The following is a 52,998-nucleotide window of genomic DNA, read 5'->3' as shown; positions in this document are numbered from 1 at the left end:
CTGATCTGGTGTTGTGATTGTGTGCATCCCTAACACAGGGAAATGAATCAGTTAGATATCTGGGCACAGAAACATAAATACTATAGTAAACCAAACCGTCTAATCTGGGATACCCTAGCCTCAACAGGCAGCCAGCTGAGTTCCTGAAAGCAGCTCCTGCATATGTGAGTACGTGGACTCACCTTCAATACTACCCTGATCAGCTTATTCTGGGCTATCTGGAGCTTCTCCTTCGTAAGCTTGGATAAGCCCCCAAACCAGGATGTACTAGCGTCGTCAAGATGGCATTGAAGGAGCTAGCACTTTCAAGTCCTTATCATGCAGCTTGTGCTTTCTGGACAAAAACTTAGTCCTAGCATGAACCTTTCCTCGCACTTTAGTTGCCATGCTCACACCTCCCAAGCTTCCATCAAGGATGCATCCCAGGTAGCTAACAGGTTTTAGTAGTCAGCACCTCACCCCTAACTCCACTCTGATTTTAGAGGACCCATTCGATTTAGGTCTGGATCCCAAAATAATTGCCTCAGTTTTCCCAAACAGCTTATCTCCAAGCCACTTGCTAATGTTAGTAAGCTCTGTGCTAAATATACTCTCCAACATAGTTTTACTTTTGTGAGACACCAGAAGTGTAGAATTATCCGCATAAAGGAAGACGGCAAGAACAAGCATCTTTCATATGGAGCAGCAGGGTAGCCTAGTGGTTAGAGCGTTGGACTAGTAACCGGAAGGTTGCAAGTTCAAACCCCCGAGCTGACAAGGTACAAATCTTTCGTTCTGCCCCTGAACAGGCAGTTCAGTTCGGCCACTGTTCCTAGGCCGTCATTGAAAATAAGAATTTGTTCTTAACTGACTTGCCTAGGTAAAATAAAGAAATAAAAATATCGTTAATATAAAGTAAAAACAGCAGAGGCCCAAGCATGCTCCCCTGCGGAACGCCACAACTCATTGGATTTGCCTGAGACAGTGAACCATTAACCTCTACTACTTACTCCCTACCTGATAAATAGGACTTTACCCAGCCTAGAGGAATATGGCTTAACCCCAGTGCCTCCAGTTTGGAGATTAGGTTAACTGTATCAAAGGCCTTCTGTAGGTCAAGCAGTACAATTCCACAGAGATTTCCCTCATCAATCTATTTCCTGGTGAAGTCAGTAGAGTTTATATGATTTTTTCTAAAACCTGACTGAAAATCATACATTAGACTTTGTTGACATATTTATACATTTGCTCATGTACAACTCTCTCCAGTATCTTTGATGTTATACTGAGGATAGATACAGGCCTATAATTACCAGGGTCAGACTGTATCGCCTTCTTATACAGAGGTATAACTTTAGTGTGTTTCATGTTTCATGTCCCTGGGAAAGGGACAAGCGAGAGATTAACAATATGCGTAATACAAGGGGCAATGTGCTCAGCAGAATCTTTAAGAAACCTTGCAGGAATATTATCCAGGCCTGTGGCTTTGGAGCATTTAAGCTCTGCTAGCATACTGGCTATTTTGGCTGTTGCTACCTTTGCAAAAGAAAAAGAGTTTGGCTGGACCCCTTACTCTGCATAATAGTTCTTGACTTGGTCGTTTCCATACAAACCAGAACAGGTGGCAGGCAGCTTGCTGGCAAAATAAGTTTAAAAAAAGAGTTGAATTCATTGGCATCCTCTGCTTTTTTATATTCCATCTTCCCCTGATGTTCAGTCCTTTATGCAGACATCAGTATTGAAATCCCCTAATCATTTTTTTTCCTTCAGCAGAGAATCATTACAGTTTGACAACACAAGTTTAAGACATTCATATAATGCATTCTGATTGAGTGGCCAGACAATCTCCAGATCAACGCGTAAATCCGATCTGACGTTATAAACTATGTCCGATCTTACAAACGCACATATCCCCTCCACCTTTCTGATTCTGATCCTTACTATCTCCATTTTTGAGTCTCCAACTGATGAATGCAACCATGTCTTTGTAAAACACAAGACACCCACCTCTGATTTGCGAGCCAACAGGCGTATCTCATTGAACTTCGATAATACAGTCATGGTCAAAAGTTTTGAGAATGACACAAATATAAATGTTCACAAGGTCTGCTGCCTCAGTTTGTATGATGGCAATTTGCATATACTCCAGAATGTTATGAAGAGTGATCAGATGAATTGCAATTAATTGCAAAGTCCCTCTTTGCCATGCAAATTAACAGAATTTCAGCCCTGCCACAAAAGGACCAGCTGACATCATGTCAGTGATTCTCTCGTTAACACAGGTGTGGCTGGAGATCACTCTGTCATGCTGATTGAGTTCGAATAACAGACTGGAAGCTTCAAAAGGAGGGTGGTGCTTGGAATCATTGTTCTTCCTCTGTCAACCATGGTTACCTGCATGGAAACAAGTGCCGTCATCATTGCTTTGCACAAAAAGGATAGACTTCAAGGTTCCCAAGAAAGTCCAGCAAGCGTCAGGACCGTCTCCTAAAGTTGATTCAGCTGCGGAATCGGGGCACCACCAGTACAGAGCTTGCTCAGGAATGGCAGCAGGCAGGTATGAGTGCATCTGCATGCAGAGTGAGGCGAAGACTTTTGGAGGATGGCCTGAGGTCAAGAAGGGCAGCAAAGAAGCCACTTCTCTCCAGGAAAAACATCAGGGACAGACTGATATTCTGCAAAATGTACAGGGATTGGACTACTGAGGACTGGGGTAAAGTCATTTTTTCTGATGAATCCCCTCTCCGATTGTTTGGGGCATCCGGAAAAAAGCTTGTCCGGAGAAGACAAGGTGAGAGCTACCATCAGTCCTGTGTCATGCCAACAGTAAAGCATCCTGAGACCATTCATGTGTGGGGTTGCTTCACAGCCAAGGGAGTGGGCTCGCTCACAATTTTGCCTAAGAACACAGCCATGAATAAAGAATGGTACCAACACATCCTCCGAGAGCAACTTCTCCCAACCATCCAGGAACAGTTTGGTGACGAACAATGTCTTTTCCAGCATGATGGAGCACCTTGCCATAAGGCAAAAGTGATAACTAAGTGGCTCGGGGAACAAAACATCAATATTTTGGGTCCATGGCAGGAAACTCCCCAGACCATAATCTCATTGAGAACTTGTGGTCAATCCTCAAGAGGCAGGTGGACAAAGAAAAACCCATGCAAGAATGGGCTGACATCAGTCAGGATGTGGCCCAGAAGTTAATTGACAGCATAGCATGCCAGGGCGGATTACAGAGGTCTTGAAAAAGAAGGGTTAACACTGAAAATATTGACTCTTTGCATCAACTTCATGTAATTAAAAGCCTTTGACACTTATGAAATGCTTGTAATTATACTTCAGTATTCCATAGTAACATCTGACAAAAATATCTAAAGACGCTGAAGCAACAAACTTTGTGGAAATTAATATTTGTTCATTCTCAAAACTTCTGGCCACGACTGTAGGCTTCGGACGTTGAAGTGCACAAAATGTAAACCTTTCTTCCCAAAGGCCTGACTGAATTCCTGATTCACTTGTAACTCGCCTCCTACTGCACTACCATCCTCACTACTACCATACCCAGCTGGTACAGCACACAGACAGCAAAGATACGTTTCATTAACCCCTTGCCCAAAGCCAGGTTCACTGCATTTTAGATGAATCCACTGCACGCATTCCAAACATACCAGACCTTTGCTTTAACTCTTAATCTAATGTTCGCAGGAGGAACATGGCTGCATAGGCCATTTGATGGTGTTGCTGATAAACTGAGGTCCAGGGCATTGATGGATATCACCCGATAAGAGAAGGCATAGAGTTATTATTTGAGATTCATTTGAGATTTCAGACTGGCTTTTGATGCTCGTTTTAGTTTGTGCCTAGGTGTTATGAAAGTTTGGTATAAAACATTCCTTCCAAACCCAAAAGTGTCAGCATGACTGAGAAGTTGCTGAGAATTTACAGTTATTTCATCTAGATCGCAGCTGCCGCCATGCCGAACTTGCCGGCCACCATTTTGAGTGAGTATGAGGTGTGTGAGTGAGGGTGTATGCATCACCTGGTAGAAGAAGGCTAGTGATGCTAATAACCAACTCAGTCCATCATCAACATTAGGGGATATTTTCTTTAATAGAGAAAGAAGACAGATGAAGGATCATACCAGTGGCACATAGTCATTTGATATGGAACAGGTTTCCTGGTCCACTGTTCAGAAGTCACAGACACAGTTGTGTGATTTGCTGAAAGCATACATTTAGATATTTTCATTGATCTGAGATGTGTATTTGTCTGGTCTATGAAGTCAGGAACAAGGTCAGATACAATCTACGTCAAAGAAAACCTTGGGGATTGGTGACTGATCAAAATTAGATGTAATTTTTTTTTTACTGTTAACTTGACCTCCATAGACACGGATGCACCACAGAAGGAAACTGCACAGGAGAATGTCAGCGGCATTTTGAGGACACTGCATTCTCTTTGACAACCGAAGCCGGAATTGAGAGTTGATGTAACCAGTTTGAAATCAGGCTTTACTATCTGTGGCAGTGCAGCAAATGCATTGACATGAAAACTAAAGGGGAGGGGGGCACAACATTGTTCAAAACGTCTGGGAATGGTTTGTTAAAACTGGCATTGAAGGATCGGTTAGAGCGGGCGTGATTAAAATGTCTGTACCCACGACACGCTTTCATGTCAGCTGTGACCTAGATAAACCGGCACACTGTGTGGTGACTTGGTACGGTCGGAAAAGTACCTCGCTGACACAATACAAAACGCCAGGCAGATGAAGGTGAACTGGTAACAACGCAGAGTGGACTACTGGAACCAGGGTTAGGGGGTGACACTTCTCTAACCCCAAGAGGAACTTTGCCATAATTGTATATTACTGGATTGTATGCACTGACTGCATTGAAGGAACACATCAGAGGCAACAAAATATATTCAGGACATATCATGTTCAGCATATGAACATCTATATTATTGGATTGTATCACTGGGGCAATGAATACATGCAAAGATGGCAGTCCCTCGGTATAATGGCGTAGGTTGTGAGCAGAGAGAAGACAAAGTTAATTCTAGACATGAGCTTGAAATTGGGTCACTCCTCTGGTCAGGATTCTTTATTTGATTTGTCTATTTATTCTTGATATTGGAATATTTGAGACCAGTGGGACCATAAGAGATGTCCCAAACGGAAGATGGTGAAGTGAAAAGATCATCCGCTTCCTCTGACCAACTGTAAAGCTTGTGCAAGAGTCACAATAACATTACATCGTTATACTACAGCCGCTGTAGCAGCAACACATTACTCCTTCAGCCAAGTCATTTTCAATACGGCTCCACTGCGATACGTTGATGGGATGCTCTGTTCCGTTTAAAAGCTAAATTAATTCAGGTTCATTTGGTCTCCTACCGATTTGAATGGGATCGCTATGTAAAATTGTTCTCGGCTGTATCAGTTCATTACCTGAATAATGTCCCTCAGCAACCAGATGGCAAATGTGATTTTAAACAGAACATGCTGCCCGAAAAATAGCACACTGTTTGAATACATTCTTTGTATTCTTCAGATTTCAATGCCCTCATACAATTGTGTAACAGCCCCCTTTTCAGACACAGAGATCCAGCTATGGTGTCTTCAGCCCAGGCTTTTTAGGCTGGGTTCAACAGTGCTGTGCAGTACATTGAGAACAGACCTCTGTTCACTCTACCCTGGATCATATCCCAGTTTCAAACTCGGAACACAAAGGCAAATATGAGACGAAAGACTGGATTCGGTGTGATGGGTCGCGTGCATGGACTGAACCGTTCGGGAGTCTAGAGATGGTGGCCTAATGGTATATCTGTCAACAGCTATACAGCATGAAACCCCTTTGCCTTGCGAGTCAGGGTAATGTAAGGACAAGTTCATAGGAGGCGCATCTCTGGACACTGCCATAGCTGCGTCAAAGCAGTCGCTCACGTTGTGGGTTGGTTCAGCCCAGTAAAGAACTCTGTGTTCTCTATTCGTCCCATATAGGCTACATAATCATGTGGGGGCATTATCCCAGGTGGGGTTATTGGGGATTAACTGGATTAAAAATGGTTTGCACTGTAGACCGTTGTGCGACAGACGTTGGGAATGCTTTATTTGCAGTGTGTCGCAACATGGGAGCAGGCAGCCAGGCATTTGATATGTAGGCCGACGCAGTGCTCAGGGACCTCAGGCTGCAGCAGCAGATACGTGGGGGAGGGCGGGGAGACGGGGAGAGTCGTCCTTAACATGACCCAGTGAGCACCAGAGACTGGGTTGCTCTCTCCTCGCTCGCCCTCTGCTGCGTAATCGCTGGGGGAAAGCAGTAGCTGCGGCTGGCACAGATGCCGCTGCTGCCAAGACTAGAGCGTACAGCATTAACACATGCTCATCTGTACCGCCATGCGTGTTTACATAGCACTGCCTGGGTATGCATATCTGGGTCAGCAGAGAATGGGTATGTATTCTACCTCTCATTGCTGGTCGCTGACACCATTTATTTAACTTTATTGCATATCTAATTATTTTCCCTCGCCCCCCTCTCTGATTAGGATGGAAGCCCACAGCTGGTCACACCTTTGATTTGTCCTGTTCTCTTTAACATTTACTCTTCGATGGCTAATATCAAGCAGTCTCCCATTGAGCAAGGCAATACATCTTAAGTGGGGATTTTCAGCCTGCCAACACATTTTTGTGGGGAATTTCAGCACAACGGGACATTTCTCTTTGGGTAAATGCATCTCCAGTGAAATGGACTTGTTACTGTGTGAAGCCCTAATAGAACTAATTATATGAAGATAATATAGGTTGACCGCAAAAGTGACTAGTTCTACCAAGCCAGTCCCCTTCACTATGTCCATCATTGTAACACTGGTAGGACAGGTGATAACAATTTCAAGTATGGTCAAAACTGTACTTGAAATGTTATATCACCCCACTCTGGCTTACTTTATTCAAAGTTGGTTTAGAAAAACAATAACATTGCAAATAGCTCCACCTCCTGGAATAAAAAGACAGCCATACCAGAAGAATCTGAACCATAGAGTATACCTCAGCACAGCTCATTCTTAATAAACCTATCAGGTGGTATAAATACAACTGGATTGACAAATATTGCCATTTAATGATGTACGGTTCAAATAATGACATCTAATATCCTATTAAAATCATATTTCCCTCAAGTATGTTTTGCTGCGTAGATGACTATGTTAAAATACTTCTGAAATGGCATGTCAGTTATGACAAATTGTGGAACGCAAATGCATCTTAACTTGAATTTGTAGTAGATCAAACAATAAATTGCGCAAAAGTCAAATCAGGGGGCAGTGTTGTCCACATTTCTAATAACAAGCATGGCACAAACAAATGTATTGTCTGACTAAAACAAAATGATAAATTTTGATCTCAATGGCTTGCAGTTTTCCTATAGCTTGACATTGACTACTGAAAATCTGTTTCTTCCCTGCAAAACCACTGGTCTGAAACTAAATAAATTTTCTTGACAAAGTTTATTTTAGCTTCGGATAAAAAGTATTCATGAAAGTAAGATATAATAAATAGACTAATCATACTTGTCAATTATTACAGCAATTAAGGATGGCAAAAGGCTTATCATATAAATTCTGTACTAAGGTTCCCCGTCTACTGAGAACCAAAACAATAACTTACAATTCACCATCCCCCTCAATGTATTGTTATTTGATGTACAGTTGCATATAACCTGTATATCCAGATTTTAGCATAGTTCTTGAAGATAAGCAGAGGAAGAAAAGTTTTAAAAGTTAAAGTAAAATTGGCTCTTGATTATAAAGGAACCATACCAAGTGCTTGTGGTATCTTCACCCTATATATTGTCATTGTACACCTGAAAGATTTTAACCCGTAATTTTTTGGGGGGGAAAGCACAAGTTACTTACTTTAGAAAAAAACTGCCATCTGAAGCAAATTGAATTAAGATGTTTCATGTGTATTTTTACAACGCATCTAAAATGAACAGTCACTTTCTTCAACTCATAGCTTAAAAGACTGAGGTAATGTTTACTAAGTCCTGAATTACAGCACACATGCCTTTTTCATTTGGAAAGCCAACATACAAACAAAAAAACACCCAAAAACTGAGCATCATATTAACCAAGCTTACGCCATATTTCGTCATTTAAGACTAACAAAGAACTTGAATACATATAAAAACAGTTATGTAGAACTAAAGCACTGGTTCCATTTAAAACATAACCCAAAAACATGGCACTGATTTAAGTAATATTCACAAATCTGTGAGGTTTTAAAAACCGTTTTGTCAGTACATCAAAGAAAATACATGGGAAATTCCCTTGAACCTTGACACAATTTCATGATTTTTAAAAAATGGTTAAATGTTATCACATAAACCTACAGGAAAAAGGTGAGGTTTAACCTCATCGACATGTCTTGGATTTAGTAAAGATAGCAAGGTCAAATATGACTCAAATATCCCAAAAGACCAAATAGCATTTTAAACAAAGGTAAAACATACTGTATGTATCCATTATTCCTTGCTAAAATTATTTGGCATCATACACCTTCTCTTGTTTCTTTGTGTCTGGTTGGTCCATGCAGTATAACACTTATTAGTACATTTCACCTGTGTTTTTCATCTCCTCTTCTGTAGGCAAACATTGTGAATTCTGTGGGAGCAAAACACATCCCAAATGAGAAAAGTAGAAGAAAATCTCATGTTAAGTGTTCACATTTCCTCATTGACTGTATAAAAAGGAAATCAAGGTAAAAAAGGTCATTACAGTTGTATTAGGCTAATTTCATTTAATTCAGAGGGGGGAAAAACTTGCCATGTTAAAATAAAAAAAACATCCAGGACACACAAGGAATGAATGCCTTTACAATTATAAAATGATTTCATTCATGAGCTCATTCTACCCATCCTTTTCATCGTCACTCACCTTTAAATCACTGATCCTCTGACTCCGGCTGTGATTGCTTGATACATTGAGGCTCTCCCGTGGTTTCATTGTCATTATTGTCAACTTCATCATTGTTATTTTCATCATCTTTGTTATCGTTGTCATTGTTCATTTCATCAGTGACGACATCCCCTTGCTCTTTCACTTCCATCTCTGCCTCACTGTCGCCATGTGTCTCCTCTTCACCGTCACTGAAAGGGTCAAGGCCTTTCTCTTCCCTCCTGCTGATCTCCGCAAACCAGTCCCGCACCTGCTCATAGCTCATACTGGACTTGGCCACCAGTTCATCCAAATCTTTCTCATTTAAGACCTTATGCTTGAGGTAGTGCTCCTTTAAAATCTCTTTACCCGTCTTGACTTTGATGGTAGGGGTTGTTTGTTTGCAGGGGTATGGCCGCCTCGTCCTCCTGGACCAACCTCGAAAGCGTTTCCGTGGCTTCTTCTTAAGTTCACCTCCGTTCATTGCCTCGTTAACTTTTCCACTCTGGTACAAGTAGTACCACTTCAGGTTGCTGTTCTTGCAGGCATACCGGGTGTCTCCAAACCAGTTAACAATGTAGGTTCTGGGTAACCCGCTCTCCTCTGCCATCTTGTCGTACTCTTCAGCAGAGGGCCACTGGGTACGAACAAAGGTGCTTTTCAGGACGTGGAGCTGCTCTGGGGTTTTCTTCATTATCTTTCGGCCGCTGGGTGGAGTCTGAGCCTCTTGACCAGAGGAAGGCGCTTTGATCCGTTCACTCTCCGGCTCCTCTGTGCCATCAGAGTCCACTGGCATTTTTCTCCTCTCCGAGAACCAGGCGTCCACCTCTCGCCTAGTCAGTTTAGTCTCCATCCTAAGCCTACTTAGCTCCTCATCGCTAGGTGTGTCAGACTTCTGGTAGCTGGCCTCCAAAAGCAGAAGCTGCTCCGGAGTCTTTTCCTTGAACTTCTGAGGTGTGAAGTCAGGAAAGGCGTGGCGGAACTTGATTCGTGGATCATAAATGGGCCCTTGGGTCGTCGGAGAGGATTCACTGGCTTCGTCACTGGAGTCGATCACAATGGCTGTGCTGCTGCTGCCGTCATTACTGTTGGTGCTGACTGAAATGTCATTTAAGGCAACGCCGTGGTGGTCCTTGGAGTTGCGTTGGTTATAGCGTGTATCGCTGAACCACTTCTTTATTGCTCTTTTGGTGAGGTTAGTGTCCTTCATCAACCGAGAGATTTCTGCCTCAGTGGCAAACTGTCGTCTCAGGTAACTGGCCTTCAGCTCTGCTAGTTGCTCCTTGGATTTTTTAGGCCGTGCTCCCAGGGAATCAGGACTGAGTGGAGAAGCAGTCTCAGAGGTGGAGGGTTCTGGCACCTTACTGACACTGGTTCTGGGGTTGGGGACCCCAGCTACAGCTAATGTGATGGGTGAGGCCACAGGGACAGCGTTGCCACCCCCTACCTGAGTCAAAACCATCCCTGGTTGCCCTACAAGCTGACAAGTCTGAAAGATGGACTGCAGGCCATTGGCTGCTGTTGCAAAATTGGCTGGGATGACAGTGATGGTCTGTGGCACCGCCTGCACTGAGCCGTTAAACTTCTTCCTCCTGGCCTCCTCCACCTCCTCTGGGGTCCAGCTCACACCGTGCTTCAGCCGCTGAGCAGAGAACCACACCTTTATCTGCTCCTCTGTGAACTTGGTTTGGGCTGCTAGACCCATGATTTCTGACACAGATGGGTAAGGGAACCTGTTGTAGGCACTGACCAGCAGGACATTATTGTCCATGGCCCCATTGTATGTGGGGATACTACTGACTGGGATGAGGAGCTGGGTCTGGGAGGTCTGCTGATTCTGTAGGGCAGACAGAACTTGAGCCAATGTCCCAGGGGGGAGCATTGTGGAAGAGTTACTGGTCTTTATTTGGAGCACGTTTGGGCTGTTGACCATTATGCTCTGCTGAATAGGTTGAACGGTCAGAGGGGTCGACACAGACACTACATTGGGGGTGACAGGAGGGGGGACCACCTCCTCCGTCTCTTCCTCACCATCACTCTCCACTTTAATGACACTGTATTCTGCCATTTTGTATGACCCTGTAAACTTCTTGGCCTCAGCCCTACTCTTGATCTTCATGATTGGCGTTTTGCTAAGGGCAATACCCTTACAGGATGTGTCCTCATCCTCCTCAACCTTAACAAAACTGCCATCAAAGGTCAAGTCATTGACTCTCTGCTCAAAGATGGTTTGATTGTTGCGCTTCACCATAGTCCTGGTGAAATTGTCTTCTCCAGGGTGGTGCCGTGCATTATGCTCCAACAATGCATCATACCTCTTGGTGTGAAAGTCACACTCAACACACACATAAGATGAGTTTAGAACTATATTTGGGTGCTCAGTGTCCACATGCAAGGTAAACATATTGAGCTGTGAGGTCTGAAAGCTGCAGTACTTGCACTCATAACCTCCTTCTGCCGTACTCGAGTCCATAGTTTTAATGAAGTGGTCGATGGCCTGTGAGTCCTCCTCATTCGGGATGCTTTCAGTTGAGTTTTCCACAGGACAGTTAGCGACCCCCTCCTCAGCCTCTCCGTCTCCCTCTGTAACGACCTCCATGTCAGGGTCTGAATCCACCATTTGAACAGGGGGGACCATGCAAGGCGTTGTTGATTTTCTTCTGCTCGCCATTATCTGTCTTATCTGAGCTTGTGTTGAATATCTTTTTTTTAATCTAAATCTTGGTTCAGGACTTGTTGCTCCATTCAGGCACTCAAACTTGAAAGTTGGCTTATTCTTAAATCCTGCAAGAGATAGAGCCATATTATGTGCACATAATTGAGAGAGAAATTCAAGGTCTAAACTATTTACATGAATGCCTATCTACTAGAAAATTTAGAGGGGGGCCTTTACTGCAATATATACTGAGCAAAAATCTAAATATTTCAAAGATTTTGCTGATTTACAGTTCATATAAGGAAATCAGTCAATACGATGTGAGCAAATGAGTTGAGATAAGGGAGGAAAATGCAAAAAAAGGCCATGGTGGCAAAGTAAATACAATATAGCAAGTAAAACACTGGAATGGTAGATTTGCAGTGGAAGAATGTGCAAAGTAGAAATAAAAAATAATGGGGTGCAAAGGAGCAAAATAAATAAATACATAAAATAAATACAGTAGGGAAAGAGGTAGTTGTTTGGGCTCAATTATAGGTGGGCTATGTACAGGTGCAGTAATCTGTGAGCTGCTCTGACAGCTGGTGCTTAAAGCTAAGTGAGGGAGATAAGTGTTTCCAGTTTCATAGATTTTTGTAGTTCGTTCCAGTCATTGGCAGGAGAGAACTGGAAGGAGAGGCGGCCAAAGAAAGAATAGGTTTTTGGGGGTGACCAGAGAGATATAGCTGCTAGAGGGCGTGCTACAGGTGGGTGATGCTATGGTGACCAGCGAGCTGAGATAAGGGGGGACTTTACCTAGCAGGGTCTTGTAGATGACATGGAGCCAGTGGGTTTGGCGACGAGTATGAAGCGAGGGCCAACCAACGAGAGCGTACAGGTCCCAATGGTGGGTAGTATATGGGGCTTTGGTGACAAAACGGATGGCACTGTGATAGACTGCATCCAATTTGTTGAGTAGGGTATTGGAGGCTATTTTGTAAATGACGTCGCCGAAGTCGAGGATTGGTAGGATGGTCAGTTTTACAAGGGTATGTTTGGCAGCATGAGTGAAGGATGCTTTGTTGCGAAATAGGAAGCCCATTCTAGATTTAACTTTGGATTGGAGATGTTTGATGTGGGTCTGGAAGGAGAGTTTACAGTCTAACCAGACACCTAGGTATTTGTCCACGTATTCTAAGTCAGAGCCGTCCAGAGTAGTGATGTTGGACAGGCGGGCAGGTGCAGGCAGCGATCGGTTGAAGAGCTTGTATTTAGTCTTACTTGTATTTAAGAGCAATTGGAGGCCACGGAAGGAGAGTTGTATGGCATTGAAGCTTGCCTGGAGGGTTGTTAACACAGTGTCCAAAGGGCCAGAAGTATACAGAATGGTGTCGTCTACGTAGAGGTGGATCAGAGACTCACCAGCAGCAAGAGCGACATCATTGATGTATACAGAGAAGAGAGTCGGTCCAAGAATTTAACCCTGTGGCACACCCATAGAGACTGTCAGAGGTCCGGACAGCAGACCCTCCTATTTGACACACTGAACTCTATCTGAGAAGTAGTTGGTGAACCAGGCGAGGCAATCATTTGAGAAACCAAGGCTGTCGAGTCTGCCGATGAGGATGTGGTGATTGACAGAGTTGAAAGCCTTGGCCAGATCAATGAATACGGCTGCACAGTAATGTTTCTTATCGATGGCGGTTAAGATATCATTTAGGACCTTGAGCGTGGCTGAGGTGCACCCATGACCAGCTCTGAAACCAGATTGCATAGCAGAGAAGGTATGGTGAGATTCGAAATGGTCGGTAATCTGTTTGGTGACTTGGCTTTCGAAGACCTTAGAAAGGCATGGTAGGATAGATATAGGTCTGTAGCAGTTTGGGTCAAGAGTGTCCCCCCCTTTGAAGAGGGGGATGACCGCAGCTGCTTTCCAATCTTTGGGAATATCAGACGACACGAAAGAGAGGTTGAACAGGCTAGTAATAGGGGTGGCAACAATTTCGGCAGATAATTTTAGAAAGACAGGGTCCAGATTGTCTAGCCCAGCTGATTTGTAGGGGTCCAGATTTTTCAGCTCTTTCAGAACATCAGCTGAATGGATTTGGGAGAAGGAGAAATGGGGAAGGTTTGGGCGAGTTGCTGTTGGGGGTGCAGTGCTGTTGACCGGGGTAGGAGTAGCCAGGTGGAAAGCATGGCCAGCCGTAGAAAAATGCTTGTTGAAATTCTCAATTATGGTGGATTTATCAGTGGTGACAGTGTTTCCTATCTTCAGTGCAGTGGGCAGCTGGGAGGAGGTGTTCTTATTCTCCATGGACTTTACAGTGTCCCAGAACTTTTTTGAGTTAGTGTTGCAGGAAGCAAATTTCTGCTTGAAAAACAGATTGTTGTAGGTGTGGTGGGACATGTATAGCAAGTTTAATTCCACTAATACGCAAACATTAAGTCGTTGCATTGTTTCCACTGCCATGACTAAACTCCACGCGCAACATTGATGCTAGTCTTTAAATAGCGCGAGCGCTGTACAAAACACGCTTAATATGTGGCTGTTTATACTGTATGCATTCTAGACCAACGCAAATGGATGTGAGAAAACTGCAGTATAAAACATTTGATTCCTAAATCGTGGAATATTGATAATACTTTTGTATCATTAGCCTGCTAACTACCAGTGTGTTTAACAACTTGTCAGTCAGTTACACTGCAAAGAATATTCATCTGTTAGTTGTCCCCTTGTGCCTCTGTCACGAGTGTACGGTATGTTGCTGTTTTTTGGGGGGGATGGGAGTATTTTGCAAAAAGTGGGAAATGGTAGCCAAGGCTTATTAATGGCAGCTATTACGTGAATGTATGATTAACTTCGCATGGTGTTCATTTTATTACATACCCGTGCAGATAACTGTCGTTTACAAGCATCTTGCAACAACCACTTAGCTTCCAATCTGACTGCTGATGCGCCTTCTTCCGCCTTTGCCGTCGTTCCCTCACCAACAAATGCACTGTCGACTCCGGCAGTGGCACACAGGCGCAGCAAGTCCATCTGTTGTTACCATAGACGCAGAGCAGAATAGTGAATGCGCCGAGATTCGTTTGTTTTTTCACTCCCTTTCCCTTTGCCTACAAAACGTCGCCTTGTTTGGTTTGTTCATGCATTAAAACCGACCTAGATGTAGGCATCGATAGTTCATCGAATCTAACGAGTCATTTTTTTCTCCCAGAGCGTCATGACAAATATTTTACGTCATAACGTCATCGTAAAGCGACTTCCTCCATGGGGAAAAAAAAAAAACACCAGAGAGGAAGAGGCTCATTATATAAATAATCTTTGAAAGAATTGAACTCTTCTCAATTATCCTAAAAGCCCATCATTTTAACGTGAAATGTTGGAAAATTATCAAATTGACCAATAAGTCATAAAAAAGGATGTAAATAATATGCAATTAAATCAAATTGTATTTGTCAGATGCACCAAATACAACAGGTGTAGGTAGACCTTACAGTGAAATGCTTACAAGCCCTTAAACACTCTTAAAACTGCAACAATAAAATAAAAAGCAACAATAAAATAACAGTAACAAGGCTACAGTTGAAGTTAGAAGTGTACATACACCTCCTCCTGACAGAGCTGGTGAAACTGAGTCAGGTTTGTAGACCTCCTTGCTCGAACACTCTTTTTCAGTTCTGCCCAAAAATGTTCTATAGGTTTGAGGTCAGTTAGGACATCTACTTTGTGCATGACACAAGTAATTGTTCCAACAATTGTATACAGACAGATTATTTCACTTATAACTCACTGTGTCACAGTTTCAGTGGGTCAGAAGTTGACATACATTAAGATGACTGTGCCTTGGAAAATTATGTCATGGCTTTGGAAGCTTCTTATAGGCTAATTGACATAATTTGAGTCAATTGGAGGTGTACCTGTATTTCAAGGCCATACCTTCAAACTCAGTGTCTCTTTGCTTGACATCATGGGAAAATCATACCGTCATACCCCTCAGGAAGGAGATACGTTCTGTCTCCTAGAGATGAACGTACTTTGGTGCGAAAAGTACAAATCAATCCCGGAACAACAGCAAAGGACCTTGTGAAGATGCTGACAGAAACAGATACAAACCTATCTATATCCACAATAAATCGAGTCCTATATCGACATAACCTGAAAGGCCGCTCAGCAAGGAAGAAGCCACTGTTCCAAAACCACCATAAAAAAGCCAGACTACGGTTTGCAACTGCACATGTGGACAAAGATTGTACTTTTGGTTAAATGTCCTCTGGTCTGATGAAACACAAATAGAACTGTTTGGCCATAATGACCATCCTTATGTTTGGAAGAAAAAGGGGGAGGCTTGCAAGCCAAAGAACACCATCCCAACCATGAAGCACGGGGTGGCAGCATCATGTTGTGGGGATGCTATGCTGCAGGAGGGACTGGTGCACTTCACAAAATAGATGGCATCATGAGGGAGGAAAACTATGTGGATATATTGAAGCAACATTTCAAGACATCAGTCAGGAAGTTAAAGCTTGGTCACAAATGGGGCTTCCAAATGAACAACGACCCCAATCATACTTCCAAAATTGTGGCAAAAATGGCTTAAGGACAACAAAGTCAAGGTATTGGATTGGCTATCACAAAGCCCTGACCTCAATCCTATAGAAAATATTTGGGCAGAACTGAAAAAGCATGTGTGAGCAAGGAGGCCTACAAACCTGACTCCGTTACACCAGCTCTGTCAGGAGGAATGGGCCAAAATTCACCAAAATTATTGTGGGAAGCTTGTAGAAGGCTACCCGCAATGTTTGACCCACATTAAACAATTTAAAGGCAATGCTACCAAATGCTAATTGAGTGCATGTAAACTTCTCACCCACATGTGATGAAGGAAATAAAAGCTGAAATAAATCACTCTACTATTATTCTGACATTTCACATTCTTAAAATAAAGTGGTGATCCTAACTGACCTAAGACAGGGAATTGTTACTAGGATTAAATGTCAGGAATTGGGAAAAACTGAGTTTAAATGTAGTTGGCTAAAGTGTATGTAAACTTCCGACTTCAACTGTAGATACTTTTGTACATGTTTCCTCCAGCATATTCACAAGGTTATTTGCTGTTGTTCTGCGACTGATTTGCACTTCTCGCACCAAAGTACGTTAATCTCTAGGATACAGAACGCATCTACTTCCTGAGCTATATGACGGCTGTGTGGTCCCATGGTGTTTCTACTTACGTACTACTATTTGTACAAGTGAATGTGGTACCTTCAGGTGTTTGGAAATTGCTCCCAAGGATGAACCAGACTTGTGGAGGGCTAGCATTTTTTTTCTGGTTCTGGCTGATTTCTTTTGATTTTCCCATGATGTCAAGCAAAGAAACACTGAGTTTGAAGGTAGGCCTTGAGAAATACATCCACAGGGACACCTCCAATTGACTCAAATGATGTCAATTAGCCTATCAGAAGCTTCTAAAGCCATAACAATTTTCAGGGGGACAATGTGGCTGAATACAGGGGGCATGCAGTCAACGTGCGGTGGAACAGTTTAGTCAAGGTAATATTTACATGTAGGTAGGGGTAAATTGGGTGGTGGTTGGGGTCAATGAAAATAGTCTGGGTAGCCATTTGGTTAGCTGTTCAGGAGTCTAATGGATTGGGGGTAAAAGCTGGTAAGAAGCCTTTTGGACCTAGACTTGGCGCTCCAGTACCGTTTGCCGTGCGGTAGCAGAGAGAACAGTTTATGACTAGGGTGGAGGAAGTCTTTGACAATTTTTAGGGACTTCCTTTGACACCGCCTGATAAAGAGGTCCTGGATGGCAGGAAGCTTGGCCCCAGTAATGTACTGGGCCATAAGCACTACCCTCTGTAGTGCCTTGCGGTCGAAGGCCGAGCAGTAGCCATACTAAGCAGTGATGCAACTAGTCAGGACGCGGTGCAGCTGTAGAACCTTTTGAGGACCTGAGGACCCATGGCAAATCTTTTCATTCTCCTGTGGGGAATAGACGTTGTCATGCCCTCTTCACAACTGTCTTGGTGTGTTTGGATACCATTAATATTAGATTTTGTGCACCAGCTGGTAGATTGAAGACAGACTCAGCGATATGACATATATGCAGAAAGTAAACAGCATACTAGGAGCATTGAAGTGTGTGGCCAAACTTCTCAGCTGTTTTGTAAGACTGCAAGTCTCAAGTCAATTCTGACTCAAGTCCATGCCTCAAATACAGTAAATTATGGAAAAACTCATTTCAGACCAATGTAATGCATGATTAGGACCATTGTAATAGGTAAATAAATAAAAAAGATCTTTAAATGCATCATATTTTATTACAATATGGAAATAAGCAAAACATCAAGCGAAGTTAGGAAAAGTTGTCAATGTCTCCCTTCATTTCCTAAAATGAATGAAAGGAAAATGAACAAAGATTAAGTCATTCAAGTGACTCACATGAATTAACTAAGCACACATTTCAATGTAGGGAAACTTTTTGGTTTCCATACTCAATGCACTGTATTTCCTACAAGTGACGTGAAAGAGTCATAAGTTGTAAGCCACATACCTGTACGAGCTCTGTCTTATCAAAGTTCTTGCGGTACCTGTAGATGCTCTGACACAACAACGCATAGAGCTTCTCCAGCTGATGCACCTCATAACCCTCAGTCTTGGACACAGCTCTTTTGAGCAATTCCTGGACAAGAAATATTACACAAATCACTATGAATATAGGATGAATGGTTAAGCGTTTGGCTGTGACCACGATTGTTTTCGGGACCCATATTTCTGATCTACAACGTTCTGGTTGTAGTTCTGGTACATTGTAAGAAGCATGGCCTGACCTCAAAGACTGGTCAGGAGGGTACAGTACCTTGAGTTTGTCGTGGTCCACAACCAGCTGAGGGGTCTTCTGGGTCAGGATCTCCAGGGCCTTGTCCACGTCAATCAACTGCTGTTGCTGCTGCACCAGAGTCCTAGTGGCACGGGTCACACGCCTCTCTGTTGGAGGGAAACACAGGAAGCAATCAGAAGGGTGTGTGGGGGGTTCTAGGTTTCTACTCGGACATTGGATCTGAAGCATTAAGTGGGGGCATGGTTTCCTATTCTAGACCTTAGAGGTGTTACTTTGAAAAACGTGCAAACTAAGGCACAGAAGACCATTATAAGCATTTGCACTATTAATGTTGTTTGATATCTACAACAAAGTCAACCTTTCTGCAAGCGTTCACTCGCCCTCATGCTGTGGCTATCACTTTTACAGTACATCCAAAGGCACTCACTTTCACAAGAGTATTTAAATAAGTCAAGAAGTGGATATATCCCTTTAACTGATGCGTTGTGCTGAGTTAGAGCTCCAACAGCAGGAGCTCCGGAGCTCAGTGAGACTCACTGAACGATTCCCGTCGGCCAGAAGCAGTAGCTTGCTTCGCTGCCCGTGTCCTGGACCCTAATACAGACCTATGTCCCAGTCCTCCTCCAAAATGTCAGGCTCTTTGCATGGTGTTTCTCCCCCTGATCTATCTCCTTTGTCGGGGTGTTGTTAACTGGACTTGGGTCATGTTCCACTGGAGGAATGATGATGGTCTCCCGTTGACTGCCACCACTGGACCGGCTTAGACCCCAGACTGGACCTGTGTGATTCTTCTGTGGGGTCTTGAGCTTGCTGTTGCCAGTCTCCATTGGGGATGGGGGTGATGGGCTGCTCTGTAACACAGGCCTCTTCCACATCCTCGGCAGTGGTCTTCTCCGAGGTACACTCCATAGGGGAGTCTCCATAGCCGTTCTCTAGAATAGTCTCCAAAGGCTTAGCTTGTTTCTCTTCACCCTCCTCTATTCGATCCCTCTCATCCCCCTCTTCCTCCCCAGAGGTTGTGATCTCATTGTTGGAAGAAAAGGAAGACTTTTCTTTTTTCTTTTTAATTCTTCTTTATGATGCCGGAGGTCCGTTTGATTTTGGTTCGTTTCTTCTCACGGGGCTAGGAAAGAGGTTAAATAGAGAAGGTAATTTAACATGATAGAGAAATGGACAGGCAGAAAGACAGACTTCTCTGTAACCATGAATATTATCTTCCTCTCCTCCCTGGCTCTCAATTTCTGCTCTTCCATGTCATGGTGTTTTTTTTTTTTTTTTTAACTGTTTGGTCTGGACTTCTGACTGGTCCACTCAACTGGAAAGACTCCTCCACTTCCTCCTTCTGTTCCTGTCCTGATCGTTGGTACGTCCACTTCCTATCCCTCGCAACACATCTGGCTGGTATTAGTTTTCTGCCCTTACATTTTGAAACACGACTACTGATAATAACTGCTTACATACTGTAAATCAAGCAGTAAAAAAAACCTTGATGGTTGCCCAGTGTCTACCAGTATGAAGACTTTCTGAAGGCATGTAATTTCCTATGCAACAAATGACCTACCAATAAACAGTTAAGAAGTAGAGTGGTGAGACTTACGTGCGGGCCGTGGGGTGTTGGCAGTGAACGGGGTGCTGGCGTCTTTGCCAGTGTTACCGCCTGGCCTCTTGGACTCTGCGAACCCTTCCTCTCTGGGCAAGGTCTGGTAGTAAGAGGGGGCGAACTTTGATGACGTGCACCCTGTTGGCAGACATTCACATGTTATTCGCTTTGCCAGTGAAAGCTAAGACGTTTCAGGGAAAATAAGAGAGGGTTCATCTCATCATTGGACAAATAGTTCAAGAAGCTGACACCGACACGACAACTAGCTGAACTCGTCTGGAGAGTGGTTGTTCACACTTTATTTGAATACCATCAACAAACCATCTGTTGATAAAGCATCTGCTTGCTCAGGCTACGGTTGGGTTTAGGTTTAGAATAAGGCTTAGGAGATAGTTAGTTGAAATGTTACTGATAGATGCATCTACAGATGTTACCTGCACATCACTACCGTAGCTTTTAAATTCCAGCAATACGGCAACGTTATTACCTCTCTTGTTGCGTGACTCTCTGATCTGCTCACAGATCCTGTTAAAGTCCTCGTCCAGTTCGTCACGGATGATGGCGTGGGTCGTGTCCTTCAGGGCACAAGCCCGGTGACGAATCTGACGATCTGGAAACACAAAGAGAGAGAGAGAGACATTAATGACAAAGGTACATAGGTAGGGGGCCTTGTCATCCGCGGGGCTGACTAACTGCAGTGGAACAATGACAAGGGAGATAACTAACAAAAATAAATGTAGCATACTCAATGGAGTAAGATAAGCTTGGTCCCAGATCTGTTTGTGATGTCTTGCCAACTCCTACGGTCATTGGCAAGACAGCGGAAAACAGATCTGGAACCAGGCTAGAATTACATTTCAGTTATCATTTAATAGCAGCATTCAGTTGAATGAGATGGAGATGATTGTAGGTATACCAGATGGGTCGCTGTCAGGGTTGTACTCCAGGGCGTTCTTCCAGATCAGGTCCACGTCGTTGACAAACTCCCTGACGGTCACGTACTTGTGGAGGTCGACCTTGGACAGCACAGTGGAGAGGTCCATGGGATGCCTGATCACCTTAATATAGTCAGGAACCTGGCGAGAGAAGAACACAAGCCATTGATAAGATGGGGGACACAATACCACTCTGATAGGTTGTTTTGGATGAGAGCGTCGGTAACGGAGAGGCTACAGATCTGAGGTGATAACAGTGCAGCCCAAGGAACCACAGCTCACTTAGACTGTATGTACTTGTATTCAGACTCGCTAGTTAAGTAATTAAGTTTGGGTCATTCATCACTCAGCTTACATTAAGAGTAAAAGTAATCTTGACTATTTGTATTTATTTATTTTACCAGTTAAGTTCACTGAGAACATATTCTCATTTAAAGCCACAACCTGGGGAATAGTTACAAAGGGAGGGGGGGGGGGGTGAATGAGCCAATTGGAAGCTGGGGATTATTAGGTGGCCATGATGGTTTGAGGGCCAGATTGAGACTTTTTCCCAGACTCCGGGGTTAACACCACTACTCTTACAACAACAAGTACCATGGAATCTTTAGTGACCACAGAGAGTCAGGACACCAATTTAACGTCCCATCCGAAAGACGGCACCCGACACAGGACGACAACACCACATCTTCCTTCCTTGTTCCTCTCTCTTTTTCAGTGTTTTCTCCCTACCTCTTCGACATCCACAGGCTTAGTGAAGGCCTTGAAGCGCTTGTCCTGGGAGAGGCGCTCGGTGACGTTGCGCAGGAACAGCCTCAGCTCCCTGAGTGTGTCCTCCTCCTGCTCCTCCAGACGCAGACGCTCCCTCTCACTCATCTGCCTGGGGGGAGGAGGAGGGGCAAGGGGGAGCACCTCCATGGCATGCATCACTGACGCGGGGGAGGCAGAGCGGGTAAAGGAGAAGGATGGTTCAAATGGAGATGGGACACAAACAGCAATTATACCAAGTGATTACCAAAAGGTATACGTGTCTTGTACTTACAGGCTTTCTTCTTGGAAGCAGGTGCCCTGGCAGCCTGGCTAAGGATGAGATTCTCAAAGAACTTCCTTCTCTCCTGCTGGGTGGGAGTTTTGATAGAGTGCACTTCTCCGTACTCCAACCGGAACAGAGTCTGGATCTGCGAGAGACAAATTGTGGAATAGTTACCTCAGTGACCATTTAGGGCCTTCACCTCTACAAAGAGTATTAACTGAACGTAAAAATTTTAAATTAAAAAATTAAAACGCAAAATGGGTTGAGTAGCCCAGTAAGGTACTCCTCTACAGTACTTGTGATGTACAGTGGGGCAAAAAAGTATTTAGTCAGCCACCAATTGTGCAAGTTCTCCCACTTAAAAAGATGAGGCCTGTAATTTTAATCATAGGTACACTTCAACTATGACAGACAAAATGAGGGAAAAAAATCCAGAAAATCAGTGTAGGATATTTAATGAATTTATTTGCAAATTATGGTGGAAAATAAGTATTTGGTCAACAACAAAAGTTTCTCAATACTTTGTTATATACCCTTTGTTGGCAATGACAGAGGTCAAACGTTTTCTGTAAGTCTTCACAAGGTTTTCACACACTGTTGCTGGTATTTTGGCCAATTCCTCCATGCAGATCTCCTCTAGAGCAGTGATGTTTTGGAGGCTGTTGCTGGGCAACACAGACTTTCAACTCCCTCCAAAGATTTTCTATGGGGTTGAGATCTGGAGACTGGCTAGGCCACTCCTGGACCTTGAAATGCTTCTTACGAAGCCACTCCTTCGTTTGCACGGGCGGTGTGTTTGGGATCATTGTCATGCTGAAAGACCCAGCCACGTTTCATCTTCAATGCCCTTGCTGATGGAAGGAGGTTTTCACTCAACGGATCAGTCGTCCTGGTACCTTTGCAGAAAAACAGCCCCAAAGCATGATGTTTCCACCCCCATGCTTCACAGTAGGTATGGTGTTCTTTGGATGCAACTCAGCATTCTTTGTCCTCCAAACACGACGAGTTGAGTTTTTACCAAAAAGTTCTATTTTGGTTTCATCTGACCATATGACATTCTCCCAATCTTCTTCTGGATCATCCAAATGCTCTCTAGCAAACTTCAGACGGGCCTGGACATGTACTGGCTTAAGCAGGGGGACACGTCTGGCACTGCAGGATTTGAGTCCCTGGCGGCGTAGTGTGTTACTGATGGTAGGCTTTGTTACTTTGGTCCCAGCTCTCTGCAGGTCATTCACTAGGTCCCCCCGTGTGGTTCTGGGATTTTTGCTCACCGTTCTTGTGATCATTTTGACCCCACGGGGTGTGATCTTGCGTGGAGCCCCAGATCGAGGGAGATTATCAGTGGTCTTGTATGTCTTCCATTTCCTAATAATTGCTCCCACAGTTGATTTCTTCAAACCAAGCTGCTTACCTATTGCAGATTCAGTCTTCCAAGTCTGGTGCAGGTTTACAATTTTGTTTCTGGTGTCCTTTGACAGCTCTTTGGTCTTGGCCATAGTGGAGTTTGGAGTGTGACTGTTTGAGGTTGTGGACAGGTGTCTTTTATACTGATAACAAGTTCAAACAGGTGCCATTAATACAGGTAACGAGTGGAGGACAGAGGAGCATCTTAAATAAGAAGTTACAGGTCTGTGAGACATCTTGCTTGTTTGTAGATGACCAAATACTTATTTTCCACCATAATTTGCAAATAAATTCATTACAAATACTACAATGTGATTTTCTGGATTTTTTTCCCTCATTTTGTCTGTCATAGTTGAGGTGTACCTATGATGAAAATTACAGGCCTCATCTTTTTAAGTGGGAGAGCTTGCACAATTGGTGGCTGACTAAATACTTTTTTGCCCCACTGTAAATATATGGATGAGCAATTTGAGCGTGTTCGTGTTAAGACGTTATGTTTTTATGTGCCATAGATATCCTGTAACACATTTTCGGTATATTTTCTATAACATGCACTGTGTATTGTAATTTCGGGTCAGTTTGTTACATCTTCGAATAAGCAGCTTGCTGCCTAGATCCATTTTACACAGCTTCCATCTCTTTGGGCTGATTGTTATAAACTGGTCCTGGTTTTACCCCAGTCTTGCACACACTTTTTAAAGTAGCGATGAGCTTAATTCCTAACGGCGTTCATTGACAAGTTGTAATGTGATTCATTCTGTTAAGTCAAGCGCAATGAAACGATACATCCCAGGTGGTTTGCCCCACTGGGACTGTATATGGTGGGGGAGGCCCAGGTAAGACCTACCTCGTCAGCCAAGTCGTGGTGAGCCACGTTGCTGGTGGCCAGCAGCATAATGGGGGAGAAGGATGGGATGTCCTGCAGCAGGCTGAGGAATGTGGCCTTGAGGGTCAGGCCCACCGTGTCCCACCACTGCTGGATGTGGGGGATGTACAGGATGCTGGGGGAGGTCCGCTTGGCCTCGCAGAACACCTGGGGAAGGCAGGGCGAGAGGTCACCGACACTATCACTCACCAACCTAGCACTTAGGTCGGGATGCAAATTGCACTTGACTTAGTAATTATGTGCTTGATGGAGTTAGCCTTTCTACACCAATTTGTAAGTCGCTCTGGATAAGAGCGTCTGCTAAATGACTTAAATGTTAAATGTTACATTGAAGTCAACTTTTGGGCTATAGTTCTCTCCACCACAAATGAGAGGAGCATGTTAACACTTCACTTCTAGAAGACTACATTCGGTTCAGCCAGTACCTGAGCACAGGCCTCCTCGGGGGAGGTGCAGCTGACTCCAAACAGCACGGCCATGTCCAGGGTGTAGACGGTGAACTTCTCCAGGGCGTGGAGCACGGCGGGGGCCAGGTGGGAGCTCTGACCCGCCCCAGGACGCCCAGCCAGCAGCAGCCTGGGCCGGTAGGTGGTGGGGTGGCAGGTCGCACTCCTGGAACAGGAGGCGAGAGGTGAAGTGAATGGAGACTCCGGGATGTGATTATGAACGGAAACAACGAGAATAGGGGGTTTATTTAATTTACATATCTACGTCTTATAGGTTGCCTTACCTGGCAAAATGGAGGAAGCTCCCTTTGGTGGTGGTCTGTTTGGTGATGGAATTATTGGTTGAGGGGCCCTCATCCCCACTGTACATGAGGTCATCCTCCAGAATGCTAGCTGTCAGATCTAATCAAAGGAAAAAGTTGATTAAGAAGTTGCATCAACTGAACTTAACCAACGATCCACTCTAACAGTGACCTAGCCTGGTCCCACATCTGTTTGTGCTGTATAGCCAACATTGGCATGACAATAGGAATCGGCAAGACAGCACAAAATAAATCTGGGACCCGATATCAACGACCGTGACTGTGTTTCCAGACCAAACTGAACCGCGACCCGGACCCACCTGTGTCCCTCTTCCTCTTGAGGCCCTGCTCGGCGTGGGGGAAGACCTTCTGCAGTGCGTCCAGCACGTTGGTGAGTTCGGGGCCCAGCAGAGGCGTGACCACGGGGGTCAGGGCCTTGGCAGGGGACGACACGGCCCTCTGGGAGGCTGGCACCATCTTCCTCATGGCGGCCACAAAGTCCCTGCTGTTGATGTTGATTGAGCCCACATCCAGCAGGAGCTTCTGGGACGTGCCGTAGATCTGGGGGTAACGGCGGCGTAGCGCGCAGAGGGCCGCCTCGGCGCACACCGCCTTGATGTCGGCGCCGCAGTAGCCTGGGGTACAGAGGGGGAAGATGTTGTGGTTAATACGTGGCATGTGTCAGATTGACTGTGGAACTGTGTTAAATCGATAGATGAATTATGGTGATCTGTCTGGATATTATGAGACAGCAAAACTACATAGTCCTTTTTGTTCTCACAATTATTGTGAAATCTCGACTTCCCCAATGCTAGAGTTGATTTGGAATACATTAGGCACCTACCAACACATTTATCAGCCAACTCCTCCAGGAAAGGATCGGACGGTGTAGGACTCCACTGTCTGGTGTGAATCTTTAGGATATCTTTCCGGGACTGGAGTTGGAGAAAGAAATTAAAAGGTAAAGCACACAAATGAAACGTAACTGCACGCAGGTCTCCGATTTCAGTGGAAGAGTCGGATAAACATTGGAGTTACACATGCACACATATCAACTCAAGTGAGGATCCCCACACACACAGGGGATCAGTCTTACCTCACGATCAGGGAGGCCAAAGAGGAACTCCCTGTCGAAGCGTCCGGGGCGTCTAAGGGCGGGGTCGATGGAGTCCAGTCGGTTGGTGGCGCCAATCACCACCACCTCTCCTCGGTTATCCAGGCCATCCATCAGGGCCAGCAGGGTGGACACGATGGAACTGCGGGAAGGAACCACAAGGGGGGAGTACACAATGTTTGGCATGCAGGTGCAATCAAGGGTAAGTCTCTGTAAGCAGTGACTTCACTGGTGTGAAATAAAGAGTGGCTGAAATGTCACACCTGTGTATCTGGTCTTGGCGACTGGAGCGAACCGGAGCCAGCCCATCGATTTCATCAAAGAAGATAATGGCTGGCCGCATCTGGTAGGCCTGTGGGTACAAATAATGAGTCTTGCGGTCAGTGCAAGTACATCCCTATATAATAGGCATTACCCTAAAACAGCCAGCCTGCCACCCTCGCATTTCACTTTGCAGATTTACAACAAGAGACCAATAGTGACTTGAGCAGGAAATTCTGATAGATAGGCAAATACTAGACTCAATGGTCTCACAAAAACTGAACGCACCAGTGATAATTGTATGAATGATCTCCAGTGTGTTGTATGAGGAAATGTACTGTACTTGGTCAAAGAGCAGCCTGAGCTGGCGTTCCGACTCGCCCACCCACTTGCTCAAGCAGTCGGCCCCCTTCCTCATGAAGAAGGCCACCTTCCTGTCTCCCTGGCTGCACTCGTTGGCCAGCGCTCTGGCTACCAGGGTCTTCCCCGTACCCGGGGGACCATAGAACAGGCAGCCCCTGCAATAGACAACAGGGATTGTCTTAGAACATATCCTTGCAAAGGACACAACTGATCCAAGAGCCAATTCAATTAGTGGATAAGGCTGTGATTAGGGTTGGGGGTGGGGCTTAAATCCATTGACAGGATCCATTAGAGTTGCTCACCCACAAGTAAGTTCCTCGTCGAGTCATAAGCTATTTCCCATGTCATTATTGTAAGCTATCCGAGATCATGTAAATCAACTGCTAGTTACCCAATAAAGTATGTTAGCTTTTCAACCTTAAAACAAGTGCTCACCTTGGGGGCTGGATCTTGAATTTCTCAAACACCTCTGGGTAGAGCAGAGGGAAGACTACCATCTCTTTCAGGGCGGAGATGTGGCTTGTCAGACCGCCAACGCTGTCAAAGCGCACCTTGAGGTAAGAGAGAGGGTTGGTACATTACACAGAAGCAGGAAGATAATTTAAAGACCATAGCATGTAGGCAAACCAACTTTGAGATGAAAAAATACATTTAAAAATGGCTTAAAAATCATTTCACATTTCAATTCAGCTGACTGTAATGTTAGAACCTACCGACTGGTCAATCACCATGGGGTCGACATCCGCCAGGCTCGCACCCATCTTCATTCTGTCCTTATGGATTCCCAAAATGTCCTCTTTGCGCAAATTCAGAGGCAGACACCTGAGAGGGATCCCAAAATGTGCGGTTTTGGCAAGCTTATTCTGAGCAAATGCTCAAAACCACACCGGATTCCGCTGGTGTAAAATATTAGACTAAGATTTTGTTTAAAAATCCAGATATTAATATAGTTTCTTGTGTTAGTCTCATATAGGAGAAACTCATGAGTAAGATCATGTGTTCACTCTAAAAGGTCTGGCTCCCAATGAACCTCACCAAGGAGATATTACTAGAACAACCAAGCTGGAACCTTCGTCAATTATTACATCATCGACGACCACCACTCATGTTGTCATAGACACAGTTCAAAAAACATTCAAGAGTGGGGAATCATTGGTCTGCTCAGCAGGCCCTTTTCTTCTAGCATGTTCATTATCCTTTATATTTATTATTATTATTATCCTTTAAATATGATTGAATCGTGTCCAAGATAATATGTGATGTCAAATAACAGATGATCAGTATAAAAAATGATGTAATATGTAACAAAACATTGTTTAATCCTTTCTGTAGTCTTTTCTTTTTTTACCCCTTTTTCGTGGTATCCAATTGTTTTTAGTAGCTACTATCTTGTCTCATCGCTACAACTCCCGTACAGGCTCGGGAGAGACGAAGGTTGAAAGTCATGCGTCCTCCGATACACAACCCAACCAAGCCGCACTGCTTCTTCACACAGCGCGCATCCAACCCGGAAGCCAGCTGCACCAATGTGTCGGAGGAAACACTGTACACCTGGAAACCTTGGTTAGCGTGCACTGCACCCGGCCCGCCACAGGAGTCGCTGGTGCATTTATTTATTTATATTGGTGCGCGATGAGACAATGACATCCCTACCGGCCAAGCCCTCCCTAACCCGGGCGTCGCGACCTGTGCGTCACCCCACGGACCTCCCGGTCGCGGCCGGTTACGACAGAGCCTGGGCACGAACCGAGTCTCTGATGGCACAGCTGGCGCTGCAGTACAGCGCCCTTAACCACTGTGCCACCCGGGAGGCTGTAGTACCCATTTCTAGCGGAGATGTCATCTGTGAACTAAATTAAACATTTTACCATTGTAGGGACAAGTAAAACTGTTAAAGTGTATCAAACTGATGACATGTTAACTGACCTGTTCTTGGCTTCTTGCTCTGCGTCTTCCTCATCAGAGGAGTCATCCTCATCAGAGGAGCTGGCTTCCTGCGTGTGCCAAGCATACCTTTTCCTGTGGGTCAAACCAAACCATAAGGAGACAGAGAAAGGACAAACTTCGTTGCTACTTTACGGTGCTCCTCTCTTCGCAAGCTGTCAGTCCCCAATAGCAAATGTGAGACCAAAGTTGTTTAAATTGTGCCAAAGACTCACCTGCCTATAGACCCAATCCTGTTGGTGAAACAAGAAAAGATATGAAAAACATTAAAACCTCACATTGAAAAGTAATCTATATTCACAACGTCCTACAAGAGCAGCCCTTAGACAACAAACCAGAACCATTTACAAAGACCCAACACATGAAACACACCCTACAATATATTTAGGTTAAAACAGATTTTGATCCTAAAAAAATAACACAATAAAACGAATGTAATATACATATGGACTAAGACTATTGGTAAAGTGCCAGTGAAGTAGAGTACTGTGGGAGGGTGAGCAACAGTGCAGACCTGCCACTCCTTCGGCTGGTAGTATAGGCACTCCTGGGCACTGAGGCACTGATGCGGTAGCTCCCTCTAGTGGAAGTTGCCTGACGGTCAAAAAACATGGGCGGCTGATTCCTGGATTCTACAGATGAAACAGTGAGAGGAGTAACATGATAAGCACTGATCTCCCTGCCCATAGTCAAGCACTTCAGTGGGAGTGTTAATCTAGGCTCAGTTTTGCTTTCTAGATCAGAATATTGTTTGTGGAGATATGCTCTGATGAAGGTTGACATTAAACCACATTAAGATGTGATGAAATCCTTTTATTTTTTATTTGAACTAAGTTACACTTCTCAAAAGGCACCGAATTGGTGGAACTACGCTAATTTACAGAGAACATTTCTCAGAAGGCTCTAGTTCAGTGAAGAGTAATACGTTGGGATGTGCTTTTTACGGGATTCAAATGTGAAAAGGACCAACCATCCAGTGGCGCATGGTAACGAACCACCGCTTTTTTCTGTCGAGGTTCATAGCGCTTGTCGTTATTGTCGTTTTCATCGTCCTCATCATCGTCATCCTCATCGTCGTCCTCATCATCTCCACCGTCATCAGAGTACTCTGGAAATAGGTGTTGGACCAAAAGTTAATGAACTCCTGTTTAGAGCGTTATGGTCAAACATACTGTAGCTTTCCCCTAAACTACAATAGAAACATACCTTCAGTTTCTTGTTTGGAAACAGTTTTTACTGTTGGAGAGTCGGTAGTCTTCTTTCGCTGAGCTTTAGAATACATCATCTGCGATTTAACAAAAAAATCTATAAACTTCATAGATACAACTGGTATGTATAGCCATGTCCTTTTTCAATGACTGGTATGACACAATGGTACATATTTCAGTGAGACTTCAAATCTCAAAAGGGATCATTGGTAATTTCCATGCATTAGTCTCATTTCTCATATCTCAAGGCTATAAACCAGGGATAACTGTGTGAAATTCTAATTAAATGTATTACTACTCCGGTTTCTTCAAATATGGTGGCCACTGATAAACCCTTTATAAGTCATCTGCTGGTGAATGAGGCAACAACATCACAATAGTGTGATTACTTTCCCCAAAACCACAGCAGAGAGGACTGCTGAGGGCAGAGAGGGAGAGCGAAAGGTGGTGGACCACAGATGGGTGCAACACCCTTACAATGGCCTGATAAGAGATTGTGTGCGGTAGCAGAAGATACAGAACCTGGAAAAAGTGGCCAGTTACTATGTAAACATTTCTACAGGGCAACAAGCCCTTGTGTTTGGGTAGAGTTAGTGTGAGTCTTCAATGTCAATGAATGGTTTCTTATTGTTTGCAACTTATACACTCTGTACTGTATGTCATCCCTGCCTTTGTGGGTGGCTGAATGGCAAAATTATATTTCACAAGATGGAAAAGGCCTCACTGATTGTTTGGAGTTTTTCAAGTGGCGGCACATCTTCATGTCATCAATCTTGTGGAGGACCGCCTCAGCAGTACTACGGAGAAAAACAAGTGACGACATAAAAACTTCTGATGGTATCCTTCTTTAGCATGACTTCGTGGAGGTTTTGGGTCCCAATGCAATAAGCATTAATTGTGTACTTTTTGGGGGGAAAAGCAGAGGAATTTGTAATATTCCTATAATAACCCACGTCTGACATCTGTAATAACCCAAATAGTCCCTGTATTAAGACTATCCCCCATGTTACACACTCTACTGGGGAAGTAAACAAGAGACTAGGGAGCAAGGACACACGGGGGGGAATCAGGATTTTGTGGTGATGCTCCTTACTCAGTGATGAGGCAGTCGTAGATCATGGACTGTTGGTCCCTGGTGGTTCTGGTGCTGCGTCTCAAAACCCCCTGGGATCCTCCAGGTCTAGGGGACCCCTCTGGTACAGGTATTCAAATCACAATTCATAACTTATTCACAATTCTGTGTAGGTGAATGAGTGTGAATGTGAATGATTCTTTTGAGTCAATTGTGGGACATCCTCTTTTTATGTATTTTTTATTTTTATTGCTGTGTGTTTTTTATGGCATGTCTAAATAGGTGAATAGGTGAATTGTTGTGTTCTAGGAAAGACCTAGATTGTGTTTGCATCATAATGTCAAACATGCTTTAAACTCACCAGTTTGGTCATCTTCACTGGCCCCATTGACCTGAAACCTGGGTGATTTCCTGGGAAGGAATCAAAAATAACATTGAAAAAAAAAATACCTTAAAATGTCAGAAGAATACTTGATGGTATCAAAATCAGTGCTCTGTAGGACTAGCCTGGGTACCAGTCTGTTCAGCTAACATTCCACCCCAGCAATGACATGGAGTAGGCCTACAGGGAGTGGAAAGTTACCTAAACAGACTGGTACCCAGGCTACTGTAAGACTGCAGACAACGACGCATCTTGACTTTATACCTGGCTTAGGGATAGAAACATTAGCCTACCACATGCCAAAATGTTTATGCAGTGCATTAGGCAAGTATTTCAGACCCCTTGACTTTTTCCACATTTTCTTAAATTACAGCCTTATTCTAAAATGGATTAAATAAGACATTTTCCTCATCAATCTTCACACAATACCCCATAATGAAAGATATAATATATATAAATAAAACTTGAATATCACATTTACATAACTATTCAGACCCTTCACTTTTTTAAAGCACATTGGTAGCGATTACAGCCTCGAGTCTTGGGTATGACGCAACACATTTGAGCACCAAATTTGAGAGAAATAAGCTTTTTGTGCATATGGAAAATGTCAGATCTTTTATTTCAGCTCTTGAAACATGGGACCAACACTTTACATGATGTGTTTATATTTTCGTTCAGTGTACATCCCTAATATTTAACTCGTGAGTACTCTGACTTGCCTTGTTATCTTTCTGACAGGTCTCCCGTTCTCCGGTATTTGCTCATTTAGCTCTTCCAAGGAGATAATATGCCGTTCCTTCTCATCAACATATCCCTGAGAAAGAGAACAGCAGAACTCAAATAAAAAAAAATAGTAGTAGTTTGTTTAAGACAAAGTTTAGAAATGTACAACAATTATATATATATATATTTTTTATCGGTGACATTTGCAGATTTTGCGAAGAGCTGAGGTGACTTGACAGTTTTCAAATGAGGACACTAGAATTGTTCAACTCACCTTAGTCAAGCGTGCGGACTTCCTCGGTAAATTCTGCGGGGATTGAAAATCGGCGTCTGGTTGTGAAGACTTTTGGTTTGTTGATTGGTCTGCGTCCGAAATTCTACCTATAATCACCATTGTGTTGAATTAAGTGCGCATTTATGGGGTTGAATAGCTAATACTACGCACAATTATTCACAAGTGCAATGTTAACAATGGTATGTATCGGTCTATCTCGATATAATTGCGAATTGTGAACAAGGTCCTAGCAAACCTGAGCTGTCAAAACTACTTCTGTATAAATTCAAAAGACCGAATTCTGTCGCCACCTACGTCACAGATCGTATGCTGGCAGCGTTCGTTTTACATCCCCGGGGCGGAAAGATTAGTTTATTATGAATCTCCATTAGCTACGGCACATGCAGCAGCTATTATTCCTGGGGTCCACATAAAACTTACAAAAACATGACAAAGTACGGAACAGTTATAGACAAGGACATTGCCTACATACATACACTACATTTCAAAAGTTTGGGGTCAATTAGAAATGTCCTTGTTTTTAAAGAAAAACACATTAACATTAATGTCTACACTGTAAATTATTATTGGAGTTGGAAACGGCCGATTTTTTAATGGAATATCTACATAGGCGTACAGAGGCCCATTATCAGCAACCATCACTTCTGTGTTGCAACGGCACGTTGTGTTAGCTAATCCAAGTTTATCATTTTAAAAGGTTAATTGATCATTAGAAAACCCTTTTGCAATTATGTTAGCACAACTGAACACTGTTGTCCTTATTAAAGAAGCAATAAAACTGGCTTTCTTAGACTAGTTGAGTATCTGTAGCATCAACATTTGTGGGTTCGATTACAGGCTCAAAATGGCCAGAAACAAAGACCTTTCTTCTGAAACTCGTCAGTCTATTCTTGTTCTAAGAAATGAAGGCTGTTCCATGCAAGAAACTGAAGATCTCGTACAACTCTGTGTACTACTCCCTTCACAGAACAGCGCAAACTGGCACTAACCAGAATAGAAAGAGGGATGGGAGGCCCCGGTGCACAACTGAGCAAGAAGACAAGTACATTAGTGTCTAGTTTAAGAAACAGACACCTCACAAGTCCTCAACTGGCAGCTTTATTAAATAGTAGCCGCAAAACACCAGTCTCAACTCAACAGTATAGAGGCGACTCCAGGATGCTGGCCTTCTAGGCACAGTTCCTCTGTCCAGTGTCTGTGTTCTTTTGCCCATCTTAATCTTTTATATTTATTGGCCAATCTGAGACAAGGCTTTTTCTCATTTCTCTCTGCCTAGAAGTCCAGCATCCCGGAGTCACCTCTTCACTGTTGAGAGTGGTGTTTTGTGGGTACTATTTAATGAAGCTGTCAGTTGAGGACTTGTGAGGCGTCTGTTCCCAAAACTACCATCTGTTACGAACAGAGTGGACTAAGTTCTGTAGACTTTACCCTTTGCAAAAGTTTATAAAGGTGCAAATGCGAATTGAGTTATGGCACAAGCGCACTTCACAGAGTAAGCATTCCCCAACGAAAATATGCAAGTGCCTGCGAGAATGCGTCATTAGAATCTTGCTAGCTCATGCTTGGCTCTGCCCATCTCTTGGATTTTTCCGCCCACAATGGCTCATTTGTTCCTATTTGAAATGACAGGCTCTGGTCAATCTTGGTACAATCCTGATCTAGCGAGCTTACATTCTGTTATGTGTAGCGATACAGAATGTAAGCTCGTGAGATCAGGATGGTTCGCACAAGGCTACAATGGGGGTAGATAATTAACTGAAATGTATTAGTCACACGCAATCTCAATTGGTCCAAGGGGGTGGGGGGGCTGCATCATTGGTAGGGGACGACATATTTACTGTTGCCTTGTTTCCTTATTGATATAAACCATATATGCAAAAGTATCTGGATACCCCTTCAAATTAGTGGATTCGGCTATTTCAGCCACAACCATTGCTAAAATCGAGCACACAGCCATGAAATCTCCATAGACAAAACATTGGCAGTAGAATGGCCTTACTGAAGAGCTCAGTGACTTTCAACGTGGCATCGTCATAAGATGCCACTTTTCCAACAAGTCAGTTCGTCAAATTTCTGCCCTGCTAGAGCTGCTCCGGTCAACTCTAATTGCTGCTATTGTGAAGTGGGAACGTCTAGGAGTAACAACGGGTCAGCCATGAAGTGGTAGGCCACACAAGCTCACAGAACGAGACCGCTGAGCACTGAAGCAGGTAAAAATAGTCTGTCCTTGGTTGCAACACTCAGTACAGAGTTCCAACGGCCTCAGGAAGCAACGTCAGGACTATACCGATCATAGGGAGCTTCATGAAATGGGTTTCCATGGCCGAGCAGACAAGCCTAAGATCACCATGCGCAATGCCATGCGTCGGCTGGAGTGGTGTTAAGCTCGCCGCCATTGGACTCTGGAGCAGTGGAAAAAAGTTCTCCGGAGTGATGAATCACGCTTCACCATCTACAGCATTCAATAACATTCAAGATGAGTCTGTGCTTCCAACTTTGTGGCAACAGTTTGGGGAAGGCCCTTTCCTGTTCCAGCATGACAATGCCGCCATGCAAAAAGTGTGGTCCATACAGAAATGAATGGGCTGCACAGAGTCCTTACCTCAACCCCATTGAACACCTTTGGGATGAATTGGAACGCCGACTGCGAACCAGGCCTAATCGCCTAACATCAGTGCCCGACCTCACCAATGCTCGTGGCTGAATGGAACCAAGTCCCCGCAGCAATGTTCCAACATCTAGTGGAAAGCCTTCCCAGAAGAGTCAAGGCTGTTATAGCAGCAAAGGGGGGACCTACTCCATATTAATGCCCATAATTTTAGAATTAAATGTTTGACGAGCAGGTGTCCACATACACTACATGACCTGTATCTGCTAAAACAAATAAACATTTGTAATTAGCATATTTCAAATAATTGAATAAGGAATTCACATGATCATATTCATATCATATTGTATATTATAAACATAATATGTCATAAATGTAATTATCCCCAGCACATAACTTCAGAGCCAGTATCCAAACCATAACATAATTGCAGTCAGTATTTCAATCAGAAGAATACTATTCATCATAATATAAAACCTATTATTTCTATCAAGTAATCACTCTTAAACCATAATTATCTCCAATGCATTTACAAAATATATGCACCATCGTTTAATGATTAAATTATTTCACTGCATAGCTAAACGTTAGTATCCACAGCAGCAACATTCCTTTGCCACTGAAAGGGTTTTAAATACGTTGCAGATATGAAACACAGACAATCATAATATCAGTCAGAAAAATCCCAGTTTATGCTTCAAAACCAACTTTATTAAGAAGGTTTAAAAATTAGCTTCTATTTGACAATTCCATGACGTAACGTACAGTAAGGCATTGTTGGCAGAATAGATGGATACAGTTCAATGCATGATTTACATAATACACCACTACATTTCTTGGTAGTCTAAAAAAAATATTGCTAGCAGGTTGTAAATCACAGCTGGCCTGGTAGATTGTTTACTGCCTCCACCCATTTGGGATGCACCGTTTCAGTTTCAATTACTCCATATTTTGAACAAAAATGGACAACTGTAACTAAAGCTGGGAATGACCATACAATCAAACTAGCAAGGGCAATAATCCCAAATCAGTCACAATGGGGCTAATAGCCTAGCGCACATGTGTCAAACAAGGCCTGCGGGCCAAATAGAACACACAAGCAAGTATAAATTAGTCAACAGTTCAGTCATCTACTCTATGAAAATACAGCCTGATGTGCTCCCATCCAGTGTTGCCAAATAATTTTCAAGGTAAATTGCTAGAGGCAGGTTGATTTGTTGCTAAGCGTGATAACGTAAAACTGCGTCATTACGTAGAATACACAATAACGTTACTCAGATTGACTGGCCATCTTTGCAAAAAATATGATTTGACATTTGTTCGTGTCGACTCCCACCCACTCTTTTCTGTTCTTCTGGCTGTACAATTTTGATTGACACTTGTTGATTGATGTTGTAAATTCTGTTCAAGATCAATCATTCGTTACCAACTACACTGCTCAAAAAGATAAAGGGAACACTTAAACAACACAAAGTAACTCCAAGTCAATCACACTTCTGTGAAATCAAACTGTCCACTTAGGAAGCAACAGAAACCCGTTTTTGTGTCATTTACACAGGGAAGAATTGTGTGTGTCATTTAGAGGGGAAATGCATGCATTTTAGAGTTTGAGTCACTTTTCAAAAGTTGCTAAAAGTTCAAAATACATTTTTAAATCTAGCTAAATTTGTTACTAGGTGCTGTTTGAAAAAGTTGCCAGGGTAGTCTGAAAAGTTCCTAAATCTAGCAACAAAATTGCTAAATTGCCATCACTGCTCCCATCCGGTGAATTCAACTCCAATTGTGCTGCTGTCGTGTATCCCGTTTACAGCGCACAGCTGAGGGAAGGTTACTAAAATGTAGCAGCCTGGCTTCGGTTTTTAAAGCTCGACAAAAATGTAACCTGCAACAAAACACCACACAAAGGAGAAAGACGTAGGCCTATTACAGCATCATTAAAGCAATGGCCTAGGCTGGCTACTCAACTACAATAACTTACATTTTGAGTGTACCCTACAGCAACGTTGCATTTAAGTTTGTTACAACAAACCTATTTTTGTTATTTGGAGTGAAATACTTTTTTATATTATTTTTTTTAAATAGGGTCACAGCATATCATGCACATCTACAAGCATAACAACAAAGGCTGGACAAATATTATTTCATATTTTATTTAAATATGTTCAAATGCTATATAAAGCAGCCTCCTATGTACATAAATTGGCATTATAAAGGGCCATATTTATTCTTTTAAAAAATTGCCCATTTGGGTCTCGGTTGCACATTTGTTTTGTAATAAAAAAATGTTTAAAAATAAATACATTTGGCCCTGTTGCCGATTCAGTTTGACACCCTAGGGCTAGCGTATCTATACTGAACAAAAATATAAACGCAACATGTAACGTGTGGGTCCCATTTTTCATTAGCTGAATTGTTTTATTTTTAAATGTTCCATATGCACAAAAATATTATTTTTCTCAAATGTTTACATCACTGTTAGCGCACATTTCTCCTTTGCCAAAATGATCCATCCACCTGACAGGTGTTGCATATCAAGAAGCTGATTAAACAGCATGATCATTACACAGGTGCACCTTGTGCTAGGGACAATAAAAGTCCACAACACAATAACACAGATGTCTCAAGTTGAGGGAGCATGCAATTGGCATGCTGACTTCAGGAATGTCCACCAGAGCTGTTGCCAGATAATTTAATGTCAATTTCTCTACCATAAGTCTCCTCCGTCGTTTTAGAGAATTTGGCATTATGTCCAACGGCCTCACAACCGCAGACCACATGTAACCACACCAGCAAAGGACCTCCACATCCGGCTTCTTCACCTGCGGGATCATCTAAGAGCAGCCACCTGGACAGCTGGGGAAACTGTGGGTTTGCAGGGAAACTCATCTGCGTGCTGGTAGTCCTCACCAGTCTTGACCTGACAGCAGTTTGGTGACGTAACCAACGTCAGTGGGCAAATTCTCACCTTTGATGGCCACTGGCAAGCTGGAGAAGTTTGCTTTTCACGGATGAATCCTGGTTTCAACTGTACCGGGCAGATGGCAAGCAGCGTGTATGGCGTCGTGTTGGTGAGTGGTTTGCTGATGTCAACATTGTGAACAGAGTGCCCCATGGTGGCGGAGTTATGGTATGGGCAGGGATAGGCATTAGCTACGGACAACAAATCCAATTTTATCGATGGCAATTTTAATGCAGAGATACCGTGACAAGATCCTGAGGCCCAAGGCCGTCATCACCTCATGTTTTACCATGATAATGCACTGCCCCATGTTGCAAGGATCTGTACACAATTCCTGGAAGCTGAAAACATCCCAGTTCTTCCATGGCCTGCATACTCAGCACACGTCACCCATTGATCATGTTTGGGATGCTCTGGATCGACGTGCACAACAGTGTGTCCCAGTTCCTGCCAATATCCAGAAACGTCGCACTGCCATTGAAGAGGAGTGGGACAACATTTCAAAAGGTCACAATCAACTGCATGATCAACTCAATGCTAAGAGGTGTCACGCTGCATGAGGCAAATGGTGGTCACACCAGATACTGACTGGTTCTGATCCTCACCCCTACTTGTTTTTTAAAAAGGTATCTGTGACCATCGGACGCATATTAGTATTCCCAGTCGTGAAATCCATAGATTAGGACCTAATATATTTATTTCAATTGACTGATTTCATTATATGAACTGTAACTCAGTCAAATCTTTGAAATTGTTGCATGTTGCATTTATATTTCTGTTCAGTGCATTTATGTAGCTAGCTATTTATTTAGCAAGCTAAAAACACAGAGGCTAACGTTAACCTAGCTAACTGCTGGGAGGATGTCTTGTCATTGTAGGAGTGGGTGAGTGACTGACTTTTTCCCCCTCATTGTTTTTCAGTGGCTACAGCTAGAGGTGCAGGTGTTATTCAAAACATTTGAAATTGCTTTCCTAGCTAGCTGAGCTGAACTTGAACTTAGCATATCTCCTAGTTGTCAACCAAATTATGTAGTATTTGGCGTCGATCAAATGGGCGGGCAGACGGGCAAATTCCCATTCAGATGTCAAAACCCGGTTTGGAACAAGCGTGCATTGACAGGCAAGCTGCAGAAGGACGAGCAGGCTACTATTCCCCATCGTTTCAGTGGAATTTTGATGGCCAACTAGCTTAACAGGTTTGACAGGGTTTATCTAAGGTGTCCTCGTTAGATTTTAGCTTATCTCGCTAACAATAGCATTAGATGTTGATTTTGTTGTTGTTGATGTGCATCGGCAACTGAGGGAGAGACAGCCTACCTTTTCATGGTTGTTTTATCAATAGGACTGTGAAGTTCCCAAATGGAAGAGGACTCCCGTGGTATTTACATGTTTGCAGAAATCCATTCAGGTGTATTTTGAGGCTTTTGGGCGAATACGTTCTAATGATCTAAAGTCACACTGTTGCCATTACATGTAAACACAGTCCAGTTCAAAGTTAAGGATGGCAGGCCCGTGTGGCAAACGACATATTTGCATATAGGCTTACTATAGCTCTGATTGGCTATGACGCACCGGTCTGCGTAAACTCTGGTCCAAGACAGATGTTTTATTTACTGCAGTGTATATTAAATATCAGCCGCTTTCCCACTCTATATTGCTATAGAATTTTCACAAAAGCAGTACTATACATCCCAAACATTCTATGAATTATCATATCTAAGTGCTCACTTGTCAGATTATTATAAATGTTTATTTTAAAAAGGTGTGATTTTCCTGGGGGTGTATATGAACAGATTTTGGGTTAAAGCTGATGTTGGGTTAAAGCTGAAATCCTCAAAAAACAGCACCATTGATCACCCAAGGCACATTTGTTATCATTTTTTTTTTTTTTTTTTTAAGAATAATAATAAGAAAATAAGTAGTACAGTGGGACAAAAAAAGTGAAGACTTACAGAAAACGTTTGACCTCGACAAAGGGTATATAACAAAGTATTGAGAAACGTTTGTTATTGACCAAATACTTATTTTCCACCATAATTTACAAATAAATTCATTAAAAATCCTACAATGTGATTTTTTGGATTTTTTTCCCCCATTTTGTCTGTCATAGTGGAAGTGTACCTATGATGAAAATTACAGGCCTGGGAGAACTTGCACAATTGGTGGCTGACTAAATACTTTTTTGCCCCACTGTACATACTCTGCTGTTCTATCACGCATGCAATGATGTCAGAGAAAAACATAAAACTGTTTTTTGAAGCAACATCTTTGTTGTTATATCACAAACGGACGTGGAAGTTTCGCCACAACGGATTTCGACTTTAAGGTTGCTGCAATATCATGGATGAGCAGCATTAGGTCAGAATAGACCATCAGGTCAAATTGGATAGAGAAACACTCAAATTCAACGATAACTTTCCCAAAAATTATTTCTGTATTAACATCAGTCTGATCATTTTCTCTTCACCGTGGCTCAGACGTTCCAAAACAATCTAATTGTTAACAGGCTAACGTTTAAACAGTCTATATCTATTCATTTGGAACCAACAGCATGAATGATCCAGTGTGGTGTTGCTTTCCTTTCGAGTTTTGTCCACATCCTGCATTTTTAGTCCCATCTTCTGACGTGAGATGTCCGTTTCCTCACTGTCTTTCGCCATTCTGTTTTGGTTCTGTTTTTGTCATTTGTGGACTTTATCCACGTTTCATCAGGTAAGCATTCCCAGTGAATCTTCTACCACACACACAGAACAGCCATGCTGTTTTTTACCTGTGTGAGTCAGTATATGCCTGTTCAGGTGTGTTTTTCGACTGAATTTCTTTCCGCAGCTACCACAGCTAAATGGTCTCTCTCCTGTGTGAGTACGTACATGTTGGGTTAGGTTCCCCTTCTGATAGAAGCTTTTCCCGCAGTATCCACAGCTAAATGCTTTCTCTCCTTTATGAGTCTGTATATGCACATTCAGCAGCCCCTCGCTATAGAAGCATTTCCCACAGTCACCACAGCTAAATGGCCTCTCTCGTGTATGAATCCTCATGTGCTGGGATAGATGTGCTCTGTTTTTAAAGGTCTTGCCACAAACAAGGCAGGGGTTCCCACCGTGACAGAGTGGGACGTGGGCCTTCAGTTTACTGGTGGAGTTGTAGGGGCACTCAACAGGTCTTTCCCTGGCGAGAGTCACATGCCTCTGAAGGTCAGCCTTTAGAGCAAATACTTTGCCGCAGTCACAGCAGCAGTGAGATTTTTTAGACATGGTACTGAGTTTAGAACAGTATTCCCCCAATGTTGGTTCGGGATCCAATGGTGGACTGTTTACTTGGTCACTAATTACAGCTGAGCAGTGGCTGATGGCTTCCTGATCCCATTCACTTTTCACACAGGGAGAACTAAATATAAACTCTATGGTATTACCCTTCGGCCCTTGAAACTGATCTTCCTCCTGGCTAGTCCTCAGTTCCTCTTTAATCAGTATGTGCCCTGGTTCCTCTTGTCCCAGACTAGGGCACCACTCCTGCTCACAGTGTTTTTGCTCAGGGGGAAACTCCTCTTCTGAGACAGGGAGAGAGAGCTGCTGGGAGTCTGGATGGAAGAAATTATAGGCGCAGAAATGCCTGAGTACACATTATTTTTGCAAAATCAACTAAATAATCATGCATGGTGAAAGCTAAACTAAAAAGATAATGAAATGATAATCGCTGATAGCCTAAACAGTATATTAAGTGAGTAAATGGGATCTACACACAAACCTATTGTACATAGTTTTATACCCGGTGTAATCCCAAAGTGTCTCCGTAGACGATCATTCTCCTCTTTAGATCGTGAGATCACATCCTGGTACTCAGTTACGACTTTCTCAACTGCCCCAAAAATCTCCACAGTCGCCGCCGTCAAACACTCAGAAAGAAACGAATTCAAAGACTGTAATTTAGACATAGTTAGTAGACTTGTGGTATTATTATTGTCAAAAGAGCCTGTTCCTCTCAGGTTGTATTCACCTATGTAGTCTACAATTCGTCTACGAGGAAGGAATGTTAAAAAAGAAACTCGCTCTCCCAGTTCTACATCCGTGTTGTCTTCTTCTTCCGTTCTAATGAGTGGGTATGGCGAACCCAGAAACATACATTTGCGCCCCCGGGTGGATGCAATATTACTACAGAGAACTACATATGGCGCAAAAAGCAATCATTTCTACTGAATACAAATATAAACACAATAATTTGAACGATTTTACTGAGTTACAGTTCATATACAAAAATCAGTCAATTGAAGAAAAAAAATCATTAGGCCCTAATCTATGGATTTCACATGACTGGGCAGGGTCACAGACATGGGTGGGCCTATACCCTCCCAGGCCAATCAAAATGAGTTTTCCCCCACAAAAGGGCTTTCTTTATTACAGACAGAAATACTCCTCAGTTTCATCAGCAGCCAGGGTGGCTGGTCTCAGACGATCCTGCAGGTGAAGAAGCCGGATGTGGAGGTCCTGAATTGGCGTGGTTACATGGTCAGCTGTTATGAGGCCGGTTGGATGTACTGACAAATTCTCAAAAATGACATTGGAGGCGGCTTATGGTACAGAAATTAACATTAAATTCTCTGGCAACAGCTCTGATGGACAATCCTTCAGTCTGCATGCCAATTGCATGCTCCCTCAAAACTTGAGACATCTGTGGCATTATGCTGTGTGACAAAACTGCACATTTTAGAGTGCCCTTTTATTGTACCCAGCACAAGGTGCACCTGTGTAATGATCATGCTGTTTAATCAGCTTCTTGATATGCCACACTTGTCAGGTGGATGCAAAGGAGAAATGCTCACAAACAGGGTTGTAAACAAATTTGTGCACAACATTTCAGAGAAATAGGCTTTTTTGTGCGTATGGAAAATTTCAGGGATATTGTATTTCAGCTCACAAAACATGGGACCAACACTTTACATGTTGCAAGAGGAGGAAGGGATGTGCTACTAAGGTTACAATAGTACATTTTGGTAGATAGAAGGTGCTCTTTGGCAAAAGGGGTAAATTGGTCATCAAAAAGAAAGGAGGACCAAGGCACTCTTCATATAATTAATTAAAATGCCTTTATTTGTATGGCATGTTCAATAGAAAGAAAGTTCAATAGACTCATTTCGGCTGCATGGCCTTCGTCAGGGAGTACAAAGATATAATACAATGTCCTCTTTTGAACATCTCTTCCAATTAGCCATAATTTGAAGAGGGAGTGGTTACAAAATTGATTGGACACACCTAGTAAGCAATACTATACACAATAAAAAGTGAAATAATGTAACTGTGTTATCAAACAAATCAACTCCAAGCTAGAAGTATCAGAACACCTGGAAAGGTAGTTCTAACCTTAAATATGACTGGGAGAAGTGTCAAGAATAAGAAAGCAATATATTCCATAGTACACTAGAACACAGCAAAATATGAACAACAGTATTAACATAGCTGAGGGAAATTGAGCAAAATGTCCACTAGATGACAGCAAATGGACCTATCACAACCCTACAAGAAAGGTGAGAAATCCAGATCTTCATTTAAACCAGGGTACTTAGTGGCCTGTAGCTTGTAAATCTCAAAGCTTTCCCTTTTCTAATTGAGACCGGAACATGATCAATACCCATAGCTTGTAGGGAGGCAGGGTTGCCATGGTGTAGGGACTTGTAGAGCCTTGCCATTGGGTAGTCTTCATTGCCTACCCGTATGGCGTACTTGTGTTCCGCTAAACGGTCTGGAAGGCATCTCTTTGTCTGTCCAATGTAGGACACCTTGCACTGTGGACATTCCAAACTATAGATGAGAGTCACCAGGAAGATAGCTGTGGACGAATTTGTCATTTAGGGTAGGACATCTCTTGAAGCTTATGCCTGGTGGCTCAGGGAAGACTTGGCGTAGAAGCGTATGACTTTGGATGATTCCCCAATTATTTTTAATGATAATGTTTTGGTTAAGTGGGACACTTAGCAAAGAGGGATACTTAACGCTATGTAATGGATATCTTTTTAAACGTGTACAATGCCTGTGTGTTAGCGAGGAAGTATGTGATTGTAACAAAACAAAATGGTTTCAATGGGTACAGCGTCATCATTGTGGGCATTCGGTCTTCAATGATGTCCGTAGAGCAGCACCAAAACCAAACCTAAACAAAACAAAGTACTTTTTCAGTCATTGTATTCTGTCACAATAATGCTCTTCTACTGTGTGTGTGGCTTGTGTAGGAACATCACAACAATCTTTCAGTAAGTTGTTTTGATCTTGAAGGAGGATCTTATCCTTGTCAATCTTTATACTGAAGCTGAGAGTATGTGGAGTACACCTAGAAAGTATGTGAAGTACACCTAGGTTCATTGTGTCAAACAGCATGCTTGTTATTCTTCAGTGTTTTACTTCCTTGACAAACCTGTTCTGGATCAGAACTACAGTAACTCCTCTGTCGGCCCTGTTTATGACTAATGTACCACGTGATTTATGATAAGGGATAAAAGCAACCTTTGCAATGAAAACAAACATGAGTTATTTCTAAATGTTTAATGGTTAATAATTGTTTGGTAAACCCTGCTGCCTTTTTGTATAATTGTTTGGTAAACCCCACAGTCTTTTTGTACAATTGTTTGGTAAACCCCACAGTCTTTTTGTACAATTGTTTGGTAAACCCCACAGTCTTTTTGTGCAATTGTTTGGTAAACCCCACAGTCTTTTTGTGCAATTGTTTGGTAAACCCCACAGTCTTTTTGTGCAATTGTTTGGTAAACCCCACAGTCTTTTTGTGCAATTGTTTGGTAAACCAGTCTTTTTGTACAATTGTTTGGTAAACCCCACAGTCTTTTTTTGCAATTGTTTGGTAAACCCCACAGTCTTTTTTTGCAATTGTTTGGTAAACCCCACAGTCTTTTTTTGCAATTGTTTGGTAAACCCCACAGTCTTTTTTTGCAATTGTTTGGTAAACCCCACAGTCTTTTTGTGCAATTGTTTGGTAAACCCCAGTCTTTTTGTACAATTGTTTGGTAAACCTCACAGTCTTTTTTTCACCTAAACGTTACCCAATAGTATCACCACACATACTCAGCTATAATCAACAACATTGGCCTTGTTATGTTCAAAAGTGCAATTACTAAGTTAATGCGACTTTAATTGTAGGTCTGCAAGTCTTTGAGAATAGTTAGATTAGCTACATATCCTGTAGTTTACCTGTTGACTCTTTGATGGTCACGGCGTCACTTTCGAACTTGTCTCTGAAGATGGAGAACACGGCCACCTTGTATTCAGTGTTGGGAATCAGTCCAGTTAGAAGGTAGGTGTTCATGTTACCATTCACCAGCATCTTCACCATAGAGAGAGAAAGGGAGATTCATGTCTGTCTAGTTCTCTGGTTCAGAAACCAGACAGAACTAGACAGACAGAAATACCTCTTTAGTGTCTTCTCCTCTGGTTGGGGTCCAGGTGAGTCTGTAGAGGACCACGTCTTGTGCTGAGTGTTCCCAGGTGACCCCGAAGCTCTCTGTGGAGACTTCACTGGTCTTTAGGTTCAGAATCTCTGGGACTGTCTCTGGATTACACACAAAGGGTGGGTAATTTAAAGAGCGCACACATGACATATTTTCCATCTAAATTGCTTCCTAAAAACATTCAGGATGTATTACACACGGGTAGGGCTGGATGAAAGGTGGAAATAGATGTTACAAATTCCCTGCCTCTTTTTAGCACCTCACAACCCTACCTGTCGTCAGGAGAGAAATAAGTCAATCAAAATGACATTTTTTTTACACTAAATCCTATAATTTTTTTCCTAAGATAAAGAAAAGCAGCTCAGGACAACAACACATGAGGGCATTAGAGAAGTAGAGTAATATTTTGGACTAGCAACTCTGTCTTTCTCCTTTTTAGTAGACGCTCTTATCCAGAGCGACTTACAGTATTGAGTCCATACATTTTCATATGTTTTTCAAAACTGGTCCCCCTTGGGAACGGAACCCACAACCCTGCCATGGGCAAGCAACCACTGTACCAAATGTCTCTCCACAACAAATGACTGGGGAGAGTAGAGTAGAGGGATGAGACAGTCTTACTGGTGGTAAATCAGCCAGTCAGGCAGGGGCTTGGCTTGGTGACCCCCATTATACAAAGCCAAGATGGTATTAGGTTCTAATTGTTACAGTAAGAACTCGCCGGACACTGAAAGCTTAAACCAAGTTTATTCTTCCCAAAGGGTCGAACAGCTGAATCGCCGAAAACACATTGACACAAGCACTGATATTTAACCTTCTATGCGAAGTCTCCTCCTACACATCTGAACAGCCAATGCATCTCTGTTGCTAGCCAGAACCTTAGTGACGTCTGTTCTTCCTCACTTCATCTGACCTGACCTTTGCCCCAAAGTGCTCACTCCTCTCCAACTCACGGCTGTCATGGTGACTGATAGCAGACTGTGTCTCTTCTCTTCCCAGAGTATCCCTCCCATAGGATCCCTGATGGCTAACAATAACATATCCTGACACAATGTAAACGTTATACGTTACCCTCTCTCCCTCAGTGAGATGAATAAGTATATTTCATATTCTCAGAACCCAACAGTCCCTCCTCTTGAATAATAGCTTCCCGCTGTTCATCTTACATAAACTTGGAAATTACTTATAAATAAATGAACAAACAATGATAACAAAACATGAACAAAAAAATCAACATAATTATCATTCACGGTGAGGTTTACAAACTCAGAGACTTATGGTCTCTATTCTATAGTCATACCAAGCACAATCTTTTTTCCATTTCTCGTAGAACACTGATAATAATGTGTCCGCTGGAGCTGTTGACTTCTTCCATTTCAACTTTCTCCTTCTGGTTCCTAAGAGAGTGATAGCACAAGACTTGAAAAGCAACGAGAAACACAAAACGTAACAGTATTAACAATGTGGTAAGCAATGCATAATTATACATACAAATTCATTACAATTCCCACTCTCTCTTCACCTGACTATGCCTTCAGGATACTTTTCTGCTGAGTTTGGCAAAAATGAAAGCCCTAAAAACCCTCCTCATGCTTTCGCCCAGTCTTCCCCGTCAGACCACAGGATCCAAGAGGTGTTCCCAAGCCATGTCATTTTCACTTTGTTCCCCATCTCCTTCCTCCTCCATTGCCACCTGATAGGCACGTCACCTAATAGGCAAATGCGTATCCCTAATCAACACTACATCCTCTTAAGGTAACCCAGCACTGTACATGCTTTCACATCAATGCCTCCAGAATGTTGTCCACTGTACAATTACCCCAACATCTATCCTTTCATCTGATGCATTAACCAATAAGGCAACTAACCAAACCCAACTATGGTGGTTAAAGTAGCTCCAAAACCCAACCTATCTGCATGTCTATAGTGGAATCTAATCTTTCTCTCTCTCTTTAGCTCCACTTCCTCTGTCACTGCGTCTTCAAGCTCACCCATTATGCAGCTGGACCTCACTTCACGTGAGAAAGGTGAACCCACTGAGGAGAGACGATCTTTACCATTGCAGGTGCTGTAAGTAGTACTGTGTGTGGACCAGACCAACGCTGTCCCAACAACCCCTCCTGGTGTATCTTGATGTACACTCAATCTCCAGAATTCAGCCCGTGCTCTCTTATCTCCTGCTCCTCATGTGCCGCATTCACCTGGGAATATACACATTGCAACGCATGGGTAATTTCCTGACAACAGACTCTCCCTACAATGCTACTACAGTAACCCCTGCTACTACTTACACTGCCCATGACGCCCACCTCAAAATCCCCAATTTGCGCCGTAGTCCAATTCCATGCGGTCACTTTCGCCTCCTTCAGTTATTGTCCCTATAGCGACTGCAGTGAGAATAACTACTGCATGGAATCTGTCAAGTGTTCGCTGTCTGTTTGGCTGTTATAAATGGGAAAGAGATCAACGATGTTGGAAGAATATCCAACCTGACAACTCTGAGTCACCGGTTTCCTGAAAGTGTCTGAAATGCCAACACTATCTCTGCTACTTTCACCATGATCTGGGTATGTGTAATAGTCCCTGCATTGTGCAGTTAGCTGTCCTCCCTCTCCTACGAGCTATCTCCTGTAACAATATACATAGTCTATGGGGATGATACCACTATCACCCCGACCTCAATTTTTTCTAATGAGATTGATCAGGCCTCACTAGAAAGTCAGGATACAGGGCATTCGACACCGTTTAAATATTTCCTATCCATTTTCTTTACCTGTCCTTCCGAAACCCTTCACAGACATTTCAAACATTTCCATCATTCTGCATAGCCAATTTAAAACCAAATAGAAAAGATCCCACAAAATAAATCCCACGGTATCTGGTAAATTGTGCATGCGTGCTGGTGTGTGTGGTAAATCGTAGGTCAAAAACCCACATGAACAGGCCTTACTTATCTGGGAACTCCGTTTATGGCCTAATCCAGATACTTTAATACTTAAAACTGACGAATATCATTAACTTCTCTCCCCAAGACCACAGTCTCAGGGAACATTCACTTCACTCGGGCATAATAGAGGGGGGTTGCACTACCCGGTTCTGCACATGTGCAGATCAAATACACAGCTGGAACGGTAAAGAAAATCTCTTTGCAAGGAATTATTGGACACCTTTTTAGACATTAACACTAATGTCACGGCCGTCAAAGGAAGTGGACCAAAGTGCAGCGTGGTGAGTGTATATTTCTCTTTTTATTTAAAATGTTGCCAACAAAACAAGAAACAAAAAACAACCGTGAAGCTTACAGTGCTAAGTGCCACAAACAAAGTTAACTACCCACACTGAAAGAGGGAAAAGGGCTACCTAAGTATGATTCCCAATCCGAGACAATGATAGACAGCTGTCCCTGATTGAGAACCATACCCTGCCAAAACATAGAAACATAGAAAACAAAACAGAATGCCCACCCCACATCACACCCTGACTTAACCAAATAGAGAAATAAAACATCTCTCTAAGGTCAGGGCGCGACAACTAAGGGCTCGATTCAATCTGTAGCGATCATGCAGAATATCAGCGTTGTAAAGCAGTTCACAATTAAAGGGGAAATCTGTCGTTGCTACATGCATTTTTGGACTTGTAAATTCATTATACATACCATACCCATTGATCCTTCTAGAATGTAACTTATAAATGCCTCACAAATAAAGGCCAAGTTCACAATTTGTGTGATTTATTTTTAATCTGGGTTCTGCAGCACTCTCAGCATTCCTACTTCACCCGGCTATGTGCCTATATGACACTCAATACTGTATATCTGTATCTAATTAAAGAGTGATAATATTATATTTTCCCAGTGATAAAGGATGGCGCTAGCAGCACTGACTCTGGTAATGTTATTCAAAAGTATTGCCAGTTATTTTATTGTATATTCCTTAAGTACATAGTGAATGCAGTTGAAACTATGGAAGTGCTGATGTTAGTTCTGCTGTTTCAGGTCAAGGCAGCAACGAACGTCTAGACAGGGAGGCAATGCTGGCTAATGGAGGTAACATAATTTATCATTGTTATTCTTTTTTTATACAATCGTGGCCTCCCATCTCGTTCTTAAAAGTTGCAGTTTTTTTATGTTGATTGTATAACAAACAGTATCTGAGCAATTAACATATTTGGTGCCAGCAGCCATACCACCCTGCATCCAACTACAGGCCTTGACACTACAAACCATATATTAACCAACATCCCCAAACATCCCAACAAATATCAACACCAAGAGACTACATGGACATGTAACAATAACACACCACTACTATGTATTTCTTTAGGTTCATGAAATGGGTCCTTGTCCACCCACAACTCTGGTAATATTGAACTTCTACTGTAATTCATAGTTATCTAAATTATTGTATTATTGTTATTAGAAATCCTACTGTTACTGCAGCTATAGCCCCGAGTATAAAAAGCAAGCACCCAAACCAAATAACGTGTGATTCTGTTTTTTAATCAACAAACACTGTGAATCTGGATGTATTCCTTTCCAAGCATTTACCATTCTGATCAGATAGGCTTGGAAATTAAGTTCTTAGTTTATGATCGTTTTGATCTTTTGAAAATCGTACTGGGATTCCTTGTCAGAATAAAATGTGCCAAAATAAATGTGTTTTCACATGAATAACATTTTTGTGAATCACATTTTAGATATAGAAAATGAACATGTGTATTTTCATGTTTTTCTTACCAGATGTATTGGTGCTGGAACCATAATTAGATTTCTATTGTACAGTTACAGTTTACATAACCAACCAAACTTGTTTGACCACGTTCCATGAGGAAAGCCTGGAGCTCACCTGGTTGTGAAAGCCAAGGTGCACTGTTGTCACAATGTCCAGTTCACCTGGAAATTTGAAGCACTTTATTTAGGCATATTATTATTCTTATTTTCCGACCGTTAAACATTCATGTGTGCGTTCAAAAGGTATTTCGTCATACTTGTGTTCCTTTTTGCGACACTTTCGACGGTGGACAGCGGTAAGAATATTTATTTCTGTAAGTTAAATGTTTTTTTGCCGAGTTGCTAAGTAAAAAATAAAATCATATGGAGAAATTATTATTTTGACAATTCATGTTCAATTATTGTATCATGTGAAAATGTTATGTTTATGGAGAATGGAGAAATGGTTCCAATCGTTTTTCAACATAGGGGATTTTAGACACACTTAAAATAAGGTCTGTGTTTCGTATAGGCTTAGCTGGCGTGACGTAAATTTCTTTCGGACAAGGTGATTTTTATCAATATATTCAGCTCTATTTACTCTCAGATTCTAAATGCTAATTAGCATCAAAGTAGACATCATACAAGACTACAAATCCCTGCAAACTCTATCACGTCCTCTCTAACTGACACCTTTGCTAACAGGTAAATGTAAAGAAATGTAGCAAATGTATTCATTGTTACATTTAGCTAACATTAGATAGTTAATCCAGATATTATTTTCAGCAGTTTCGTCCATATCGTCGTTGCATTTGTAGTTCTTTATGATAGCCACATTATCAGCTACTTCACATTTAATTTGTTGCTGGTAAATACAGGCAAATATATTGATAAACGTCACCTGACCGAGAAATTTACTGTTGTCAAAACGTCACGCCAGGGTAAGTCTACACAAAACACATCCCTTCTGTTAACTGGTTATAAAATCCCCTATTGGGAAAACCATTGGAACCATTTCCCTGTTTGAACGCTAGGTTTTATGATTCATGCTGAGGTACTCTACAGAAGAGGGATTGACTCACCTATGGTATGGTCAAATCCAGTCTTTGCATTGTACTTAAAAGTTGATCGATTATCTTGGAGTTTTAGTAAAATATCAACAGTAGTGATACAAATGCAGATGCGGTCCTTCACCAGTGTTGTTGTGCCTCATGCTCTCCACCAAGATATCGACATTAACTTTGAACTGCTCCTTGCTCTAGCGTGACTAAGTGCCTTTCCCCCAGTAGTCTGCTGGCAGCTTCTCCCTCATCCAATCCTGTTTGGGAATCTTCTTCTTTGACACACTGTCATAGTAATCACTGTTTGTTATTCATCAGACTCGTGGCAGTGAATTCACGGATACCAGGCAATTCTACTGGTTTGACAGGGCAGTGTAGATGTAGCTCAGCGACCATTTCTCTAATGGTTACAAAATGCAGCAAATGGGTTAGTCACAACTCCTGGGTAGAGATGTAAAATAAGTGAGGAGGCAGTGATGGGAATTTAAAGACAAGGTATGAGTATTGATAATTGTAAGCATAGTAACATCATAATCATTGTCTTGGTATGAAATCTAGACTACCTGATCAATCAATCCATTATATTATTATTTGAATTCAATTATGTATTAGACTAATTTGTTAGTCTAATGAAAGAGACTAAATAAGACTAAACAGAGACTAAGAACTTTTATGTGCCAGTCATACTATATAGTCTTGTCATCTGACACCTGGCATTTCCAACTGTTTTATGTTGCCAGGTTAAAAAAAAACATTCATGTGTGTAATCAATGGAACTTGCCAACAGCAACAAGGAAACATTGCAATATAAGGACCTTCAAACCTATCCTACCATTAAACAAAAAGGTGTTGTCATCAATAATATGAACATAACATTAAAATACATAATAGGCTAGTAATTCAAAATTAAGTTTATTAATTTGAAAAATAATGTAGGATACATATATATATACACACACACTGTAATTTTTTATCATAGGTACACTTCAAGTGTGAGAGATGGAATCTAAAACAAAAATCCAGAAAATCACATTGTATGACTTTTAAGTAATTCATTTGCATTTTATTGCATGACACAAGTATTTGATCACCTACCAACCAGTAAGAATTCCGGCTCTCACAGACCTGTTCGTTTTTCTTTAAGAAGCCCTCCTGTTCTCCACTCTTTACCAGTATTAACTGCACCTGTTTGAACTCGTTACGTGTATAAAAAACACCTGTCTACACACTCAATCAAACAGACTCCGACCTCTCCACAATGGCCAAGACCAGAGAGCTGAGTAAGAACATCAGGGATTAAATTTTAGACCTGCACAAGGCTGGGGATGGGCTACAGGACAATAGGCAAGCAGCTTGGTGAGAAGGCAACAACTGTTGGCACAATTATAAAAAAAAATGGAAGAAGTTCAAGATGACGGTCAATCACCCTCCGTCTGGGGCTCCATGCAAGATCTCACCTCGTGGGGCATCAATGATCATGAGGAAGGTGAGGGATCAGCCCAGAACTACATGGCAGGACCTGGTCAATGACCTGAAGAGAGCTGGGACCACAGTCTCAAAGAAAACCATTAATAACACACTCACGCAAGGTCCCCCTGCTCAAGCCAGTGCATGTCCAGGCCCATCTGAAGTTTGCCAATGACCATCTGGCTGATCCAGAGGAGGAATGGGAGAAGGTCATGTGGTCTGATAAGACAAAAATAGAGCTTTTTGGTCTAAACTCCACTCGCTGTGTTTGGAGGAAGAAGAAGGATGAGTACAACCCCAAGAACACCATCCCAACCGTGAAGCATGGAGGTGGAAACATCATTCTTTGGGGATGCTTTTCTGCAAAGGGGACAGGAC

At 42.7% G+C, this 52,998-nt stretch overlaps 2 protein-coding genes across 7 annotated transcripts; both read right to left on the bottom strand.

Annotated features, from left to right (window-relative positions):
- Positions 1 to 7,466: 7,466 nt before the first annotated feature.
- Positions 7,467 to 14,796, bottom strand: LOC118399345 (zinc fingers and homeoboxes protein 1-like). Its single transcript, XM_035795352.2, has 3 exons — positions 14,436 to 14,796; positions 8,914 to 11,697; positions 7,467 to 8,640 (listed from the first exon to the last, which is right to left on the bottom strand). The coding sequence occupies exon 2, from the start codon at positions 11,582 to 11,584 to the stop codon at positions 8,921 to 8,923; it is 2,664 nt and encodes an 887-aa protein (XP_035651245.1). The 5' UTR covers positions 11,585 to 11,697; positions 14,436 to 14,796; the 3' UTR covers positions 7,467 to 8,640; positions 8,914 to 8,920.
- Positions 14,797 to 17,842: 3,046 nt separating this feature from the next.
- Positions 17,843 to 42,032, bottom strand: LOC118399343 (ATPase family AAA domain-containing protein 2-like). Of its 6 annotated transcripts, none has more exons than XM_052472057.1 (30): positions 41,682 to 42,032; positions 39,252 to 41,514; positions 32,347 to 32,453; positions 32,069 to 32,163; positions 31,326 to 31,375; positions 30,986 to 31,085; positions 30,617 to 30,689; positions 29,891 to 29,969; positions 29,655 to 29,792; positions 29,199 to 29,316; positions 28,900 to 28,917; positions 28,667 to 28,759; positions 27,454 to 27,562; positions 27,176 to 27,291; positions 26,721 to 26,895; positions 26,380 to 26,468; positions 26,099 to 26,258; positions 25,847 to 25,937; positions 25,323 to 25,637; positions 24,985 to 25,102; positions 24,680 to 24,866; positions 24,216 to 24,401; positions 21,971 to 22,106; positions 21,661 to 21,857; positions 20,913 to 21,072; positions 20,484 to 20,606; positions 19,994 to 20,134; positions 18,415 to 18,542; positions 18,109 to 18,237; positions 17,843 to 17,943 (listed from the first exon to the last, which is right to left on the bottom strand). In XM_052472057.1, exons 6-30 carry the CDS (start codon positions 31,009 to 31,011, stop codon positions 17,911 to 17,913), a joined length of 3,138 nt encoding a protein of 1,045 aa, XP_052328017.1. In that variant the 5' UTR covers positions 31,012 to 31,085; positions 31,326 to 31,375; positions 32,069 to 32,163; positions 32,347 to 32,453; positions 39,252 to 41,514; positions 41,682 to 42,032; the 3' UTR covers positions 17,843 to 17,910. The 6 variants fall into 6 exon arrangements, 3 of the variants coding, with proteins under 3 accessions (XP_052328017.1, XP_052328018.1, XP_035651244.1); XM_052472058.1 differs by having other exon boundaries at positions 41,703 to 42,032; XM_035795351.2 differs by lacking the exons at positions 39,252 to 41,514; positions 41,682 to 42,032 and having other exon boundaries at positions 32,347 to 32,696.
- Between the last annotated feature and the right edge of the window lie 10,966 nt (positions 42,033 to 52,998).

This window comes from Oncorhynchus keta, chromosome 20, assembly GCF_023373465.1.
Source record: "Oncorhynchus keta strain PuntledgeMale-10-30-2019 chromosome 20, Oket_V2, whole genome shotgun sequence".
Taxonomy (NCBI): domain Eukaryota; kingdom Metazoa; phylum Chordata; class Actinopteri; order Salmoniformes; family Salmonidae; genus Oncorhynchus; species Oncorhynchus keta.
The sequence above is the reverse complement of the archived record's forward strand: the minus strand, read 5'-3'. Positions and strand labels throughout refer to the sequence as shown.

Coding starts and splice junctions, on each gene's coding strand:
- LOC118399345 (XM_035795352.2), bottom strand. CDS start 11,584: ATGGCGAGCAGAAGAAAATCAACAACGCCTTGCATGGTCCCCCCTGTT.
- LOC118399343 (XM_035795351.2), bottom strand. CDS start 32,466: ATGGTGATTATAGGTAGAATTTCGGACGCAGACCAATCAACAAACCAA. Junction 30,690..30,985: donor TACGACTGCCTCATCACTGA/GTAAGGAGCATC, acceptor TTTTCTCCGTAG/TACTGCTGAGGCGGTCCTCC. Junction 25,103..25,322: donor CAAGAGGAAGAGGGACACAG/GTGGGTCCGGGT, acceptor TCCTTTGATTAG/ATCTGACAGCTAGCATTCTG.